The 72,089-nt window shown below is 35.5% G+C and overlaps 1 protein-coding gene and 1 pseudogene across 1 annotated transcript; one reads left to right on the forward strand and one right to left on the reverse strand.

Moving 5' to 3' along the window:
- The first annotated feature begins 19,843 nt into the window (after positions 1–19,843).
- LOC149138673 (hydroxycinnamoyltransferase-like) lies at positions 19,844–21,415 on the forward strand. Its single transcript, XM_089449244.1, has 2 exons — positions 19,844–20,245; positions 20,315–21,415. The coding sequence occupies exons 1-2, from the start codon at positions 19,862–19,864 to the stop codon at positions 21,329–21,331; spliced, it is 1,401 nt and encodes a 466-aa protein (XP_089305370.1). The 5' UTR covers positions 19,844–19,861; the 3' UTR covers positions 21,332–21,415.
- A 1,151-nt stretch (positions 21,416–22,566) lies between these two features.
- On the reverse strand, positions 22,567–43,749 carry LOC149138674 (LRR receptor-like serine/threonine-protein kinase SIK1; annotated as a pseudogene).
- Positions 43,750–72,089: the final 28,340 nt, after the last annotated feature.

The raw sequence follows: 72,089 nt of genomic DNA on the forward strand, positions 1-72,089 counted from the left end.
GGACCGTCGAGTTTCCACCTTCCTTGGCTTTCTGCTAGCTTCGCAATCCACTTGTACAGCTTAGTAGCAAAGATACGAAGATGATTTCATGGATATCTGTGTATAGGTAGCAGTCTAACCACTCTTCTTTTGTCAGTTGTGGATTCTTGTTCTCCTGTGTTGTGAACTCGTGAATTCTAATGTCCAACCAACCTTCAATTTCATTCTTAGCTGGATTCCAATGATACGACATTAGACATCTCTATGCAGATTCTGGTCCCGGCAATGAAACCATTTGTGGGCTTGAGGGGTCCTGACCCAGGTTTGGATTTAATTAGCCAAACAAATCCCTACACTACTAGCCCTTTCAACATCAACCCACGGAGCATGGACTAAAGTCTTACTCGAAGCAGTATGGGGGGATGCTGGAACCAAGTTTTTGCACCCTCGAGATGTCTGAGGGGTCGATTTAGTCCAACTATGAATACCTTTGCGCAAGTCACTTCACGCACTATCCTGACCTGCGATACCTTTGCGACCTATTTTAACCGCCTTCGCGCAGCCCTCACCAGGGGCTGAGGTGCTTTCGCACTGCTTATGGCAGCAATCTAAGTTATTTCCCTAAGTTACACTATGGATCTTGCTTATCTTCTTGCAATTGTTAGTTATCTTCGCGTAAATAGATACTTATCTCACATTTACTTAATCAACACAATCATATAAGTTTGCACACTATACAAAGAGTGAAAATGCAATTCGTACCCAATATACACAAAGAATAAAAACAGGAAATAGATACAAAGAATTAATGCGAGACTTCTCTTTATTAATGCTTCAATGGTTACATACTTGGATCACCCTGCACACTTAGCTGCAGGGGTCTGTGCACTCAGCCACGGACTACTAGGCCTCTGTGCACTCAGCTACAAATCCTTCTCCTACTCTACAACCCAAAGACTCGACTCTACACTTCAGACAAGACTCAATTCTTCATCCTTCATTCTCTACCTCTTTTACAACTTAGAGCCTCTCTCTATTTATACAATCCCATGGGCCACGAACCATGGGTAGATCTCTAAATTTGACATTACATTGCAAAATTAAGGGCGGACAACCTTATGACTCGTGTACAAACTTCACCCTTTGCGCCCAAAAAATTGGGAATCTTTACATCGAATTTACATGTTTTGACCAAAATCTGGGCTTTAAGCCCCAAAACTTCCCTTGGGGGATCCCGCACACAACATCTTATGAATGTCAACTCAAAAAATTTGTATCACAACCTCATGGAAATCATAGGACATAGGAACCCATGTAGTGGAAAAAGAAAAAGGAAGAGTAGAAAAGGAGTGAGTGTGGCTTAGTTCGTTATGCTTAGAACCAAAACAATCAATGGTATGTGGACTGTGGTTGCTCTAGGCATATGACTAGGGAAAAAGTAAGTTCATGTCTTTAGATGAAAATAAATATGGAAATGTCACCTTTGGAAATGATGCAACAAAAAAGTAAAAGGAAAGGGTACAATTAACTGGAATAAAGGCAAAGGCAAGGCACATGATGTATTGTTCTTAGATGTATTGAAACATAAATTGTTGAGTGTAAGTTAGATGTGCAATAGAGGTTATGGTTTCATCTATAGAGCTCAATATTGTGAGATAAGGTCATCTACAAAAGGAAACATATTTACGAAAGGAATCTGAACAGAAAACAATGTATATGTTTTGAAGGAAGACAATGAAGAATGTTATTTGGGCAAACAAGATGAGTGTTGGTTGTGGCATAGGAGACTAGGAAAATTAAACTTCAACCATATCATCAGACTTAGTAAAACGAGAGTTGTAAGATGTTTTCTTAAGATAATGAAGCCCCAGAATCCTATTTGTAAGTCATACCAAATGGGGAAACAAGCTTGTGTTCTGTTCAAGACCAAGAATCAACTATCAACTAGCAAGCCACTGCAACTAATACACTTGTATTTGTGTGGGCCTTCTAGAACACAAGAACTTGAAGGTGAGTGTTAATTCATGCCAATGATTGATGATTATTCCTAACTAACATGTGTATCCTTCTTGAGAAATAAATCAGAAGCATTTGAGAAATTTAAAGTCTTTAAGGCACCCATAAAGAACCAAACAAGCTACAAGATAAAGTGCATACACTTAGACAAAGGAGGAGAGTTTACGACAAATCAATTTGTAGACTTATATGATGAAAATGGAATAAATAGGAAGTATACCATTGCGACCACACCCTAGTAGAATGGAGTTGATGAAAGGAGAAACAATTTAGTACAACAAATGGCCAGAGAGATGATGTAGGAAAGGAATGTTCCTCAAACCTATTGGGAAGAAGTTATTTACACAACAATTCACATACTGAATAAGGTACATCTTAGACCCAACTATGATAAGAAACCCAATGAATTATGGCATAGAAAACCAACATCAATGAAACATTTCAAACTGTCTAATAGTAAGTATTATATTAAAAACACGATGAGAAATTGGGAACATTTAATGCTAGGTTAGATGAAGAAACCTTCCTAAGGTATTAACCAAAACGAAAAGGGTACATGTGCTACAATAAAAGGCTCCATAAGAGTTTTGATTATATAGATTTGAAGGTTGATGAGGAACTACCTATCAAGAAAAAGAAGACATGCTTTATCAATACCCTATATCAACAAAACAATGAAGACAGGAAGAACATGTTGAAGATGTGGAGGAAACAAAGACCCATTCGAAAGAACCCTCAAGGTATGTACAAAAGTACCATCCTAAAATCAAATTATTGGTGATAAGAATGCAAGGGTTAAAAAAAAAAGGAAACTTGTTGAGAGAGTAGATCAAGTTTAGTTTGCCATGTTGTCCATGATTGAACCGGAGACCTTTTTTGAAGCAAGCAAAGATAAACACTAGATAGGTGCCATGAATAGGAAGAATGGTTGTTATCTCCCCCACCTAAGTTTAATTATTGATGGTGAGAAATATTAATGTAATAACTTATATTTCTCCTCACTCTTCCCTTGAAGAATAAAAGAAAATATAACCAATTTACACATAATAAAAATATTATAAAGATATTTACATAAAAAGATATTATAATGAATATTACTCAACAAACTTAGAATCAATTTCAAAATAAAAAAATAATTAAATTTAAAATATGTGATGTTTTCTATATCCACCTTTACAATAATGGAATTTGAAAAAATATCATTAAATCCAAATTCCATCCATATTACCATAACCATAGTGGACTTTAGTCTACTATTTATAACTATAGACAATTTTTACATTCTAATGAAAACATTATTAGGGAAAAAACAACAACACCCACAAATAACTAAAAAAATTAAAAATAAGAAATTGCTTCTATCAATATTTTTCCAGCTTATAAATATTCTCTTTGTGTATATATTTTATTTAATTATATAATTGATTAAAAATAAATGATCAAAAATATGTTTTATTTTTTTATTTTTATTTTTAAATATGAGTATATATATTTTGATTATTATTAATGAATATATATAAATTAAATGATGAACATGCATAAAATTCAATTTTAATAAACGTAAAAAATATTTGTTTTATAATACATTTTATATTATAAATATTTTTACAAAATTATAACAACTAGCTATATTGTTATTTTATTTGAATTTATTATTTTCAATTAATTGTAAATAAGATTAATATATGATTTAAGCATATATAAGTTCTAAGGGTTAGTTTAATTGGATCTCCCTCATTAAAATACTTATTATTATTGAGAGGTTATTAGTTCAATTCTCTTCACACTCTCACTGTTAGGCTTCATGGTTAAGCCTACAAGAAGCGGTCCCTTCATCTGGATTTTCCTAGTGCAAATATTATGTGAATGTAGCACTCCACATACAAAAATGAGTTTATATATATATAAGTTTTTTATAACAAGAACAACATACTAAAACAACAATAATAAGCAATAAAATTTCAATGTCATAAATAAAAACTAAACTTAATATTTTTTATAATTAAATTCAAAAGAAAAAAACATAACTATCTTTGAAATAAATTTCAACCTTGTATCCATAATTACTACTAATAATATTTGATAGAGATATAACAAGAACAACATAGTAAAACAACAATATGCAATAAGAGTTCAATGTCATAAGCAAAAACCATACTAAATTTGAAATTAGTTGATATGACATTTTTTAAAATTAAACTGAAAATGAAAAAAACATAACTACTTTTGAAATAAATCCCAACTCTTTATCCATGATTACTATTAATAATATTTTATAGAATTTAAATCTTTACTATTAACTTAATAATTATTGATAATTAAATTAATATTTTAAAATTCCTATTTCATCATAAATTATCTTTTTATTAAAATAATATATAAAATATTATTTTTTTATTAAAATAATATTATATATTTTAGTTTACCCAGTAAAAAAAATTAATCTCATTATTACACTAATATTAAATTATTTTAAATTCAAATATAAATAAATAATCTTGAAACACTTAAAAGCTATCGCTTATTATTTTGTATATTTTATCGAAAGTGTAACTTGGTATTAACATGCACATGTTGGTATCTAATATAGATTTGGGCCATTAGATACATAGAAAATGTAACTTATTAACTTGCACACATGTTGGAATTTGATATAGATATGGGATACTGGTTTGAGGTAATCATGGAAATTGGATCCATTAAAATGCAACTCTGCCAAAACTGTGCCTTAGGTTAACTATGGCTATTGAATCCATCAAAAGTGAAACATTCCACAAACATTCATGTATATTATAATACATTATGAATTATGGGTTGTTTATCTACACCAATATCAACCATCAGATATGCAAGTGTGTAAGTCGCATGTTGTGGGAGGACGTGGGGAATGGACCCTGCGTGTTTCCGCAACCACTAAAGAAATTCCACGGGGAAAAGTGAAGTTGAAGTAAGTTTCCATGTGAACCATGGAGCAAAGGTAGAACCCAAAGGAAGAAAAAGTACTTGCGTGGGTGCTAAGAGTTTAAGGGAAGATGCGCAAACTCGCTGCATTTTCAATGATAACGGAGGACTAAACATATATATAATTATTTAATTTTAAGGTCACGATTAAGCGAAAGATAAAATATTTAATTTTGAAGTCATGATTAAGCAAAAGATAAAATTGATGTATGAAGTTTTATTGTTTAAAGGATAAGGGATCTAATTGTTTGCAACGATTTGACTCTTAATGTATAAGAAGGAAGACATATTTTGCCCTCTCTAATTTATGACCTATGTCTTCTTAAGAGGAAACACATAATCTTAATCCTTTGTAACTGTTTGTGTATGAGAACTAAGAACTACACACACACATGTACTTAGCAATCAAAGAGAGAGCACAAATACTACTCCTATAATTGTATGATCATTGCAGAGAAGAGTTACATGTACTTTTAGTTGATTTAAAGTACTAAGATAGTGAAAAAGGCCATAACTTTTTAAAATTTTCATTGATTTTTTCGTTATCAACTTGGAAGGAATTTAGGGCACTAAATGACATTTTTGGCTAGTGAAAATCCATGAAAGATGTGTACCATTGATACAAAAAGTGTTTATAGTTTAACTAAAATAGCTCGGAAAGAGATTTCTCACAATATATTACAACTGTGAAAGTGAATTAGTGAGAGTAAGTTATGACTAAAACAATATAAGGGAAAAATTAGGGATCAATTTACTTCCAAAATGTGTAACTCTTCAACTATAGCTTAGATTGTGACACAAAATAACTCCAATAGAAATCTCTTTAAGAACACAGCACAACCATGGAGAAATAATTGAAATTTGGACATATAATGTTTCAAGGAAACAAAAAGATGTTGTAATAGAATAAGAAAAATTCTGAAAATTTGGCAAAAACTTTACATGCCATACATATCAACCATAAAATTATTGAGCAAACAAATAGCTAATAGAGAGATACCAAGAAGGAGAATACATCTTTCAACCCAAATTTTTTAATTTCAAATAAGGTCTATTGATGGCCTATAGGAGTAGAATTATGATGAGGATTGGACGTATGATAAATGCCCAGGTGATTGATAGTCATGAAGAAGAGGCTAGAGGTATGAATTTTAGCATGGGTAATGTTGACACAAAGTCAAAAGGACATGGAATGGGTAGGTCAGAGAATAGAAACTTAGAGGAGACCATGAGGATTCCCGAATGGAGGAGCTCAACTATAAGAATAACAATGAAAGGTTAATGAAGGAACACATCAAAATAATACTTGGTTGCTATAGAGCTTAAATAGTTTACAAGGTGAATGGATAAGATATTTGCTTCAAGGCAGGTATAGGAACATAATTCAAAAGTTAGGAGAGAGGATGTTGAACATTTAAGGATTTATAGGAATGTTGGTAGCCATCGACATCACTCATGAAGACATTTAACTATGTGAGCTTATGTTTCCTCGTAATATGGGAGTAATCTACGTATATCACTATTTAAACAACAAAGAAGGAAACATGACTTGGATAGCTTGCAAGGAAATCTTAGGAAGATTAAGGCTCCTACATTTGATGGTGAGGATAAGTAAGGAGAGGAAATTAAATCTTCATTGCTAAATATAAGAATGTAGCTCTAGTTGTACAATTACTAATCCAACATAGAGGCTTGAATTGTAATTTACCACTTGAAATGAAAATAAAATATGTGGTGGAATCAACTCAATGAAATCAAAAACTTGAATATGAGGAAAATCTCGTGGAGGAAGTTTAAAAGGTACTTGAAAAATGAGAATTTATCAGAACTCTAATATGAAGGAAAAATTCAAGAGTTCTTTCCATTTAAGATGGGGAGTATGAAAATGGAGGAATATGGAAGAAAATTTGCCAAATTACTGAAAAATGTTTGTTTAATTAAAGATGAAAAAAAATACAATGATTTGTAAAAGGGTTGTCATCATTTTGTAGTGAAAAAGATAAATTTGAAGATCCAAATACTTCCACGAAGTTATGTAGAAGGAAATATACTTTTATCAACGGAGTAAGAATAAGCTACTCTTCCAAAAAATTGGGGTGACATGAAGAGGGCCAAGTTGGAGCAAGGAAGGAAGCGATACATACCTTCATTCTTCAATGGTGGATTTAAAAACAATTCACATTCAAGAAAATTATGTAAACATATTTACAAAACAAATATTATTAAAGAAGTTTTGATTGTGTTTAACATCTCTTGGATTATAAAAGAAGTGATAAAATGACCCTAACAAAGTATCAATTATAGTATCATCAAGGTGGGAATTATTAAAATTTATGACAACGATTAAAAGAAAACTACATTGTATAAACCAACATTTTGTTCAAGTAAATATGTGGTAGTTTCTATGATGGGTGGAAATTCATGTAATGAATGTACATGTGCCAAATTACCTAAAAATACCACACTTTTGCCCATGTGTATTTCCTTTACACATTGTTATTCCTTAATAGCATAATTTGTGTGGTGTAGGTGTTTCTTTTATTATTTTGTAACATTACTTTTTTGAAAACTATATTTTATATACTCGCAATTAGATGTTAAACTTAAAAATTATATAATACTTATAACAAGAAATAATTGCATAGAGACACTCTATAATTTAGTATGGGGGAGATGTTTTAATGTCTGTAAATGAGTGCAAACATTTAAATGTTGGTTCAATATGAGAGAAATGTTGTAATATCAAAAAATAATAATAAGAAAACATAATATTGGTAGATATATGTATTATGAGGGTTTTAATAGAAATACAAATAAGAATGTTTTTATATTTTTTTTCTCTCTGGGAAGAAGCACTTTATAGCCCAATATGGGAGAGATGTTGTAATGTCAAAATAATAATAATAATAAAACATAATGTTGGATCAATTAAAAAAATAATAAACCTTTTCGATTCAAATTTGTTATGTTATAATGTTTTTTTCCTGTTGAGAGCCACTCTATAACCTAATATAGGAGAAATGTTATAGTGCCAGCCCAATATGTGAATGTGAGAGATGTTGGAATGTTGGTAAATAAGTGTGAACATTTAAATGTCTAACGTAATATATTAATATGGTAAATAAGTGTGAACATTTAAATGTCTAACTTAATATATTAATATATTACAGATGTTATAGTGTCAAAAATTAATAATAGTAAAGCATAAAGATAATAAATTGATACAATTAAGTTTGTGATATTGTAAATTCTTTTATTAATAAAATTTGAAAAATTTATAGGGAAAAATCATTAATACATGTCACATTAATATTAATTTAAATAATAATAATTCATATTTGTAACTATCAAATTTTAGAACATATAATTAATAAATATGTAAAAATTTAATACATTTAATTAATAACTATTTAGTTAAAACTAAAAACATTTTTAAATATAAAAATGTGAAAAATATATAAAATACAAATAATAAATATAAATTAAAATCGATTTGATATATTTTAAGAATTCAATATGTAAATTAAAATATTTACATATATATATATATATATATATATATATATATATATATATATATATATATATGTATATATATGTATATAAAATCAATGCTATACATATCATATTAAATAAATCAAATCAAAAAATTTATAAAACGTGTATATATGTATGTATTTTTAATAAAATAAAAAGTAATAATATTTCTAAATATAGATATGTGAAATTTATATAAACAAAAATTATATTATTAAAACCCAGCATAGTCCCATCTTATCTCAAATATACCACGTTTTGAGAGGAACCAAATCATGTTTAAACCTTTTTTCAAATTTTACACTCAATAAAATATTTTTATGATAGGAAATTTGATCTCTTTTAAAACTTAGGTAGATTCTGAGTTAACATATGTGTATACTAATATAATGAGGAGTTGTCTAACAAGGTGGAGGAATTGCCCAGATGGCCAAAAGTGGCCGGAATCTGGGAATTTTTTTTTTTTAAATCTTGTAGAGGTAGTGTTTGAATCATGTTTTTGATGGTAGAAATAGATTCAACACCATAACTTTGTGAGCAACTCCTCCGCCTCGTTAGACTACGCGATATAATGATAAATCAAGTAAAAAAACTAATACTTATATAAAAATAATATAATACTATATCTCAGTTAAATATAAATATAAATAAACAAAATATATTTATATATAAGAAAGAGATATATTTAATATATATAGTTAAAATAAATAAATCATACTTGAAATACATATGTCAACCTTAGAAATGTATAAAAATATATTTTTAATCATAATAAATAATACAATACTATATTTAATTTAATTATAAACAAAAAATAATCCTAGATGGGGCATTTTTAAAGTAAATGGGTAGGGATAGGTTTCCACTATGGGGATGTGGCAACCCACCCTCACAAGTATATTGAATGACAATCAAGTTATTAATACCTCACTTGAGATAAGAGGTATGTTGGATCCTTAATCCTAAGACCGTGTACCACAGTCGCCATGTCATTCTACTAGGAAAGCCTTGTCCTCAGGTGGGAGATGAATGGCACTTCTATCTTTATAAATCCGACTCCCCTCGTAGTGTGAGCCTACCTAAATTGTGACATTCGACAACCCTTTGTATGTTTAATTGTTATATCCTCAACTTAGATATTTCTCTATGGGGTCTCTGGCAGTTCAATCCAGTGAAAACTTGTTAAGCCCTTTTATAATTTCCATTATCGTTCTTAGTAGTTGGAGTCTTAGTTGAATTCTTCAACACCCTGAGCATTATTGGGGAACTTTCTCCTCATCCTCCTAGTTTGTAGGTCAAGGTTCACAGTTTCCACTCCTGGGCTTATATAAGTTGCATGCAAGTCATAACATCGAGTCACACATAGGTGACAATAGCTAATTTTACACCACCCTTTATGGAAAGCTAGAGCCCTGCAACATTTCGTGGTTCAAAGATTTTTAGACTATGTATGTTTTCTTATCCAATTTTTGTTCTGACTTTCTGAATTAAATTTTATTATTATTGGCACATTCTTTCTCTATTTCTCCGTGTTTTTGAAATTCTTTTCTCTGAACATCTGAACTCTCTCTGCCTCTTTGGCTAGTGGGTCATTATAGAAATTTTGAGGTAAAAAATCGGCCTTAAAAAAATGTACAACAAAAAGCAAATTTATCAGAATTAATAGGATTCAATATGACTATGTCAAACATGAGGGATGATTCACCATTTTTGGAGTAAAAAGGTAAAAATATAAAAAATAAAGAAATATTTTTCAACTTGTATTCTTAACTTATACGATTTTACTCAAAGTTTGAACGGGAACACTCGTTGGATGCAGAATTTAAATTTTCATCCAAGGAGTACCCATGTTGCATACTTTCGATAATGTGAAATCCATGGAAAAACGTGATTGCAATCATATTTTTCATGTAGTTTAAATTTTTTGTGTAGTTAGATCCATCGAAAGTATGAAACATGGGTACTCCTTGGACGAAAAATTAAATTATACATCCAATGAGTGCTCTTGCTCAAAAATTAAGTAAAATCGTATGGGGATAGGTTGAAAATACTAGTTGAAAAAATAGGGTTTTTTTTTTTTTTCCCTCCAAAAATTGATGAGGTAATCTAATATTATTTTATTATTTTTACTATTATTTTATAATATTTTGTAGGAACCCCATTTTAGACCTCAAAATTTCTCTAATGACTCACCTCTTGCTTCCAGCCTCCTTTGGCGACACTCATTCTTGTTTCCATCTGCTTTCTCTCTCTGTTACCTTGCAATTGACTAGCAAATTTTCACTCCACCCTCTTGAATCTTGCTCTTCCTTCTTGCTTTCATACCCCCACCCCCTCCCTTACGTGACTCCTTTTCTCAAGGTCCTTGTTCACCGGTTTGCCTTATCTTCTATCGTTCTCAACATTTATGTATGGTTTGGTTTGGGTACATGCCTTGATGGGTGAATGCATCCACTGAAGCGTTACCTATTATTAGGAGTGAGGCTCTTGGGGAGATACATATATGAATCACAAGCTTTAGCAATTTTCTACTCGGTTTTGAGACCTCATCCCAGGTCCCATCTAGGAGGAAATTTCTCACATGGAGTGTGAAGGGGTCTCCAATCAACAACAACTTTTAGATATGGAAGTCCTAGTAGATCTAATTGACTCAGTGCTAGATGTCGGACATACCCATGGCTATCTTAATTAATACATGCATACCATTGATTTGAATTTACATCTTAAATATACTCTAAGTAGAACTTTGTTAGATCATTTTCAACGCAAGACTAACATCTTACACTCCCTAGAGCACCTCCGTGTCATCTCAAAAACATCGATCAACATATGAATCACATTGAATACTATTTAAGCATTCGTCCACCAGCTTGCAACACCACCAGAAATATTAGAGATCTAATTTAGGCTCGTTGCTATGGATTCTAACTTGTTTTTTCTCAATGGCCTTTTTTTTGGATTATATAATTCTCTCGAGATGAATTTTTAGTTTTGTCTCTCTATGAAAAACGTAATTTTAGCTAGGTTCCATTGTCCCTCGTGAAAACTATTATAACATTTGTAGAACATCCATATAAATCTCACTTTAAAAAAAATGTAATATTTATCTATATCTGGCAACTCAAGCAAGTGAGGCGCGTGCCGAAGAGGGGAAGCGAGCCGAAGTATCCCAGTAGCCAACTAGCACGCCTCAACTCAAACTGCCATGGCTTCTACCAATCACAGATAGGAGGTATGCAAATGGACCAATGCATGTTTCCACGATCCCTTTCTCCAGGCTGCTAGCTACTACTTTCCCATGCATTCCTTCCTATCGACGTGCAGGCACCTGTAGGCATCTGCATGCAACCTTTTCTGTCAAGGGAGACATGCAACACCTTTCTTTTCACCATTTAACTAGCTTCATGGCTCAGTTCTAAGTTTTTTGGTTAGCCAGTGGCGGAGCTGAAGCTTTTTTTCACTCTTCCCTAGTGTTTCCCGTTCTGGGTCCCATTCCACTTGTTTTTCTCGCTTATGCTGGCATTTTTCTTCTCACTCTCCCCTCGGCATGCGCCCGGAAAGAGGTCAGTTATTCTTTCATCCTTGAAAGCTTGTGTTAATTTGCAAATTATAGTTAAAAGGAATATAGTTATTATTGCTGTGGATTTATAGAATGGCATGGTCATGGAATGCTGTGATTGCTTCTTAAATTGTTCTCGCAATGCAGTGTTAGTATATAGTGTCTGGTGTAGAACTTGTGTGACAATTTTGGTTTTTGTCTAAGAGAATTCATGTATAGAATTGGAAGCTCCTTTCTTGGACAAAGGTGAAAGGGACTGTGATTATCAATCATGTTTTTCTAGCCTTTTTACTCCCTTTGGGTGTCGTCAAAATGTTCTCGGCAATCTTTCAAAAACTGAGGAAGTTTCTAGTAATTTACAAGCCCTGCTCAGACATAAGGTTTAGAATTGGAGCGTGGTGGTGTATTGTCGAGGTGTATTGTTGCTGTCTAGTTTGCCATGACTCCCCTTCCTGTTAGCTAATCCTCAGAAGTTTCAGCTTCGAAGTTACTAAAAATCACCCTGTCTAGATCCAGCAGCTCCCACCATTATCGTAAACAAGGTGTTTCTTCGGGACTGGAAATTTTTCACAAGATCAGATACCCTCAGCTAATTTCTGAACGAAATTTAAAAATCTCATTGGGATCGGGGATGTTTCCTTTAGATGACCTGTCTTGTACTTGAGGGTTATAAATATTTAGGATCATCCCACTTCAGTCAAATTTCTGGAGTAGCGTCATCATCCATAGTTATGATATCTTTCCAAATAAACGTTTTTTTTGGTTCGAGCCTGCCTTGAATTCTGGAGTTTTCTTCCCAGTGTCATCTTGGCGCTTTCTCGACTCTTCTAACCGCCTGTCCTTGTGTCAGATCAGCTCCTTCCTCACTTATTTCCCCTCATTTGGCATTTATATAATCCAGGTATCTCATTCAGAGTTAGGTCAGAGGTTGTTTAAATTCTTGTACTAAACTGGATTTGGAAATCTAATTTTGATAAGAGTCCCGGCTGCTAATCCAAGGAGAAAGATTTTTTGGAGGCGCATGGACGGTGGGTCCGATGCATCGCCCACGGAGGCCATGATCTGGGCCACTCTGATGGCTGAGAAGGCTTGGGAGAACGCCACGCTATCCGGGGGGTGGCAATCAACCCTGGATGACGTGGTCGTCAAACTGTCATTGCATGGTGATGACAGGGAGAGGGAAGGGCGGTCATCCCGAAGGAGAGACAACTCTCAACAGGAGGATAAGGTTACACATGAGCATATGAATCGCTATAATAAATCCCGAAACCCTGTCAAAACCACATCTCCGCCATTTGCTATCAAGCTGGACAACATTCATCTGACTGAAAGAATTGAAAGTTTACAAGATCTCACCTTGGTCGGTAGGTGGCATTTTCCGGAAATGGACGATGCTGCGATGAGAAAATGGTTAGCAGTCCATTGGAAACCAATGATCGGATATACTCCCATTATCTCTAACCTCATGAAGGAGTGGTATTGCTTCCACTTCTTGAATGCTAGTGATGTCAAAGCTATCCTCAAGGGTCCTTGGCTTTTTAGAAGGAGTTTCCTCGCTATTTATAGGTGGTATATTGGGTATGACCCGTTAAAAAACACACCCTCAAATAACCTGATGTGGTTAAAACTCCCAAATCTTCCCCTGGAGATGTGGTCCAAGGAGATCCTCGAAGAGATAAGCAACTCAATTGGTAGATTTGTCTACGTAGATCCATGGTGTCTTGGAGAGAAAGATAAGAGAATAGTGTGGATTCTCATTGAGAAGGCATATAGGGGGGGTTATCCAAATCACATTGAGATAGCATGGAGAGACTTGAAAATCAAACAAAGACTGGATTTTTGGGGCATTCCATTCAGATGCTCCGCATGCCACAAAACAGGCCACCTCATAAAAAACTGCCCTCGGCATCTGGCTCCAAAAAGCAGGGTTTTTCATCGAAAGTCTAAGATAAATTCTCCTATGCTCTCAGAAATGGGGCACCTTTCTTCTTCTGCCAACTTATCTGCGACAGAACTGTTGGATGAACAACATCCTATAAATCTGGATCCTAAAGGTTCCTTATCTCCACAGGTATTTTCTAAGGAAATTTCTCATAAACCCGATTCCAGACTTGGTAGCCTGGTTAGGTGTGATTGCCCTATGATGAGCAGGCCTATAGCTATTCAATGCGCGCCTATTCCAGAACCGAGAGATGACAAAGCTGTTGCTTCCCCTGTGCCTCTTCAGCTTAAAGATTTCTTTGTGGGGTCCCTTCCCATTCCTATTTCTTCTTCATTGCCGACACCCGAAAAAAATCTTTTATCATCAAGGAAAGGAAAAGAGCCAATTGCAGCTGTCACTCCTGTTAACTCCCCAGCTTCGTCGCCAACAAATCTGTGTGACGGCGATTTAGACTTTTTACTTAGCAGAAAATCTCTTGAGCTGGAGCCATTAACTATCCACAAACCAAGAAATCCTGCTTCTTCTTTCATTAGCCCATTCTCTACAAAGAATATAACTGTGAGAAAGAAGCACAGGGGAGGTAGCAGACATTTTAGGGGGAGGACTACTATTACAGATAGTGGGGCAAGGAACCTTTCCCTGGTCGATGTTCCCATATATGATATGTCAGAGTCTCAGCCTCATAGAGCAAGCGTGGCTGGAGAATCTTCCAAATGACATTCATTATATCTATGAATATTAGAGGTCTGGGCACAGACCTAAAATTTTTGGCGCTAAAGGATATTTTCTACTCAGCTCGGCCGAAAATAATTTTAATCCAAGAAACTATGCACAATAGCCATGTTTCCATTTCTTATTTTAGGAAAATGTTCCCTTCATGGTATCTGGTAGCCTCAGAGGAAAGAGGTCTGTCAGGGGGGCTGGCAGTATTATGGGATCCTGAATGGATCAGAGCCAAAACTTATAAGTGTTTCGCTGGCATTATTATCTCAACTTCTATCAGAGGAAAAGGCTTCCCTATAAATATTTTAAACACCTATGCGCCTTATAAGAACAGGTCTCCTTTTTGGGAGAAGTTATTTTCCTCAGAAATTTTTGATATTGAATCTCTGGTGATTATGGGCGACTTAAACATAACATTAAGCTTTGATGAATGCTGGATGTTGCAGAAAAGGGGATCCGCTTGCAGACCGTATAAAGTTTGAGCTTCTGAACAAGAACCTTGTGGATATCGCCCCATCAAAAATGATGCCTACGTGGGATAATGGTAGAGTAGAAAAGGTGTATATTGCCAAAAGGATTGATCGGTTTATAGTGCATGTAAGCATTATAGATAAAATGGGCATGCCATTCTCATCAGTTGGGAATGCATTTGTATCTGACCATAGGCCAATTCTTCTCAGCTGGCGGGAAAAAGGATTCAGAAAGGGGTACCCATTCAAATTCAATAGAACATGTTTAGAAGATCCAGTATTCAATGATGTCATCACCAAAGCATGGAAGGATTTATCTGCTAGAGCTATGTCCCCCCCGTTTTTGACTTTTAGAGACAAGATGGCTGCTGTGAGAAAGGTGGTAAAAGAATGGCAACTTGAAAAAAGGAAAAGGGACAGACAGGCGATTCAGGAAACACAACGGGAGATGGACAGCATTTTAAAGACTATGGATGCAAACTCTTGTCCTTTTAGCATGAAGTGCCGCATAAGAGAGCTCGAAAGAAAAAAAAAAATTTTGCTGAAGCAGGAAGAATCTTCATGGAGGCTCAAAAGCAGGGCAATATGGCTCAAAGAAGGGGACAGAAACACAAAGTTTTTTCATAAGTATGCAAACGCCAGACGCGAGAAAAACACCATATGGAAAATAAGTGATGGAAAGGGTGGTTTTTTCGTCTCACAACAAGACATCTCAAAGGAAGCTGTAAGACATTTTAAGGGTCAATATAGAAGAAGGGATGGCGGTGCTTTTCAGGACATTCTATGGGGTATCGACCTGGTTCCTCAAATGTTTGATGATGAAAAAAATGAGTCCCTGTTTCAGCCAGTAACAGAGAATGAACTTCTTGGAGTGATGAAGGCCTTTAAAAAGGACAAATGCCCAGGCCCGGATGACTGGACAATAGAATTTTTTATTCATTTTTTTGACATCATTAAGCAAGATTTACCGAGGATGTTTGAAGCATCTAGAATTTAAGGAAGTATTCATCAGATCATAGGGTACAACCATCAGAATTTAAGGGTACAAGCATCATACACAAGATGAACAAGGTTTCGGCTAATTTTATTTGGGGTGGTAAGTCAGATCAGAGGAAATTCCATCTCACCAAAATGGAAAGAATCTCTTTACCCAAGCGCCTTGGAGGATGGGGTTTAATGGATTTAAGGGCTTTTGGTAAAGCGCTCCTATCTAAGTCGCTATGGAGAGGTATTTTCGGGGAAGGGCCATGGAGTATCGCTGTTAAAATGAAATACATGAAAGGTAAAAAACTAGAATACTGGTTCAGAACAGGATCGATTGGAACCAAGCATGGATCTGCTATTTGGCTTAGTCTTCGGAAAATTGAGCAATACTTTTTAAAGAATCTGAAGTGGAGGATCCATTCTGGTAGCAGAATATTAATTGGTATCGATCCCATTTTGTGTGGTCACGAAAACATATCCATACCCGAGAGACTTTTATCCTTCTTTCACAGGAATGGTATCTTTACGTTGGACAAGCTCATATTTGCCTGGCATGGCCCTGCCCCTTTATGGAAGGATGCCAACGATCTTCGTTTGCCAAAGTCTCTGGTTTCGTTATGGTATTTGGTCAAAGATGCTCTCAGTAGTTGTAGGTTTCAACGCTTTGGGTCAGCTGATCACTTAATCTGGACAGTGCCTAATGCTCAATTGCTGGTCCGAGTAAAATATATTTACTATGATATGATTAATTCAAAGGTCTCTCACTCAAGCTCTAAATGTCCTTTGGCCTTCTGGAAGTTAGGATGCCCCCTTAAATTAATCTACTTCTCGTGGTTGGTGTTCAACAACAAGAATTTGACGTGGGATAATTTAAGGAAAAGGAGCTGGCACAGTCCAAGCAGGTGTTTGATGTGCGAATCAGCTGAGGAGTCCAATTATCACATGTTCTTCCAATGCAAATCCTCTCTGCAAATCTGGTATGATCTGGCAATTCTTTATGGTTTTCCTCACGTTGTTTTTGTTTCTACCCATGCAGCTTTTGAATGGTGGAGTGGGCAAAGAGAGCCATGGAGATTTCTCATTATTATTGTACTATGGTGCGCATGGAAGTGGAGGAATTGTAAAATCTTCAAAGATTCAAAGGAACCCCTAAATTCTATTCTGCTATACATCATAGCCATATATGATTCAGTTCCAAAAAGGCAGCCCAAAATGAAGAAAACCATCACGAAAGATAAAGAATGTTCCCTCAACAGTTTCCCCAGAGCATTCTTTGCCGGAGCTGAACAACAAAATATGTGCGACTGCGGAGTTCTCATTTGTATGGACGAGAAGCTTCAATTTCTAATTTCTTGGAATGGAGGAACATGCTCTAATAGTGTGGCTGAGGCTAGAGCTCTAGCGGGTTTTCTTGCCTTTTGTGTTTTGTTTTTTATTTACAGGCTATTTCAATCTATGGTGATTCCAAATCGGTGATCGATCATGTAAATGGTGCTTGCCACATAAGAAGCCCTCACATGGCAGGCTGGATGGATAGGATAATGTTCTTATGGGGGCTCACAAGAGATTGTTCCATTCAACACATTTGTCATGCCCAGAATCTCCAAGCTGTTTCCCTATCTAAGGAAGGTTTGCTCTTAGGCACAAGGTCATGGTCTATGGAAGTAAAAGAGGGAGAGAATTCCTGTTTTGTCCAGGGTTTCTTTATCCTTGGTTATTAAATCTTGATGCTCCTTAGTTTCTTCTGAAATTTTTTTTGGTTTTATCCTTTTGCTGATGCATTTGACATGCTTTTTGGCTGACCTGTAAAAGATCCTCAATTCAAATATGTCATGATTTGGCTTGTGATGTACAGAGGTCCGTCTATTGGTTTCTTTATGGATATATGATGCTGTATCTCTCCTCGATGCTTCTATTGTGGCTGCATCTTTGAGTCACCTTTTTGTATCTTCTGGAGCTTTTATGTTGTCTTAATATAATACAATGATGCTTTTTCTCTCTAAAAAAAATATTTATCTATATTTAAATAATTATAATTATAATTTTATAAACAATGAAAGAAAACAAAATTTTGATGATGTAATTCCTCCGTCATTCATATATATAAAATTAATGCCAGAAATGTAAGAATCATGTATTCATTTAAGAAATAAAGTAAATTAATTAGGAAAATGTGATGACCAAGTCTATCCTTATTATTATAATAAATATTTATATTATTACGAAAAGAATATTTACACCAAAAAGAGCACCTTCCACGCCCTGACTTTCACTCAATTTTGTTTGACGAAATAATGTATTATGCGTTGATGTAAGCAGTGATGTAATAATCCACATTCAACATATAGAAACATAGAGAAACATATAAATCTTCTCATTTATCTATAATTGTTGAATTAATTAAAATTAAATTATTAAAATATTTTTCTATTTATTAAATTTTTTAATTTTATTATCATTTCATATATATAGCCTATCAGTATAGTAAATAACTCAAATAATTAATCACGAAACTCTTGTTTTTTTTGGTTAGGTTTTTTGTGAAGGCACATTCGTCGTCATGGAGAGAATCTTGAATGCTTTGTGAAAATGACCGTTACAATACCGCCAATAGCCATCTGTCAACCACGTTTTATCTCTCATCACGTGTTTCCCTACGATTTTGTCGTCCTGTTACGCCTGTAACGTCAACCTAATCCTGACACAGAACCGACAGGGACAGCTCCATCGCCTCCCTCCATTTAATTTGCTTGGTGGAATCACTCGGTTAATTTGCTTGGTGAGCGTTTCTTTGCATGATAATGTGCAAATATTAATAATAGGATTATTTTATGTTGTATGAGGTTCTGGAATTAAGGAATGTTGTGAATTTGGGTAGTGTGGGGAATGGTTAGAGGTTTTTCCAATGCACACACAATCTTCTGCAATATATATATATATATATATATATATAACGAAAGAAATACTCATCATCATGACATCTTAGATATCGCCCTTACATCAAGGTGCCACAAGCTTCCTTAACCTATCAAGAGATTGCTCTAGTTTCTCAATTAATGATATCCTTGTTAAGGATGTCTTTGGCCTTTTCAACTTAGGCTCATGTTTTGTGGGAAGTTCAACATATTTATCTATCCAAAAAATAATCTTCAAAACTCCCGAAACTTTTCCAAGCTCCTATTGCAGCTCCGGCTAAAAAAACAACATTCCCATACAATTTTAATGCTCCCTAAAAACAAGACCAACTAAAACAATTTCCCAACTCTCTATGTAACAGAATAATTATCCTTTCATCCTACTTAGTTTATTGAGAAACGAAAGTATGTTGAGCTATTTAAATAGTTAAAAGGACGTTTTCTCTTTGGATATATGAAGAGCTAAAATTATATCATTTATGAAATATCACATCTCTTTATATATTAAAATTAATTATTTTTAAATGTTTAATCACATAATAAATTATATCTATTTTTAAATATCACTAATTATAAAATATCACATTTATTCATATATTAAAGTATAACTATTGTAAAGAGTTGAATCAGGCCCAATCTATAAAAGATCTTCAATCAATAATTTCACGAACTTACTTTTCGGTATATCTTAAATTTTGGTGGTTTGTATCGTGCGGCCATGGCAGGAGTCCAAATGAAAGTAAAGGTATGGAGGATTTCCACTGTTGCACCAGCCATGCCTACTGCTAAGCATAGCATGTTCCTATCTGCCATAGACATTACTAAAATACCCTCTAACAACGTGGATATACTTCTTTTCTATAAAATACCAGACATTACTGCTGCCAAGGATTTTCCTACCATGGTGGAGAAGCTGAAGACAAGCCTAGCGTTAGTTCTGGTGGATTTCTATCCATTTGCAGGTCGGTTGGATAGGAAGGGAGCAGAATCAGGTCGGCCCCAAATCGATTGCAACGATGAGGGAGTGGAGTTCGTTGAAGCGACCATCGACATGGCATTTGAGGATGTGGAAATTGATAATTTTCAGCACAAAAACTTCTTCACGGAACTTGTCCAGATCCGCCATGGAAAGGATGACGATTCACTACTCTCAATACAGGTATGAAAAATTCACTCGCTTTCCATTTTCCTACGGATAATGTTTCAAAAGTAACGATGGCTACTGCAGGTCACTGCTTTCCAGGGAGGCGGATTTTGCATGGGAGTCAATTTTCATCACGTTATTGCAGACGGAAATTCTTTTTCGCATTTCATGAGCAGTTGGGCAGAGTGTAGCAGAGAACTTCCAGTTTCCAAGAGTCCTTACCACATGAGAACAGTCTTTCAGCGGGACAATGGAGATCGCTTAATACCCAACCTTTATTTGAGGGCTGAAGAAGTTGTCACCGATCTTATTAAGGAAGCGCAAATTTTCAGGTTTGTTCGAGATAATTCAGTGGCAATAAAATATTCGGAAATCAATGCAAGCACTCTTGATGGCTCAGTGGAAAACATTGATAAGTACACTATTATCCAGAAATCTGTCGAAGAAGAAACAAATCTGGAAATTTCAACTTTTCATTTCAGCGAAAAAGTAATTGAAGCTTTGAAGGAACGATCCGGCGCTTCAACTTCATTTGTAGCAGTTTCGGCGCAATTTTGGAGATGCGTAATGAAAGCTAGACAAGTTCCAGAAGACAAGCCTGTTTATTTTAGAGTGCCTATTGACTTCAGAGGGCGGGTAAAACCGCCATTGCCTCCAACGTATTTTGGGAACTGTGTATGCGCCGGTATTGCCCGGACAACGGCCAAACAGTTAGTGGAGAAGGATATCGTGTTTGCTGCGGCTCTCATCCAAGAAATCATCTCTTGCTGTGCCTCAGATGTGCACATCAATAATTTTGTAGACTACGTTGAATCTCATCTTGGCAGCGGCAACATTGACCCAACTCGCAACATTGACCCAACTCTTGGATTATGTAGCGATTACATTGTAATTACATCGATGTCTCCCAAATTTCCTGTTTACGAGATCGACCACGGATGGGGAAGGCCAGTGAGTGTGCAGGCTGCTTTCTTGACAGAAATTGGACGGATGATGTTGTTCCCCGGAAGGGAAGGAGGAAAGAGTATTGCTGTGTCCACCAAACTCCCTCGCCATCAGATGGAAACCCTGAAACAGATGCTCATGGTTATCCCCGATTGATGATGTTTCTTTTCTTATTTCGTGTGTAGCCCTTCTTTCTTGCTGCACATGGGAGTTGTTGAATTTGATTCACTAATAAGAGATTAAACTTCTATTAAAAGTAGTTGCATATAATGAGGAATCTTCTTGTTTTCTAATAGATGTCTTTGGAATACCATTTTGATTATTTTCTAAAATATTTATTTGATTTATAATTGGATTTATGTCTTTGGAATACCATTTTGATTATTTTCTAAAATATTTATTTGATTTATAATTGGATTTATGTTAATGAAATATATAAATTTTCAGAAAATCAATTGAATTAAAAATAAGACTAGGGAACAGCTAAAGATAATAGCACTCGGGTCCATGCTAATAAAATATATAAATTATCAGAAAATTAACTGAATTAAATATCAGATTAAGGAATGGCTAAAGATAATAACACATTTTGTCTTAACTTCAAAATACCATCACTACTACATATAGGGGGTTTAAGACAATATTTGAAATATTTTTTTGGGTAAATTATCTTAACTTGACACAACAAAAATTTGTGTATTGTCTTAAATATTGTCTTTAACAGAGTGTCTCAAATTATTGTTTTGAAAAATTGTCTTTATAAAGACAATGCACAACACAAGCATTATTGTCTCTTAGGAGACAATGCCATTTTCGTCTCTTAGAGACAATAGTTGGGATTAAAGACATATTCTCTTTATAGAGACAATGTCTTTAATCCTAGCTATTGTCTCCCTAAAGACAATAAAAATATATATTTAAAGACAATACGACATCACTTTTGTCTCTTTCGAGAATATAAAACAATGAACACAGAGAAATATCTCATCAATGAAATAAATCAATATAAAAAGTATTTAATTAAAAAAAAAGCTACAATATCATTAATTAATTTGTGTTAAGACATAATGAACCTCCTTCTTACAAGACAAGTGCTCTTCCATTGAGCTAATAGCCTTTAAAGAGTTATGCGAGTACTTATGGAACCTAATTTGCACCTAACCTCAACCCTATTGAAGGTTCTTAGCACAAGGAGCAAGCAATACAATTATTCCATGACCCAAAGTATATGATTGCTTCAATTAATTTCACAAGAGTACATACTAACTGCTATAATGAACACAACAACCTTGAATGAGTAACGGATTTTGCACCCAACACTAACTTTATTTTCCACTCGCAACAATATGGAAGAATGGACAATTGGATACAATTTTGATTGTGAGCTCCATCTAAGCCTTCTTCAAGCCTTCGTAATATACAAACAATGTTATGTGAAATAACCTTGTCAAATCTCATAAAAAAATGTCCATTAGAAGTGTTGCTTGTGTTCCTGAGAACTTCTTTGTGATTGCCTTCCACGTACTCATCCAAATATATCCTGTGATTGTTGTTGGGGGATGGTTGGTTTAATTATATACCTGAAGCTTGTTTGGAAGCAGGTACTAATGAATAAAAAACTATGGTAACCTCATGCATGGTGGGATGGTAAAAAGGTTGTCTCTTTGTGCAAAGAAATGCAAGATGGAAGACCTTTCTTACAAGCCCAAGACCTGTGCAAGTTGCTGCTACTTCTTCGTCTATAGTTTCCCTTACTATATCATTATCTACTTTGATAAAATCTGTATTCAAATGCCCATGTTAAATAAACCAAGGTTATTTCTTTAGTTTATTCGTCCATGAAATATCCCAAAACCAACTAGCTTCATAATTAACAAAAGGACAATCCCAATTGAAGCAAATTAAGAGGCATTATCATCTTACCAACTGAAGAAAATTAGAGTCATTATCCACATCTTTCCTCCCTATTATTAGCTCTAAAAGAACAATTTCATAGTTGTACACATCATACTTCTCATTAAGCCTAGATGTCCTTACATATTCAGGGTCAATATAACCAATGGTACCCATAACATAGGTAGAGGTGTGGATTTTTGCAAAAGGGATACATTTGGCAATGCCAAAGTCAGAAAATGCGCTTCAAATTGTTATCTAAGACAATGGTGGAAGTTTTTATATCTTTGTAAATAATACATGGGTTATAGTCATGATGGAGATATGTTAAACCTTGTGCAGCTCCCAAAGAAATCCTTAGACGCGTGTTCCAGTCTATCTTTATCATCTTTGAAGATCCTAAATACAAAATGCATTACTTGGATTATCCAAGTAGGCCATTAGAAATCATTCACTATATATGAAAGGCTGGTTAGAATCTTCTGCTAAAGGCTATATGACCATTATACGTGTAAATTTCTAGACGGGTTTTACCATCCATTTCACTGAGCATGTAAGATGTCCCATAGACTTCCATTCACCATGTAGTCATAGAACAACAAATTTCCATGTGGAGAAAGATAATAACCATGCAAACCCATAATATTATGATGCTTGATTCTTCCAACAGTCTTAATCTTAGTTTCGAATTGGTGCAAACCTTGTGGATAATGTGTGTATATTCTTTTAACAACAACTGGCTTCCAATTATCGAGAACACATTTATAAATTGTGCTTGTAGCATAATAACCAATTACATATTTCTCATTCAAATTTTCCATGTTTTTAATTATGTCATCATACATGTGGAGGGCCATGTCCATGTGAAATATTACTAGCCTCGGAGAACCTAGTCAAGATATGAAAGAATTTTTTAAACAAGGGACACATATTGATGTTGATATAATTATTAAGTCCCATAGAAATAATGCGTTGACCCATTTTATTTTCTGACCCTTTGGTAAAAGGTTTAGGATGATTTGAACAGTAGAGAATTATAAAGATCATACATACTGATAAAATTGAGCCCAACCTAAATGCAAACAATAGTCAGTGTTGAGACTTAAGCTGTCCATTTTCAAAATCAACTTAATACTCTTATAAATATAATTTCACTAAAACTTTTATCACAAAACATAACTAATCTATGGAATCTAAAATTTATTTAATGTTTCACCTTTTGTCATTTGGAATTTATCTCACAAAGTGATCCAATCCAATTGCCACAGAGACCTGGATTTCCTAGAAAGTTGATGCAGTAATCAATATTGTTAGATGAAATGCACAAATAAACTAATATCTAGAAATAATACCAAATTTAACCCAAAAGTAAATGTTTACATTATATCTACACCTTTCTAGGGTAAATCTTGTAAAGTTATTTATGATAGGAATATTACTAGACACATTGTTGTAGGAGAAATTTCTATGAAACAATTGAAATCATTTCTAGTATAAATTAGTACACGAACTAGAAATATGAATATTATTTCCTTTTTAATTTCAGAACAAAATGAACTTAGAATAGGGGATGGGATTCAAATGAATTCTTACAGTGTTGTAAGGCTGAAACAATTGTTCAACTAATATGACACCTCCCCTGATAAAATGTTGTTATTCAATATCTTGTATATGAGATAACTCTAGAGTTATTTTCCGAATAACTATGAATGTATTAAATGAGTCGTATTTTATAATCCATTTCAAGGAACTTATAATCAGACTAAATTATGTAGCTACTCAAGTTCTTGAGGAATGAGACCTGATAATTGGTTAGCAGAAAGGTCTCTGAATTGAAGAGATATCACACTATGTTATTGTTTTGTTAAAGTGGCAATGGGTACATTAATTAGTGATGTGGAAGAAAACATTACTATGGCACACATTTGCAGGCTACACAAATCTAGTACAGATACTTACTACACAAATCAAGTACAAAGGACTTACATATCCTCGAAGCCTCTCACATTTCTAGATTATGTTGGGAGAAAACCAATGATTTTATTTCCACTCAAATTCCTTGAATTCACAATCCAAAAGAGATCACAAGGATTAATATAAAATATACCCATAGAAACTTGTTTTTTTTATAAAAAAAAAAAAAAATTATAACCATATATTCCTGTGGTATTCCATATATTGGAGAAACGAGTTTGTCAATTAACTAGATGATCCATGAGCATGTTGCTGACATTAGGCACAATCTGTCCCACTCATCGGCTCTAGCTGAACATGCGGAGAAATAAAAACACCATGTATTCATTGAGGACTCTAGAGTCATTACGAGGGTTGATAATTTCCACCATAGGAAGGTTAGGGAGGCTATTGAGATTAAGAGGCATGCTAGAAATCTAAACAGGGATGATGGTTGTGTTATCGGGAAATCTAGTGTCTATGCAGAGCTGCTAGTCCCACTAAGGCTGGTAGCTACCTTAGAAACAAACAAACTAAAACTACTTTTGTTTTCCTTTATGAGAAATAGACAAGAGGGGAATAAGGAGACCAACCTCTGTCTTCCGCTTGGTTCCTTGCTTGATTCCTCTCCCTTCTGATAGATCTTTTCCACTCGCTTCTTCGTCTACCCAGCTTCAAAGAGCACCTGTAGAATCAAAGCAACATAATACTATCCAAGGACATAGATCTATTATCATAAACAATATAGGACCAGATATATATTGATCACACAAATGCATATATCATCAATCATACAAGAATGTGGAGGAAAACTTGAATAGCTTTATTACTAATCAAGAATAGCAAAGAGGATTACAACCAATTGTTCTGACCCAGCATCATCGTCTCAGCAAGAAAGCCCTTCTTCACCTCATGAAAAGCTTAGATCACCCAACACTATGATGTTGCACCAAGAAACCAGCAGCACTTCCTTACAAGATACAAAATTCCAGCCTCCGGATCTCTGGGATGTGGGATCCATATATAGATGTTTGCAAGGGGGCTGAGTCAGCTTTTGAGATTTTATTAGTGTCCTCTCTCTAATAGTTCTTGATTCCACTTGGAGATTGATGATCTCTTACTCATCCCTGGGCAAATGCAGAGAGGCAAGTGTCACAGAAGAAGTTTCTGGAAGATTCCATGATCCTGCACCTTGAAGATTGACCCTACCATTTGTCCACTCTCGCCCATCGCACCCCATAGAAGGGCTTTTCAAGATGCATCACACCTCCCGTGTGTATTTAGGTGGGATGCAGCGCACTTTGACCATGGAGTAGGTGAGATGGTCCAGTTTTGACCAGTTCTGAGCAGTTTTTCATGGAGAACTTTTGGGAGAAGATGTAATCAGTTGACCTTGTTCTTTTAGAGGTTGGAACAACACTTTTAGGGACTTAAGAGCCCTTGTTTTATGGACATTTATGGCTGGGGTTGCAGTGCCCAAAAATGTCTATAACAGTTGCCCCCTAAAGCATGAGGTCGTTAATATGTTTTGATGTCGGGTGAAATGCTTTATCATGAGGATCTGAAGTTTTTTCGAGCTGGAAGGTGACCTGTAATAATATACAATACAATACATTATCTTCATAATATTTTCATGATCTAGCTGAGGCGGGCATTCCCATGCTCAGCTTTATAAATTCACTTTCATGTACATAAGACATACAATCGTCTGAGTGTAGACTGATGATTCTAGTAGAGCCATCATCCCTTAGGTTGGATGATTATCTGTGCAGTAATGATGTACATTTGATGTCTTTATTTTCCTGAATATATATCACAGCCCGGATGGATGAAACTAGATCCGGGGTCTTCAATCTCGTTCGATCTTCACTCAAAGTACAGGTCGATCCATGTGAGAGATGTTCTGGAGTCGAACATGGAAAGACATCGCCTGATTACCAGCCAATGATGTAAGTTGTTAACAGGCGCGAGAGGAATCACCGATAATGATGATGACCCTCAAGGTACTACAGTACAATTCACGTGGTGTGAATAAGGGACTTGGCATTGAACACCACGCAAAATCTTTCGGTCGAAGGCCATTGATGTAAACCTGTCGCCGGAAGTGAGAAACTTAACATTGAGGCATGCAAGCTTCAGAGTACTGAAAGGGTTATTCCTAGATCGACTTCTTGGATAATGAGTTGATGTCGACAAGAAGCGATCTGTCATAGGAGGGCCTTAGTGAATCCCACATCAATGACATGGAACAGAGCAAATGATTTTAATGGAGGTGAAAACGATTTGGTGATATAAGGTTCAGGGTGGCGGTTATGAAAGAATGGAGCGTAAATGTATTGCAGTGGGTGAGACACAGGTGAATTCTCTGAGTGACTTCTCTTGAACATATCGGCGACACTGACATGATGGATTGGTAGCATTAACCCCAAATATGGATGGTGTGATGGACCTATGGTGATATGACCAGCGAACGGAACAACCCAACCCGACTCGGATGCGGATTGAAAGTGTCATGTTTAAGAGCGACTTGCTACCAATAAAGTTTCTTCAAGTTTTCTTCCCAATTTTTCCCCAGTCATTGTTGACCAGTACCTCTTTATTTTTTTCAAGCTTGAGGAGGATAACATATTCTTGTTCTATAATTTTCCCTTCGGGAAAACCCATCGCTATGTTTTAACGAGCCTAGCGATAGTGAAACTCGTTCTTGTCTGTATGGACAAGTTTGTCACTATTCGGTTTTAACGAGTTTAATTACAAGGATAACTCGGTCCTTTTCAATTTTAGAGAGTCTGAAAAAGGGACGTAAAGAGAACTCCAATAATCCTTTTTCGTCATATAATCCCTTGAGTCCGAAAAAGTATAAAACAATACAAAAGGGATGAATTTTCGGTACTTTTAACGAGCCGAACAAAACAAGCACTCGATCCTTTTGCGTAATAATCCCTCAAGTCCAAAAAGATTAAAATCTAAAGGAGGGATAGCACTTCCGGTCCCTTTAACGAGGTGGAGAGGCCAATGGCTTGGCAATCTTTTCATATTTTACGAGTGAGTTCAAAAGAGCTTAAAGGAGACTCGTTTTTTGAGGAACGAGTGATAAATTCGGGTAGCAGCTGATTCCAGGTAAGGTTTGGAATTTTCCAATCACGACAGTGTCACAAGGATGGTTAATAGGATCACTCTTCGCAGATGTTCCTCAAAAGGGGTAAACAATCAAATGGAGGTGAATGATTGGCCAAAACAAAGTGGAGGTGATGATGAGAACACCACCAAGGCTTCAAAGGCTGATGATAATACATTCACGTTGGTTATTTACCAGAAATTGGTTCATTTTTTAATGAGATTAAACTCTGGGGGAACATTTTCTCATTGCTTATGTTTATTTTTTAACGAGCTTGAATTCCGCGTTAAAACTGCTCGATATAATGGTCATTGATTGTCTTGATTTTACCATCGACAACTTTGTTTTTTCAAAGGTTGTACTACCTGCTCAATTGCTTCATCAAACTTAGCTAGAAACGAACAATATATGTTTGAAAAATGAGTTAAAACACTAATATTTTACTTGAATTATGTGAAAAGTAATTTAAAAGTGATTTTTACCTCTCATTTTACCATTTCATTTGAACTTTGGTTTGTTGGAGCTTTGGAGGTGCTTTCCCCCTTGATTTTCACTAGCTGATTCCGGGAGATTCTATGGACGATTCTCGGCGCCGTCTGGACCAAGTAGGAGCTAAACCTGAGCTCTTTAATTTCATCCTTTCCTTTTTGAATTCTGAGCATGTTTTCTGGTTTTTCTGAGCCTCTGGGGTTTGAAAAACTCGCCTTGGCTCCATCGCACCTCTTCTACATCGAAAGGTGCGATGCATGCCGGCTTGGCCATTAGCCAGACAGCATGCATCCCACCTAGAACACTGTTGCGGGTGCGATAGGCGCAAAGAGGGAAATTTATGCACAGTTTTTCATGGAAATTTTTGCTTGTTTTTCACCAAATCAGGATCTTGACTCTTCTCTTGTTTGTTTCAGAGATTCATTGGAGAAAAATGCCTGTTACATGGCAAGAACGTGAGCATGAAGAAGAGGACATGCTTGCTTTACATGATCCGGTTGCGGTAAATGCACTGCGGAACGGTAAATGCACTGCGGAACTGTGGCTTGTTCAAGTTTTTCTGCATCTCTTGCATGAGGCAAAAAATCAACCTGTTGCAATATTTTCTCGATGCATGGGATCCTACCACCCAGGAGTTCCAGATTAGGGGTAAGTCCATCCCCTTGACTGTCGTGGACATCTATTTTTTGACCGGCTTATCGAGGCAGGGTGCCCCTATCTCATTATTAGGTTCGGCCCGTGGGGGTGAATCTGTGAGAGATTACATTCGCAGGTATTGTAGAGAGTGATCTCAGCCGAGTAAGGACGGCAAGCTCATTATCTGAGATGTCACTGACAGGTCCCTGAGGACCATTCTGTTTACTTTTGCTAGACTGGCTGGTAGTGCGCCTCTTCACGTGGCCAACAGGTCTTATATGCAGTACGCCTTGGAATGCCTTGAACCAAAGGTGTTCAACTGGTGTGATGCAGTACTCTCTATGATGAAAGAACAACTGACCAAGGTGAAAAATGGAAGATTGAAGAACTTTGGATATGGTTCTATCTTGACAGCTTTCGCCTTGGAAAAGATCCCGCTGATGCAGTCGCAGTATGTTTCACTTGGTTTACCTCCATCGACTGAGCCACGGATGCAGAGATGGGTCGACCTTATGGCCAGACATGCTGGTCAGTCCTAGGTTTCCTTTTCTGATACCTTTTTCGGGTGGTTCAACCATCAGGAGATGGCTTTTTCCGAGTATCCATATGCCGGTATGGATTTCCGGGGTGATCTGGATTTTGTACTGCCTGCTGGCGAGTAGTGGGGTGTCATCGATAAATTCTCTGACCATATCTCTGTTTATCGTTTCTCTTTATAATGTTCTTGTGCTTTCTTCTATCAGGACTAATCAAAACTCATTTGCTCATGCAGATGTTGGACCAATCCGACCAATAGTATGCTTGAGAGTGCCAGCTGCCGCCCCAGCAGGAGAGGTTGTGGGAAGGGCTATCCTTCGTGAACTTGATGTGGCCGAGACCCTTCCAGCATTGCAGGATCAGGTCGAAGGCCTCACTCTTGGTATTCCGGACGTGAGGACTGACGAGCTGCCCCTGAGGTTGCAGCGACATACTACCGGCGTGCTGAGTCGGTGGACTAGGCTTTTATGCATGATTGCACAGACGGTGACTTGTTATCACCAGCGTCATTAGACTAGGGTGCCCCCTAGCGTTTTGAGTTTTGGTTCATTTGACCAATTTTTTCTTGGTTATAGAACATTATGTGTAAACCATAAACAGTTATATATATATTTTTGATTTTCGGAGTTCTATTTTCGTTAAGTTACATGATCCTGATGCAAATACTGATGAAATGCTTCTTTTTATAAATGTTGCAAATGTCTATCTAACACATAATTTGCCAATGAGTCCGTTAATGTGTTTAAGTTTCTGGAAATATGCTTGGTATTAAATAAAATCAAATTGTCTTTCCAAAATCTTGACCCTTAGGAACATGCGATAGATAGCTGGATTTCGAACGGAGTAGATATCAGTGAGTTGTAGTATGACGAGCTGTGAGTCTAGCCTGATGACAAGTCAGCTTATTCCATGTGTGATGGCATCAGAGAGAAGTCCTATCAACGCGCTATATTCAGCGATGTTATTTGTTGACCGACCAATACATACCCCTCTGAAACTTACTAACTCGCCACTTGGATCAAAAATGGCCCAGGCCGCAGAAGATAGATTCTGCGAACTACAACTCGCTCCGTCAGCATATCCAACAAAAGATTCCAATAGGTTCGACATCTGCGACAAATGTAAAAAGTGGATTACTTGACCAAAACAATTACTCTTAGCGAAAACAAAAAATGTAACAAAAGCATATGGGTTACCACACTGAATCATGCGTAGTAACGCTTAAGGTACAACCCGTTACGGGGTTGCGCCAGTGGAATCCCGTCATAATCCATTAACTCGTAGGCTCCTTTTGCTAACACTTGCTTAACAATATAGGGGCCCATCCATAAAGACTTGAACTTACCTACTCCCAATTTATTAGATTCCTGGTCATAAAATAAGACCAAGTCACCTTTTGAGAAGACACGGGGTTTGACATTCTTATCGAACTATGCCTTGAATCATTTCTTATGGGCTTCGTTAGCCAAAGCGGCATCACAACGGGTTTCATCCAATTGGATTAGTTCCAAGAAACGAGCCTCCTCTTCTGAAGTTCCGGGGAGAAGGTCGACTGCGAGTTTGAGGGACGAGATTTCACACTGAACTGGTAAGATTGCTTCTAGGCCATACACCAGTTGAAAAGGTGTGAACCCGGTTGCATTCCTTACCGATGTTCGGTATGCCCACAAGGCTGAGTACAGGATCAGGTGCCAACTCCTTTTGTGGACTCCAATCATCCTTTGCAACATTCGCTTCAAGACCTTGTTGATTGCTTCAACTTGTCCGTTGGCTTGCGGGTAATATGGAGTAGAGCTATCGTGGGACAACCCTAATTTGGCAGCCAATTCAACCATCATATGATTGCGAAAATGCGATCCATGATCTGTGACTATGGACTGTGGAACGCCGAATCTGGTGACTACATGATTGAAAAAGAAAAGGGCAGTTGTTTCACCAATGTTATCTAATGTAGGCATCGCCTCGGCCCATTTGGTAAAATCGTCTACTGCGACTATGATATACTCATGCCCCCCAGTCGAGGTGGGGTTACATGTCATGAAATTGATGCCCCATTTGGCGAATGGCCCAACAACAACTATCGGTTGCAGGGGTGCGGGTGGTTTTCTGGTTTTGCTATCGAAAATTTGACATGCATGGCAACTCCTGACTGCGGTTATGCAATCTTTGAACATTGTTGGCCAAAAGTATCATGCTTGTAAAATTTTCTGCGCCATAGCGTAACCAGATTGATGCCCCCCACACGTGCCTGAATGGCAATCATTCAGGGCTTTTTCAGCCTCCTCATGGGTGAGGCACCTCCTCATAACTGTATCGACACCACGACGATAAAGTGTATTACCGATGATCATGTAGTATTTTGATTGGTATCGAATACGTTTTTGTTCCGAGCGAGAGGTATTAGACCTATATTTTTGGGTTTGGAGATAGATGATTATATCTCCATACCACGGATTGCTTGAAGATATCATAAACAGAGATTCATCCACGATGGTTTCTTTGGATGTTTCATCGTTGGACGACGATGGTAGATCGCATAGTAATTTCATGAAAACCAGGGATTTCTTTGATTTGGATTTTACGAGTTCTAGATCAAACTCTTGAAGAATTGCTATCCATTTTGAATATTTTCCCCCCAGCAACTGTCGCGACAATATATAAGTCATGGGGTTGCAATCTGATAAAATGGTAGTTTTTCGAAAGAGGACAGAGTGTCGAAACCGCTATATCGCTTGAACAGCTGCGAGAGCCAGCTTTTCAACATAGGAATACTTACCATCTATATCATTTAAGTTTCTACTCAAATAATATATAGGATGTTCAATTCCGTTGTCTTCTTGAACTAAAACCATTGCGATGGTTGTATCTGCTGCAACCAGATACAGGTTAAAGTCTTTTTGATAATCAGGAGCGTACATTAATGATGCTTTCATTAGGGATTCTTTTAAAGCATCAAAGGAAGCTTGCGCAACCTAATCCCAAACGAAGGGTACTTGTTTTTTCAATAGATGTGTATAACCTTTAGCAAGTTCGGCGTAATTTGGAATGAACCTCCTCAGAAAGTTTGCTTTCCCTTGGAGTTTCTGAATCTGAAGCAAATTTGAAGGTGGAGGCATATTTATGATTGCCTGAACCTTACAGGGGTCGAGACGGATCCCATGCTTTGAGACTACAAAGCCAAGTAAACGACCAGAACTGACACAGAACACACATTTGTGTGGATTGAGTCGTATCTTGTAGTGTCAGCAACGTAGAAATATCGCTCTCAAATGCTGTGGATGATCAGTCCTCTTTCGCGAATGAGCCGGAAGGTCATCGAGATATGGTTGAACGATGTTTTTGATGTCATGGAAGGCATAATTCATTGCCCTCTAAAATGTTGCCCTTGCGTTCTTTAAACCAAAGGGTAATTTGTGATATGCGAATGTGCCCCACGGACAAATAAATGCAGTCTTTGACTGGTCCTGTGGGCGGATATTTATTTGATTATACCCGGAGAATCCATCCATAAATGAAAAGATTTCACATCCGGTGCATTCATCAATTATCTGGTCAATAAAGGGTGTAGGGTAGTTGTCTTTCGGACAAGCTTGATTTACATCCCTATAATCGACGCACACTCTAATCGTTCCTCGCTTTTTCATCACAGGAACAATGTTTGATACCCAATTGGTTAGAGGAACCGGGTAAATAAAACTAGCATGGAGAAGTTTCTCAACTTCTGCCTTGATGGCAGCGGCTTTCTTGGGGTGCACCTGCCGTAGCCGTTGTCTTACAGGTTTGAAATTTGGATACATCTTTTATCTCGTGTTCAACTATACTCGAGTCAATGCCTGGAATTTCATCATATGACCAAGCAAAGACATCTCTGAATTTGTGAAAAAGATCGTTATATATTTCCGGTTCTGAAGGAGAACAACATTTTCCAACATAAATATTCTCTACAACATCCGTTTTGGTCGAGATATTTATGGCGATAGTCTCTTCAATATTGGACAAGTTTCACTCGGAATCCACCGTGTTTATAGTATTTGAAAGGAAATCAAAAACTGAAGGATGATTAAGGTCATCAGGAGTATCTTCTTGACAATCAGGAAGATGGGAACGATGGTGGTAATCTTCCCATGGCGCCCCTTCAATTATCATTGACTGAACAATTCCTTCGTCAGTGTAATGCACTTGCGACCAAGGATCTGAAGGGGTGCCATATTCCTTAGACCTATCTATCCAAACGATTGATGAACATTGATTGGGGTCTACCTCCCATGCCGAAAACATTGATTGCTACAATATTTCTATTGGGCTTGGAGGCAATACCTGCAGATGATCCATGTTAATATTGTTTTCAGAGATCTTTTGAATCGAAGATATCATATTGCAGGTTCCTACCATTGCTACTTCCGCCAGATTGATTGGAGGTGGGAGAGCAAAAGTTCCCATTAATATAGGGTCTTTTAGTAGGCCTACTCCGATAATTTGAAGCGAATGGGGGCTTCCATGGATCATTGGAATGCTTCCCGTAACTTGGGAACTATTGGGGAGAAATGTTTGTTGGTCGATGATCGTAATTCCTCCTTGAAAAGGAAATGCAATCTTTCTAAAGTAGGTCGACACAACAACAGCCATAGCATATATCTAGGGCCTTCCCATTAGGATGTTGTAATCGAGGTTTCCGACGATTACTTCAACATCTATTTCTACTGTTTTCCCCCCTAGTTCAACTTGCAAGTTACTTAGAATACCACTTGGGGTATATGTTCGTCCATCAAATGCTTTTAATGTCGTCGAAGATCGTGACAAGGTTGGAGATCCTAAAGTTTTCCAGCAACTCATCGACATAATATATGTAGATGCCCCCTCATCAATAATTGTTCTATGAACAGTTTTGTTGAGGGCTTTCACCTGAATGAGGAAAGCTAATTGAGTTGGTAACTGAGGATCATATCCTTTGTGATTAAAGGACACAAGATTGGAATCCTTTGGGTCTATCCCACCTATAGCTAATAATAAAGCCTGCTTTTTGGATGGGCAATTTTGTAGTACTTCAAGTGTCGACATAGCGGATGGCGATTGGGCCAGATATTCCACTATATTATAATGTTGTGCTGCTCTGGCACGAGGATTAAATGTCGACTTGTGTACTACTCCCTTTGGCGGTTTTATTGTTAGCTCTGGAACGATGGGCAGCGCAACTTCTGTCGAAGTTGTTGTCGAACTACTAGGTTGATCTTTATCCTTGTTGTTTGACAGGTGTGGATTCCTGTAATCTTTATTCCTTGTTGATATCAAAGCATCATTTTGCTGTTTCGAAACCGACAACATCAGCACTTGGGACGGGGAAGCATTTTCACTAGCAACCAGATTTGTTCCTGGATTTGGAAACGGATCAGTCAATACCGCCGAGGTTTTTGAATTCTTGAAGAATTTTCTAAGCTCAGCTTTATATGGACAATCTCTTGTCCAATGATCCTCATCACATATTAACCATGGACGTTTTTGTTTCCTATCTCCAGAAGGGTTCGCAGAAGAATTTTCAGGTGATGATTCCTCCTGTTTCTTCTTCTTCCCTTTGTTTTTTTTCTTGCCTCCTGGTTGCTTGGTTTCTTTGCCTTTATCAGTCGAGACGACATTTACTTCCGAGGCGAGAAGTTCTTCTTTTTCATTTTGACTAGAAATCTTACGGGCCTTTTTAGATGTAGCCTTTGTTGATTTCGTGTCTGTCGTACCAATCACACCATCGCCGGCATGAGAGTCATTGTTCGATTTAGAAGGAGGAAGGACGGAAAATTCCGGTCTGGGAGCGTCAGGGATTTTATCGTAGAGTGTGCCAGACTGAGTATAAATCAAGTCTAAATATTGCGCACAAGCAATAACTTGCTCTTCAGTGACAACTCCTCCTTTTGCCACATCTTCTTTAATGGAAGGTAATAATGACTTAATAAACCATTCAGCTAAAAGCTGATCAGGAACATACGTTTTACCATTCTACGACGACGTCGCCACTCATGAATATGATCGAATATGTGAGTGGCCGTTGTTTTCTTGAAATTGGTAAGAAGTTCTGTTCATGTTTCGTACCTTATCGGTAAATGAAAATGGGTTAAAAAGGTTATGGCTAGGGCACTGAAGTTGTCAAACGAAGCTCTGGGTAACTCGATATACCACTTTGCTGCTGGACCAATTAAAGTCCTCTGAAAAAGGCGAAGCCTAATCGATCATCGTTTAGGGTGTTTAATGAACACCACAGATGAAATGTCATCACATGATTCGATGGGTCTTCACCCGGATTTCCATTAAATTTAGGAATATCTGACGGAAGTTTATGCGGAATCGCTGGCCACCAAGGGGCGTAAGCAATTGGATCGTTCGTTAGCCGATTTAGATCTGGTAACTCTAAAGTTGCCACGAAGGGTAACTGTTGATTCAGGTTTGGTGAAGCATACCCAGGATAGGATGGAATGGCCTGGGCAGTTAGTCTTTGCATACCAGCATAATGCATTTGACGCTGGTAACTTTGGTAAGGTTGATGGGCATAACCATTGTAGAATGGTTGACTTTGATCGTTTTGAATATACGGCTGCCCATTATTTACAAAGATTTGTTGCTCAGATCCTTGGTATACTTGTTGGAATTGCGGTTGTTGGTATTGCACCAGCCATGGTTGCGAAGCCATGTGATGTTGTCCAATACTTACCGTTTTACCAAGATGAGGGGTAATTGTACCCATTTGGACCTGTGTCATTCCACTAGTTGGCGATTGTGGTTGAGTCATAGGGACAAGAGGCTGTTGCATTACAACCTGAGAAACCTGAGGTTGGCATACAACAGGCAACACTTTTACTTGTGACACCATCACAGTAGTTGGCGTAGTTGGTATATTTGACATAGGTAAACATTGTTGCATCGAATATACAACTCTTGGTTGTTGAGGCAGTATTGGCACCCAACCGCTAGATGTAATTCTAGCATAACCTAAATTTTGTTGTGAACTCTCGTATGGTTGTCCTCCCAGAGGAGAAAATGAAAGGGTATATTGCCCCCCATACGGCGGTATTACGGTACTCAAAGGAATTGTTTGTCCTTGAGGACCAGACTGCCCAAATTGACACCCTAAAGGATCAATTTGCTGAGACTCAACATAAGAGTTCCCAGATACTATTCCGGATGAACAAATAGGAACGGACCATACTGTCAAAATAGCCCCTGAGTGGGCCCCTTCTAGCGATTGAGAGCTATTTGGGATAGATGGTATGCTGGCGAACATTGTTGGAGTGACAGCAGGAAGTTCTGCCGTCGCTGTGTCGGATGACACAGTCCTAGATGTCGACGGTTGTTCAGACATTTCTAGTCTATCCAAAATATTTCCTAGCGATTCTACAGGAGCTTCCGATGATGGTAGACTAATTTCTGATGAAGAAGGATATAGAGTGATCCCCAATCCAAATGGCGATGGAGTACTAGATGGAGGATCCTCCACAATATCTTCTATAGCAATCAGACCAGGTGGAAGAGGTAGACCGTCAGGTCCGTAAAATATTTCTGGTGCCGAAGAAGGTATAGAATCTGCAGTGACAGATGTTTGGGGAATAACACCTTCTGAATCAGCTGTAGATGGAGCTGGTTCAATAATACAAGTGTTTACCTTCACACTAGGATCAGTTCTACTGTCCTTTGGTGGCTGCTGAACTTCTTCTGTAAAGGCAGGGATACCAGAAATGTTTGGAGTAACCGGAGTCTCTGAAGGTGTTGGAACACTTGTTCTAACGTTACCAGGGGATTTGGAACCGGTTAAACGAGTTCACTTTGTCCGTAATAATTTCGATTCTGGAGACAAAGACGATTGACTCGTAAGCCTCCGCAAATGACGGGGTTTCAATTGAATTTCTTCCACGATTGTGGATTACTCGATCAACTAAAAATCAAGGGGAAATATGTTTCCGAATTAAATGAATTTTAGACGCTTTGACACAACTTGTTTTTTTGATTTTTAAGAGTCGAGAAAAAAACAAAAGATGACTCTAGTCGCCTTCGATTTTTAATGAGCTTGAAGTGACAAGTGCTCAGATGGAGCTTTTACTTTAAGGAGTCTGAAAAGGAACGAAAGAGACTGCTCTGGAAATCTAGACAAAGGGATTACCAAACCAATCGCAAAACTACAGAATACTTTTTATGGTACAGCAGTGAATCTTCCCGAATGCTGTGTTGAGTGCATTGCGATCGATAGGGTAGCAGACGCGGCTTCCTATGGATAAAGGAAAAAGCCTATTTTGGTCTCCCAATATATACGATGGTACGTGGGAGTACAAGTACGTAATGGCACTTGTCGTCTCAAAGTGGAGGAATCACCCAACCATCAATGAAAACAACAGGTACCAGGGTTTACGACGCCGGAATACGTCTCTAGCCTAGACTTCTAAATGTTGTGCGTTAGGTTCCAAAGCATTTTTAGATTCATTAAATTTATTTTACAGTTGATCTTGCTTAACAAATTTTCCTTTCAGTTTCACTGCGTGATGTAGATGTACAATTCCTAAAATGCAATCTATGATGATAAACAATCTTTTAATCTTCTTTTTGCAATGAAAATCCTAGCTACTAAGGAAAGAGAAATGATATTCTTTCAACATAGAGCAGAGAGCACACACTATATGCACTGTCCTAAATCAAACCAACAAATAGTCTAAATGCAAATGCACATGCATGTATTTGTTTTTCAGCCTTCTTAATGTGTGAATGATAAAAAGAAAGCTAAGCGCAAATCTGAATTATTTTTCAAAGCGACATTACTAACAAGTTTCTTTTCAAGACAAAATGAAGACAATGACGACACTTTGCGATTTGGGATTGAAAACTTGCTTTCAACACTTGAAAAACTACTAATTCAAATCAAATACAAGAGTAATAGTGTAATCAACTATCAAGAACAATCGGATTCTCTTCTACGACTGAAAACGACACTTGCGACACTTTCAAATCAAGAAATGACAGTTCAATTACGCTACTTCTTTGTAAAAGAGAACTGAAAATGACTCAAAATACATAAAAACATTTACAGTTCTTTGCACAATTGAGGCGGAGTAATGGCAAGGAAGGGGGTTTCAACAGAGGTGTACTGACTACAGGCAGTAAAACTCCTGAATAGAGCTGAAAAGAGTGAACACAGAAACCAAAATCTGAGAGCAGAAGAGGCCTTGTCTGATCAGCGCACCTGTAACACAGGGAAAAAGAGATGCAGCGCACCTACTACACTCAGGAAGTGCGATGCATCCAGAATCCAAAGAAGAGGCAGTGCGCTGGTCCAGGGACGAGACTTCAACTAGGTTCCAGGTCACAGTTTGCAATTCAGTTCAAGGGTTTAGGCTGAGCAAGTGGTAATCAGTAAATCAATCACAGGGGTAGATCTAAGGAGGTTACTAGAGCCACCACAAGGGCAATTAGAGAGCTTGTAAATCATTTGTTCAGTTCATAAACAAAACCCGGAGATAGACTGAAGCATCATTGATCTACTTTGCACTTGCATAGCAAATGCAGTTCGAAGGCTAGCTGGCTTGACTTCAGGCTCCGTCTGTAAGTTTATAAAGCAAACAAATATAGACAAACAAACAATCTATTCTCTGCCCAGCGAAGTCGCCATTTTGTTATCGGGAAATCTAGTGTCTATGCAGAGCTGCTAGTCCCACTAAGGCTGGTAGCTACCTTAGAAACAAACAAACTAAAACTACTTTCGTTTTCCTTTATGAGAAATAGATGAGAGGGGAATAAGGAGACCAACCTCTGTCTTGCGCTTGGTTCCTTGATTGATTCCTCTCCCTTCTGATAGATCTTTGCCACTCGCTTCTTCGTCTACCCAGCTTCAAAGAGCACCTGTAGAATCAAAGCAGCATAATACTATCCAAGAACATAGATCTATTATCATAAACAATATAGGACCAGATATATATTGGCCACACAAATGCATATATCATCAATCATACAAGAATGTGGAGGAAAACTTGAATAGCTTTATTAATAATCGAGAATAGCGAAGAGGATTGCAACCAATTATTCTGACCCAGCATCATCCTCTCAACAAGAAATCCCTTCTTCACCTCATGAAAAGCTTAGATCACCCAACACTATGATGTTGCACCAAGAAATCAGCAGCACTTCCTTACAAGATACAAAATTCCAGCCTCCGGATCTCTGGGATGAGGGATCCATATATAGATGTTTTCAAGGGGGGTGAGTCAGCTTTTGAGATTTGATTAGTGTCCTCTCTCTGATAGTTCTTGATTCCACTTGGAGATTAATGATCTCTTACTCATCCCTGGGTGAATGCAGAGAGGCAAGTGTCACAGGACAAGTTTCTGGAAGATTCCATGATCCTCCACCTTGCAGATTGACCTTGCCATTTGTCCACTCTCGCCCATCACACCCCATAGAAGGGATTTTCAAGATGCATCACACCTCCCGTGTGTATTTAGGTGGGATGCAACGCACTTTGACCATGGAGCAGGTGAGATGGTTCAGTTTTGACCAGTTCTGAGCAGCTTTTCATGGAGAACTTCTGGGAGAAGATGTAATCAGTTGACCTTGTTATTTTAGAGGTTGGAACAACACTTTTAGGGACTTAAGAGCCCTTGATTTATGGAAATTTATGATTGGGGTTGCAGTGCCCAAAAATGTCTATAACAGGTTGGAAATTGAGTAAGAGTTGGGTTTTGGCCCTCTCTTCGTGATTCCACACCCCTTGTCTCCCCCACTCCCCGCCTTTTTTTTAATCCACCATATTCTAGTTTATTTGTTTATCATTATTAGAATAAGTTCACTCCTATCCTTTTCTTTATAAATATATCATATATAATATTTTGTAGCCTGTATTATCGCTCTTTTTTAAAGATAATTGAAATAAATATTTAGGCCCCTTTAATAATTTATAATAGTTTGACAATATTTATTTAACATAATTATAATAATTAAGCTAATAATTACTTTTAATATATAATATTTTTAATCTTATTCTTAACCACTCTTAACCTTATCCTTTATAAATATATAATTTTGGAACTAACTCTTAACCCTATTATTATTTAATATTTTAATTAATTGGGTTATGTAAACCCCTGACAATTATTTTTAATATTTATAGCTCATTCTTAATCCCTAATTAATTTATGACCTATTCTTTACAACTTCTTTATACATAAATATTACTTTGTAACTAATTTTTATCCCATATAGTATTATTATTCATTATCAATATATATAATTATGCTTCCTAACAACTATTTTTTAACTAAAATTTTAATATTTTAATAAATATTTCCTTACTGCCATTTTAGAATTTTTCTTGATTAACTAATCACCAACGGCTAACTCTTGGCAATGATGCATCCATGCTATTTATTCTTGAAGACTAACTGATTTTCTCACCTTGTCGTAAGGATGACCCACATTAGTTGGTTTGAAACGTCGACCAAATCCTAATGATGTGATTAATCCAAAAGACATTTATCTACAATATGGATCACAAAGGTCTTAGATCTAACATAATATTAGTTGTAATATAAAAAAATTATAATATATTAATAATTATATTTAACACTTTTTTTTGTCGATCAAACTACTTTCATTAGATTTTCAAAATGGCATAACATACAAAATTTGTCTCAACAATCCCCACACTCTCATTCCGATTAGATTTTTTGAGGTTGGGGACTGGAGGATACCAAAAAGGACACTTAGCATACATTATTTTTTTGAGGCACAGAAGCCTTGTCATACTAGTAATAACTAAAAAAGAGACTAGAACTGACATCATCAAATCAAGGAGGGGGGTGGGGGGGGAGTATAGGGTGAGAAACAAAGTAACAAACACAATCATGAATGTGGAAATCAATATGTTCCACTCGCACTTCCAAGCTATGAAGGTGATCATTAGTGTGATGGTGACTGTACTGGAGACTGTCTAGTTGAGCCAGTGTTTCATTTTGACTATACTAAATATCGGTAAGGTAAGCCACTATCTCATCTATGTCATCATACATGTGGTCCCTTGGGATGTCCGAATCAATTTGGATGTGCCGCAACTACTCAACAAGGGAGTGCAAAGAAGTCAGGGCCTTAATGTGGCCTGGAGAGCAAGCTAGAGAAATGGCTTTTGCACCCTCTGTCTCCTGGCTTGCCATATTGGTGGATGATGAAATGTGTTCAAACTCAGGATGAGTCCAAATGAAAGTAAATGTATCGAGGATTTCCACTGTTGCACCAACCATGCCTACTGCTAAGCATACCATGTTCCTATCAGGCATAGACATTAGTAACATACCCTCTAACAACGTGGGAATATTTCTTTTCTATAAAATACCAGACATTACTGTTGCCAAGGATTTTCCTACCATGGTGGAGAAGCTGAAGACAAGCCTGTCGTTAGTTCTGGTGGATTTCTATCCATTTGCAAGTTGGTTGGACATGAAGGGAGGAGAATTAGGTCGGCCCCAAATTGATTGCAACGATGAGGGAGTGGATTTCGTTGAAGCAACCGTCAACATGGCATTTGAGGATGTGGAAATTGATAATTTTCAATACAAAAACTTCTTCACGGAACTTGTCTAGATCTGCCATGGAAAGGATGACGATTCAATTCTCTCAATACAGGTATGAAAAATTCACTCGCTTTCCATTTTCCTACAGATAATGTTTCAAAAGTAACGATGGCTACTGCAGGTCACTACTTTCGAGCGAGGTGAATTTTGCATGGGAGCCAATTTTCATCACGTTATTATAGACGGAAATTCCTTTTCGCTTTTCATGACCAGTTGGGCAGAGTGTAGCAGAGAACTTCCAATTTCCAAGAGTCCTCACTGTTGGAGTCACGATTACCGTTACACCAAAACTCGTAGGTGTTAGTAAACAGACACATCGCTAGATTTAAGCACATGCCACGAAACACACGAGAAGCGTTGACCTTCTACACCACCATTAACGGGGAGCCAACAATATTCCCCCCCAAAGCAAGCCCAGTGTGTTTCGAAGTCGAGACCTCTCGCTCTGATACCACTTGTTGGAGTCACGATTACCGTTACACCAAAACCCACAGGTGTTAATAAATAGACACATCTCTAGATTTAAGCACATGCCATGAAACACACGGGGAGCGTTGACCTTCTACACTGCCATTAACGGGGAGCCAACACTCACCACATGAGAACAGTTTTTCATCAGGACAATGGAGATCGAGCAATACCCAACCTGTATTTGAGGGCTGAAGAAGTTGTCACTGATTTTATTAGGGAAGCGCAAATTTTCATGTTTGTTCGAGATAATTTAGTGCCAATAAAATATTCAGAAATCAATGCAAACACTGGTGATGGCTCAGTGGAAAACAATAATAATAGTATTATCCAGAAATCTGTCATAGAATTAGAAACAAATATGGAAATCTCAACTTTTCATTTCAAAAAAAAATTCATTCAAGCTTTTAAGGAATGATCTGGTGCTTCAACTTCATTTGTAGCCATTTCCGCGCAGTTTTGGAGATGTGTAATGAAACCTAGAGAAGTTCCAGAAAACAAGCCTATTTATTTTAGAGTGCCTATTGACTTCAGAGGGCAGGTAAAACCGCCATTACCTCCAACGTATTTTAGGAACTGTGTATGCAGCGGTATTGCCCGGACAACAGCCAAATAGTTATTGGTGGAGGATATCATGTTTGTTGCGGCTCTCATCCCAGAAATCATCTCTTGTTGTGCCTCAGATGTTCACATCAATAATTTTGTAGACTTCATTGAATCTCATCTTGGCAGCGGCAACATTGACCCAACTCTTGGAAATTTATGTAGCGATTACATCGCAAGAGCTAACCAGCGTGCCATAGGGCATTAAAGCCCGTATGGAGGCCCCCATTACCGTACATGCCCATGCCTTTCCATCCTGCATCCATCATTTCTCCGGGAGCTCGAGGGCCCATCACATCAAATGTTTTCCGGGAGTGGGTGACCCACCACATTTGAGGTGGCACCCGTTATGCTGGTACATTTTGAAATGAACGCTCGCACCAAACACTCATTTGCTCCATTTGTTCTCCCATCATAGGTCCTCTGCGACCCTCTCGAGAATACACTGCTCTCGCTCACGGTGTTGGCTCACCTCGCAGGTCCTCTCACGGTGCTGAATCCCAGCAGGCTGTGCACCCCTAGGCATAAGGTAGATTATACTTTGTGCTTAAACTAAATTCGTCTGAATTTATGAATTTATGCATCGAACAAAAGAACCCGCTGGCTTATGAGACTTGAACTGTTGAACCCTTCAAAACAAAACTGTGACAATGTGCATTAACAAAATGCATACCATGATCAGATTTTAGATTTTCCAACCACAAAACCCAACTCCCATAAGAAGCAAAATCTGTATTTGATATTCTATCTACATATTCAAGGTAAATTATACTTTGTGCTTAATTCTTAATACTTTATATGTCGTGTAATATAGGTGCTTAATATAGGTCATGTAATCTATCACCTTCATGCTTAATACTTTATATAATTCCCCTTATATTTCATCTCACCCATATAAATTTTGCATTCCCCAATTTATGAATAGCTTGTCAAATATCACCATAGTAGTCACTCTCATTGAGGCTATGTAACTGACTTGCCTATCTTTTGGAATACACATGCATCCTAGTGGTTCACTCTCTATTGCTAGTTTAAAATTTCTGTTGTTGTGGACTCAATTTTATGATGTGTGCATGAAATGAATCAAGACATTTGTTTTGTTTCTACCACCCACCAACACCTAAACAAATCCCATCATCTCTACTAACACAACATATAATAAAAGATGCATCATTACAGTAATATTTCAGTCTAGAAAACCTTGTCATGTCTGCCTAGAAGTATATTTTAAAATGGCATTTTTGGAACAATAATTTCTGAACACAAGCTAGGGATACCTTTCAGTATAGCCACAACTGGAGATGGTGCAGGAGCCAATTGTTTTTCCCTCTGGTATGGAACTCCAGGAGCTACGGGATAAATGGCAATCAGTCAAAACCACTATGAAATCAGACATTATAACATCATCTTATAGCAGCACTAAATTTTCATACTAATATTGTGGAGTTAGGACAATTTTGACACCTTCATAAGCAATACACTTCAAAAGGTAGCAGATATGGGTTTGGGAACAAAAACGTTTCCCATTTTCATAGGACTTTAGCGAATGCAGCCAGCTACTCCTTGGGTTCAAATAGTTATGTTGGTAAAACTCAAACTCAGTAAAGTGCTTGTGCAACATCTACTAAGTCGCTTCTGTCAAGGATCAACAAAAGTAACTCCGTAGTCTATACAAAGAAGACAATACCACCATAGTCAAACTCTTCACAAGTCATCCACTCAACATCCAGAAACATCAGGTGGAAGGGATGCTATGACATTGCCAAAGGACTCCCAGCACAGAATCTGCTTCCAGATTGGGAAAGATTTTGTCCTTTGCTGTGACATATGAACTACATTTAGGGATCGCAACGCAAAATATAGTCAAACTCCACGTATCCTTCTCTATTAAAATTTAGGACTAATAGCTATGACTTATGTGACCTTCATAGACAAAGTCACAAAATGCATATTGTAAGACAAATATTTGTTACTTGACACCGAGAGATTAAAAATGCATAGCAAGAAAACAGCCACAAATAGATGGTCCCCAAAAAGAGGGATAAGATGCAGAACCGTAAAGTAATCATGGTAGAAGGTGCTTGAAGAAAGAGAAAAGAAGTGAGAACATAAATGGGATACCAAAACCAGTTTAAGGATCATGAACACCATTATTTTGGAAATAGACATTGTCTATTCCCATTCACACTAGTTTGAAAGAATCTCCAGAACCCAATAAGGTGCCTATTGTACCAAGATCTTGTGTCATTGATCCAAATGATTGTAATATCTTACCATAAACCCTGCAAGAGAAGAATGTGGAAAACGTTGAGATGGACAAAGAAGTGGAAACCCACGTAAGGGAAAATAGAAATGGGAGACATGTTTTGGCATGAGGAACATGGAATGCATTCGATGCACATTCTCCTCTTGGAAAAATCAAATATTCCAATAGAGAACGAAGTACTAGGAGATTTCATTGCCCTTTAATTTTTAAGTTCCACTGGTTGTACTTCAAGACATAATCATCTACCCACAGGATAGTGACCTAGTAGTGAGTTGTGAATGGTACTTGCCAAATGACCCGGGTTCAAACCCTAGCAAGTATATATTAACTCGAAGAGTTTCCATGAAATTATTCACAGAAATAGTTGTGTTAGTCAATAAGGAGGGAGAACATGGCCATTTGCCTTTTTTACATAATAGCCCAATAAGCGCTATTATAATTTGATAAAAAATTTAAAATATTACAAATTGATAGTCTATAATAAAATTAGTATAAAATCTAATGCCTAACCCTTCTCCTCTTGTTGATGCCTCGAAAATCACTGCAACAACATTGGGGGATAACCACCCGGTCCGGACCTTAAAGCAGCTCCTTTTCCGTTTGGTGTGGTGGTTCCGATTGGTTTAACTAGGTCCAGTTACCTTCTCCCTATCGCTATTGGTTTATGATGTATCTTAACTACCAATAGACAGGGATATCAGATCACTTCTTCTTGCTGATCAGGCAAAAGAATGACCCTTAAGCTGATTTGGGTTCAGCCAAGCCACAACTAAAGTTTTGCCTCTTTGAGGAGAGGACTTAAAAGAATTAGAATTTACTCTAAATGCAAGCAAAAGAAACTAATCTAAATCCTATCTTAATTAGGCAGATATAGATCTAACCCAACTAAGAGCAAGATAATTAAAGTATTGGGATTTACATATGTCTCGTTTATAATGAATATCAAGTTAATGAAGTAGTTCAATTAACTCATATTATGGTTACCAAAACACATCCTATTGAGACCTATCAACCGAAATAATAAACCAACAACATTCCTGGAAGTAGTTCACAAAAATGATATTAATTATCAAATCAATAAATCCAATAATTGAATAATGACATGTGGAAATAGTTCACAACACACTACCATTCAATAAATCAGTTTTATAAGACAGATTTCTGAGTAAATAGTTACTCAGAAATCAGATTTTAATTCATAAGAACAGAGATGCCTAATAACAAGATTGAGACAAATTACCCATATTGACAATAGTGCACAAACATGAATAAAATGAGACATTCCTGTTACCATAAAAATGAAACTGATATTTGAAACAGTAGTATTAAAAATACCAATTTATTGCATCCATTTCTCTGATCTTGGTCTCCAACAGTTCTTTACATTGCTTGAACTTCTGCCTTCAAAGCTAAAGCCACAATAGTGAAAACTCTGCCCCTCATACATAATCCAAGATACAAAGGAAAAATCCTCAATAATCCCCAGATCTGAAATTTTCTCTCCTCTCTCCTACAACTCTAAATTCCTATTACAGTAGTGCTTTTAGAAGTCTAGCATTGCAAAGGAGAGCAGCCCTTTATTACATTCTGCAATCTGTTATTTATAATATTTGTCAAGGAATTCTTGAGAGAAGAGTTTGTTGAAGAGAAATCTGCTAAATCCAATTTTACTTGCTCAAAATTCTGATCTTCAATCGCTGGAGCATTCTCATTGATTGAGATCTTTTCCTCCATATTCCTTCCACTGTTTTCCTGCAAAAAGAAATCAAAATAAATTAACATGCAACAATAAAATCAATCATGGCATTGTTGTCATTTAAATCAAATCCAATCGAATTCTATTTAAATAAATAATTGAAAATAAAATATAAACTTTCTCTTGATGCCTGGGATGGTTTAATTGGCCAGAGATATGATTAACCAATGGATCTGCAATTATAAGAGGTTTTTGACCAATGAAAATAAAACTCAGAAAAATGATTTTTTTTTCAAAATTCGAAGCTTGATCTTTTGCCTGATTTTTGACCCAATAAATGACCAAATCTGTTAATAAAATCTCCTCAGAAATATTCTCCTTGATTTTGTCTTTCCAATGAGCCGTCCTGAGCCTCATTTGGCCAAGCATAACTCATTCTATGAGCTTCCAAAGTTGATGAGTCAAATCTGACATAAATCAGGAAATTCTGTTGTTGGGCTAAAATATTGTAATTAAAAACTAATGCTAAATTAGTCTCTAATTAATTCTAATTTAATTGCTAATTATAAACTAAACTAATTATTAGTAAACTATTTATTAATTAATATCTAACTAACTATTATAATTAACTAATATAATTAACAAATTAATCTAATTAATTAATATAATTATTTATTTATAAACTAATTAATACTAATTTAAATAATATTTAAATTTAAATCAATCAAATTAATTAAATATTATAAATTAATTAATCTGATTAATTTAAAATTCATTAATTAAATAATATATATTAATTAATTTAAAATACTAAATAATTAATTTAATATGTTATATTATAACTTAAACTAATATACCAACCTACCTTTTATTAACTCCACTCATACGTATGAGTGAGTTGAAAAAAATAAATGGAGTATAAGCTTTATAACCTAAGTTAATGTCCCATTGAGTTATGCTTATCGGCAAATCGCATTGGGGGATGGCTAATGGGTTTTTTAAAATGTGTCAACTCAAATTCCCCGATCCGATATCGCATCGGAGTATCGGGGCATGGTATGTATCGGGGGTTTTAGAATATGTCCCATAAAACTTCCGATCCGATATATATATTTTTTTATATATTAAATTTTAGTTTAATTAAATTAATTATATTTTAAATAATAATTAATTTAATTAATCTGAGATTTAATATTAAAAATCAATTTTGATTTTGATTTTATTTTATGAGGGTTATTTTATAAACTACAACCACTCTTAATAAAAGTAAAAATAAAAATAAACTACAGCCACTTCGAAAATTTTGGGTTTTCGAGATTAATAATTGATTTAGAAATTGGAGTAAATTTCTTAAATCTCGATACTTAATGATTTGGCCGCATAACTAAAAATGAAAAATGTTAGTAAAAACTCGCTATGGGTTAATATTTAAAATGAATGCCTTATTGAACTAATTTATTTACAAAATGCAATATTGTACATTTTATGCATTTTTAACCCAGGCTAGATAAATGATGAGACTTCAAAGGAGTGCCATTTTCAAACCAGTTGACCAAATGAGGCGAAACAAGCGTCAATGGGAAGCTATAAAAAATCGATTCTAACAAAGCAATCAAAACAAGAATCCAAAGAAAATGTAAAATTAACAAAAGCGTAGGGCAATCAACTAAATAAAAATCCAAAAAAGTGTTTAGCCAAAATTTTTATAGAAAGGGTCCCCATTATTTGAAGTGAACAAGTCAAAAATGGGGGGGTTGTGTTTTTACCACAACAATGGCGACACACGGGAGAAGAACCAGTTATCTCTCTTTGATATGAATGAGATTTTCCTAAAATTAAAGTAAAAATAATTAAAGAAGAGAGAATTATTTTTTGGAATGCTTGACTAGGTTCATTAATCTTAATAAAAACAAGAATCATCTAACTGTAATTTTCCTCAAAATTTCTCATAAATTAAAATATTTCAAAACTCTATATCAGTCCTTAATTAGTTGTAGAGATAAAGCAGGGGTCACTTTACAGCTTAGCTTTTAAAATATACTCCTTTGTCATAGGTAGAGCCACTGCTGCCAGCAAACATCTATAGTTTCGACAGGGTTACCTTTTAATCATAAATGATTCAGAATCCCATCTGTTTAAGAATTATTGATCTAGAGATAAATCCATTTATATATGTTTATTTTTTTTGAATTTTATTTTTGTTATAAATCTTAAAAGCCATTGTCCCGGTTTGGTGGCCAGATAGTTGACAATGCCATTCACTGGCTATAATCGGACTGAACAAGCTGGCTCGTGATGAGACCCCTTGTCTTATAATTGTTTGCAATCATAAGCCATTACCCTGGTTTGTTTAGCAGTGTTGGTAATGTCAGCCTATTTTTCCCCTATGATCATGGTAAGCAGGCTCATGATGAGACCTCTTATCTTTTAAGTTTAAATATATTTCTGGATTATACTCTAGAAAAATAAAACTCTTGGGGACAGGGAGAATCGTTGACTCCTTAAGAGTTAAGAATGAAAATTTCAGAGTTAAAGGTGCTTTGTTGTAAAGTGTCTTTACTTGGTTGAAAATAACTTTTCTTGACTGATAATAAAACTTTGAAAGATCTTAATAAAATTTTGAAATCTCAAAATGATTACAATTTGATGAAAAGAAATTTTCAGATTTTATGATACTTTTCCAACTTCTCTTGATTGGTAATCTCTTCCTTAAGTATGTCTACCTTTATAATAAGAAAATCAAACTTCACTAAGAGATTTAAGAAAAAGCTAATAGGTGACTATTAACAATTTTTTCCATGTATGCTGACCATTGTTAGGTAACAAGTAGGCTTTCCATATAAATCATGGCAAAGTCACCAAAATCAAAACTGAAAACCAAAGGAAAAGAATTCTTATGCTAAAATGAGAAAGGAATCAACAAACAAAACTAAAAATGATGAAATTTTAAAAGTGGAAAAGAAAATCCAAGTTTCGAAAGATAAACTCAAACAAGAATGTTTATACCAATGTCTCAACAATATGAAGAAAAAGAAAATAACCGTGTAATCATTCCTTCTGATGTCGAGATTTTAGAAAAATCATACCTTGCAGGGTTGTAAGTGTTTTAGGCTTTTTGGATAGCAGTGACGATAAAATTCAGCCACCATGAAAACTTTCTGTCTGATATTAATTTTCTTGTTTCAAAGCATCATCTTAATTGTTTTCCAATGAAAGGAATGCTTAAAGAAACAAACTAAAGGTTCAGAAACTTCCTGGTGTAGTTGTTTCATCGAAGATCATCGCTGCTTCATGAAATTAAGCTAGGAGAAGAGTATGGACTTCGAAAATATGATCTGGCAGAGGATTGAAAGCTTTAAATGGAGAACTGCAAAACAGATTTTTTATATCAGCAAAAACAAAACTGAAACTAAAAGTAACGAATTAATGAAAGTGGGTACATGAATCTTACCATTGGATAATTTCTTTTGATCTTACCTGAAAGGTATCAGTTTCTCCAAACTAGCTGACTTCTTATTTTAATTATCATTAAAAACATAAAGAAGTCAAACTAATCAAAATCCTATAACCCAAAATCATTGTTTATTTTATTTAAACTAAAGCAAACAGTAAAATATAAAAATGGAATGCTTAGTATTCAAGGAAATTGAAATTATAAGAAATGCATCAGAGATGAGAATGAGAATTTGCAGTAATGACTATTCCTCAGAATATTATACGTTTCATATAAACTCCATGATTTGATAAATTGTTCAGAATCAAGACCAAATCCAAGATAATAAAATTTAAATATGAAGATAGAGGTCTTGAATTCCATTTTTAATTATGGAATTATATATTTAAAACTAAAATGTATGAGAAATTGAAATGATTTTTGTATGCTGCAAATTTGTCATCAATTGCCTTTTTCCCATAGTGGTTACCCAAGCTCGTTTTAACACATCGCCTCATCGGATGATCCACACAACATGTTTCTTCACCATGCTTGAATTTTAATTTGCAAAACTTCACTTTTATTGCTATGCCATATATTGATTAAATGTTAACGGCTTAGAGGCATGCATTGGAAGTTCTCGCATCAAAGGTTGCAACGGCGAATCGCCGATATGAAAATATGCGATGAGAAGTTGTGCTATGAGATGGAGCGATCGCATCATTAAAGAAATATTATATCGGGGGTCGGGGCATATTTACACTGTGCTTCCCACATCGCGCATCGCACATCGCAGAATCAGAGATTTGATGTAAGCATAAATAACAATGCGACGAAGCGATTGCGATATCGGCGATTGGCAAACTTTTGGTACCCGATGTAACACGATATGATTCTTGCGATGCCGATATGCGATGAATGACGTGGCTAGTCGGCGATCGGCAATTTTAAGCACATGGTGTAACAATATTTGATATGCCAATATGCGATGAAGAGTGGACCCGATAGATTTATGATGATATTTTAATAACATATCGGATCCAAGACATCGACCCTTTAAAATTATGTTCCTACCATTATTGCGATTAAACGGACGCGATATTTTTTAAACTTGATTTGAATTTCATATCGGGTCCGGGATTATGTGTTCATCGCAATATCGGTAAAGCCGATTATTGGTGATTCACAATAATGGAAGTATACTTTGACTGCAAAGCTCTGACATGCGAAATGCGATATGGCATATAAGTAAGATAATACATCGGAGGTATTTTATGAACAATTTGTTATCAAAAGAAATGCTAAGAACTACTTCCGATGAAATCTTATGATGCGAATGGTCTTATGATATTCCTTGAAATTTCAATTGTGTTTTCTAAGTGAATAAAAGCAAAATTAAAAATGCTTAAATTCTAATGCATCACAAATAAAATTTCCCTGAGCCTATTGCAAATTTGAAATGGGTTTACTGCTTACTTCAAGTTTTTGAAAACAAATGAAAACCTGTAAATAAAACATAACACGAATCAAAAATAAACTAAGGAAAAGAGAAACTAATAAGAGATGAGGACGAACTTGTAAATGCGTACTTGGAAGGAAATTGTTTGCAAATTTTACCTTATGAATCTTCAAATTCTTCCTTTGATTTATCAAAAATTTTCCTTCGTTTAAAATCATCTTATTATTTATTCTAAATCTAAGTGTGCAATCAGCCTAAATAAAATATGTTTATTCATGTTCAGGAAATATAGAATTTACCAGAAATAAATATGAAACTATGCTTCCCTTTTGAATTGAAACAACAATTTATAATCTCTGCTTATTCTGAATATCTTGAGAAGAATCCGTATTGTTATAGTGACTGTTCAATAATACCTTTAGTAAATGAATATGATGTGTTTTGCAGCATCAAATAATCAACTAAAGATTAGAATGAGATTAAGCCACTAATTGTGGAAAAATATCAAAACAGATTTGAAGGTGTGCACACAACAGAATGGACATTCTTAACAAATTTCGAGGAAGATAATATGAACTTCATATGATTACCGTGAAAGGTTAGACTAACTAATAATGATTGAATTAGAATTAAGTTTTTCATAGACAGTGAATACATTTCATGGGATAATGAGATCATGAAGCTTTTATATCCTCAAATCCTTACCATATAAATTTCAAAAGAAAATCTTATAAGGAAATCTCAAAATAAAGAAAAGTGGCTTTGAAGCGATCGATGCCATGTGCAACCTTAATTGAATTTAATCAAGAGATTATTCAGAATAGGCAGAGTAGAGGTATTGCTGTAAGAAATTAAAAAAAAGGAAAACAATAATTAAAACTTTCTGATAAGGAGAAAATGTTTTCAGTGAACATGTATGAGAATGGCTGATTGCTTTGTTTTATTTTTAATCTACAGAACTGTTGAAAATAAATTAACTACATAAAACAAACTAACTAAATTAATTCTACTCTTATTCTAACCATATGCATGAAAATGACTAGGTATAGTCATATTTACAATGTAGCCATTTTCTCATTTTAATTGCTGCGTTTATGTACAGTTCAAATGTTAGTAATAAAAATACAAATCTAATTAAACTAAGAAAATTAAATATGAAATCAGAATGTACAGTTATTGTTAGCAAATTGATTAAAATCTCCTTCTCTTGAAATTTGTTTTCCAATTCTTCACCAATTGGATCACAAAAATCTGGATGGATTTCCATTAATGATTGGGAAACGTTCAAAAGAGGAGATGACAGGCCGAATTTTGGATATGAGCTTTCAAATTCAAAGGCCTGGAAAAAATTGTTAGTGTTATGTACAAATATTAAGCTATTAACAATTTCCTTTGAGAGAAAAATTTCCAAATATTTTTCAAATGAATTAATGAAAAATGGATGGAAATCTTTCAAATGAAATGGAAAATTATTCATTGAATTGAATTGCTGGCCAGATTGCAAAAATACATTCTCTTGTTGACATTGTCTTTGAAAAAATAGAAGCTTTTGATGAAACATTAGCATTGATTGAAATTGAAACACTAATATCTTTTGATGCTCATGATTATAATATGAAACTTTAATTTCCCAATCAGGCAATGCATCAATTGAGTGTTTGATAGTAAGGTGTTCAATATGCCAGCGAAGAGTGTGAAAATTTTGCAAAATAAAATCAGAAAATAAATCTAAGTTTAAACAAAATAACTGTGAGATAAAAACTAAAATGAAATCACTATTTGTACAACTAATGTTACAACACAATTGGGATTGTTTTGAAATAATTTCTCTTTCACAAGGATTGGCTAGAATTATGAAATTTGGGTAATTTCGAATTCCAACTTGTGAAATAGAAAACGAATTATGATTATGAATAGGAATGGGAGTTTGATTCTCATATGAATCATAAATTGGAATGATTTCTTGAATGGTGAAATCATGAAGATAATTTGCTGCTCTAAAATGAGGATTAGTTGGGATAATTCCTAAATTGAAGTGTTCCTCATCCTCAGATGTTATTTGAATTTTATCATGAGGATTCTCTTGAGAATAATAGAAATCAACATCCTCAATGTCAGAGTAATCATCATAAATGACCTCACAAGATGGTCTGTAATTCCCTTCGATTTCATCCAATATACCAAAACAAGGAGGAACAAAAATCTCAGGTTCATTAGTGGCAAAAGAATGATCAATTATTATTTCTTTATCTTGATAAAAATTTAATGGTAATTCATTTAAATCATCCTCTTTAATTTCTGAAATATCATTGATACCAAGAGGAGAAAAATTACTATCATTAAAAATATCAGGATAAAGGGAAAAATGTGAACCTGAAACAATGCATTTAAAACTGTCTCTATTTGAGAGCTCTTGTGCATTATGCTCATTGTAAATTTCAGATTGCAGATCATTCCTTTGCGTGCGTATGCTTTCTTGAAGAAGGTTGCTTTGCTGCTGTGATTTTGGCATTTGCTCATCATGGAGAAATTCAAAAATTTGTACAGCAGTTTGCATTTTGATTGCTGGTTGTACTTGCTGATTTGCGATTTGATATTCCGAATTTACTTCAAAGTAACTTTCAGATTTCAAGGCGGCTTTTTCTCCAAAATTGCTGCTGTTGTCTTCTTGCATTTGAATGGAAATATTTTCCAAGCTTTGTGAAACTACTTCATCACCATTTATTTGCACATCCATATTGGGATTCTCATTTATATTAGAAGGGGATGAAACAAAACTTGAATTAATTTCATATGGAATGGGAATGGTTGGAAGAGAACAAATATATTCAAACCAATCTAATGATTCTTCTTCTGTAGGTTTATCTTCGTCTTTAAATCTTAAACAATTCAAGTGAAATCGAATATTAAAATCATTAACAGACTCATTTTCAAACCTGCGTAGATATTCAATTTCTTCACATACCTGTTCATAATCATAGCTGTCGGATTTACAAAAGAAAATTGTAACAAATTGATCCCAGCTATGAATTGAAGCAACTGGAAGAGTTCTACACCAGCTTTTGGCTTTTGCCGCAAATGTGAGATTAAAAATTCTGCATAAAATTCCTTCATCAATTCCTTGAAAATCATAATTTGAAACATTTTGAATAAATTGAAAGACATGATTAAAAGCTGAAGAATTTCTCTTACCATTGAACTTTACCTGAGACAAGAGTCTTACCACTTCGGGTGGAGTATTGGAGGATGCACGTCCATGGATACAACTCCAAATTGAAAGTTTGAGAGGAGCCATCGCAATAAATAAAATATTAAAATTGAAAAGACTCCAACAGATAAAAAGTCTCAGCCCTCCTTCTAGCGCCAAAAATGTTGATGCCTCAAAAATCGTTGCAACAACATTGGGGGATAACCACCCGGTCCGGACCTTAAAGCAGCTCCTTTTCTGTTTGGTGTGGTGGCTCCGACTGGTTTAACTAGGTCCAGTTATCTTCTCCCTATCGCTATTGGTTTATGATGTATCTTAACTACCAATAGACAGGGATATCAGATCACTTCTTCTTGCTGATTAGGCAAAAGAATGACCCTTAAGCTGATTTGGGTTCAGCCAAGCCACAACTAAATTTTTGCCTCTTTGAGGAGAGGACTTTAAAGAATTAGAATTTACTCTAAATGCAAGTTTATTCTATGATGCAAGCAAAAGAAACTAATCTAAATCCTATCTTAATTAGGCAGATATAGATCTAACCCAACTAAGAGCAAAATAATTAAAGTATTGGGATTTACATATGTCTCATTTATAATGAATATGAAGTTAATGAAGTAGTTCAATTAACTGATATTATGGTTACCAAAACACATCCTATTGAGACCTATCAACTGAAATAATAAACCAACAACATTCCCGGAAGTAGTTCACAAAAATTATATTAATTATCAAATCAGTAAATCCAATAATTGAATAATGACATGTGGAAATAGTTCACAACACATTACCATTCAATAAATCAGTTTTATAAGACAGATTTCTGAGTAAATAGTAACTCAGAAATCAGATTTTAATTCATAAGAACAGAGATGCCTAATAACAAGATTGAGACAAATTACCCATATTGACAATAGTGCACAAACATGAATAAAATGAGACATTCCTGTTACCATAAAAATGAAACTGATATTTGAAACAGTAGTATTAAAAATACCAATTTATTGCATCCATTTCTCTGATCTTGGTCTCCAACAGTCCTTTACATTGCTTGAACTTCTGTCTTCAAAGCTAAAGCCACAATAGTGAAAACTCTGCCCCTCATACATAATCCAAGATACAAAGGAAAAATCCTCAATAATCCCCAGATCTGAGATTTTCTCTCCTCTCTCCTACAACTCTAAATTCCTATTACAGTAGTGCTTTTAGAAGTCTAGCATTGCAGAGGAGAGCAGCCCTTTATTACATTCTGCAATCTGTTATTTATAATATTTGTCAAGGAATTCTTGAGAGAAGAGTTTGTTGAAGAGAAATCTGCTAAATCCAATTTTACTTGCTCAAAATTCTGATCTTCAATTGCTGGAGCATTCTCATTGATTGAGATCTTTTCCTCCATATTCCTTCCATTGTTTTCCTGCAAAAAGAAATCAAAATAAATTAACATGCAACAATAAAATCAATCATGGCATTGCTGGCATTTAAATCAAATCCAATCCAATTCTATTTAAATAAATAATTGAAAATAAAATATAAACTTTCTCTTGATGCCTGGGATGATTTAATTGGCCAGAGATATGATTAACCAATGGATCTGCAATTATAAGAGGTTTTTGACCAATGAAAATAAAACTCAGAAAAATGATTTTGTTTTCAAAATTCGAAACTCGATCTTCTGCCTGATTTTTGACCTAATAAATGACCAAATCTGTAAATGAAATCTCCTCAGAAATATTCTCCTTGATTTTGTCTTTCCAATGAGCCGTCCTGAGCCTCATTTGGCCAAGTATAACTCATTCTATGAGCTTCCAAAGTTGATGAGTCAAATCTGGCATAAATCTGGAAATTCTGTTGCTGGGCTAAAAATATTGTAATTAAAAACTAATGCTAAATTAGTCTCTAATTAATTCTAATTTAATTGCTAATTATAAACTAAACTAATTATTAGTAAACTATTTATTAATTAATATCTAACTAACTATTATAGTTAACTAATATAATTAACAAATTAATCTAATTAATTAATATAATTAATTATTTATAAACTAATTAATACTAATTTAAATAATATTTAAATTTAAATCAATCAAATTAATTAAATATTATAAATTAATTAATCTGATTAATTTAAAATTCATTAATTAAATAATATATATTAACTAATTTAAAATATTAAATAATTACTTTAATATGTTATATTATAACTTAAACTAATATACCAACCTACCTTTTATTAACTCCACTCATACGTATGAGTGAGTTGAAAAAAACAAATGGAGTATAAGCTTTATAACCTAAGTTAATGCCCCATTGAGTTATGCTTATCGGCAAATCGCATCGGGGGATGGCTAATGGGCTTTTTAAAATGTGTCAACTCAAATTCCCCGATCCGATATCGCATCGGGGTATCGGGGCATGGTATGTATCGGGGGTTTTAGAATATGTCCCATAAAACTTCCGATCCGATATATATATTTTTTTATATATTAAATTTTAGTTTAATTAAATTAATTATATTTTAAATAATAATTAATTTAATTAATCTAAGATTTAATATTAAAAATCAATTTTGATTTTGATTTTATTTTATGAGGGTTATTTTATAAACTACAGCCACTCTTAATAAAAGTAAAAATAAAAATAAACTACAGCCACTTCGAAAATTTTGGGTTTTCGAGATTAATAATTGATTTAGAAATTGGAGTAAATTTCTTAAATCTCGATACTTAATGATTTGGCCGCATAACTAAAAATGAAAAATGTTAGTAAAAACTCGCTACGGGTTAATATTTAAAATGAATGTCTTATTGAACTAATTTATTTACAAAATGCAATATTGTACATTTTATGCATTTTTAACCCAGGCTAGATAAATGATGAGACTTCAAAGGAGTGCCATTTTCAAACCAGTTGACCAAATGAGGCGAAACAAGTGACAATGGGAAGCTTATAAAAAATCAATTCTAACAAAGCAATCAAAACAAGAATCCAAAGAAAATGTAAAATTAACAAAAGCGTAGGGCAATCAACTAAATAAAAATCCAAAAAGGTGTTTAGCCAAAAATTTTATAGAAAGGATCCCCATTATTTGAAGTGAACAAGTCAAAAATGGGGGGGTTGTGTTTTTACCACAACACCTCTCCACTCTGTTTTTATTGAAAAGTGGAATGCCCAACTCTTCTCCTCTTCACTCCAATCTTATGAAAGCTTAGTTATTGCAAACTCCAATAACCATATTAGATTAGTTAAAAGTGGAATGCCTAATTCTACTCCTCTCCACTCTGCTCTTATGAAAGGTTAGCTGATGCAGATGCCTAATGGATTTCACCAACCATGTCTTAACTTGGTGTGCTAGCTTATTTACTTATTTATAATGTACTAAACTGCTCTTCATCATTAATGACATCCGCCATTCCAAAAGTGGGAATGCTCAGATCAGTTATATGTTGTTTATACAGATAATATGAAATTTGTTATGGGATTGGCATGAAATAAAAACTAGCCCAATAGTGCTAATTGATAGCCTAACTGCACCATGGGAAGAAGAAATAATCTATTAGGATAATCAATAATTGGGCCTTGTACTGAGAAGGGTTAGTCTACTGTTCTAGAATGAGAATATCTAACATTAATTTCATAGAATCATAAGCTTGAAACTTCATAAAAGAATGTAATTTTTTTTTCATACCCATAGTAATATTTTCTATATTTTTTTAAAAGAAAACCATGGTTGATAAAAACTAACAACCTAGGGATGTATGCAACAACAGTCACATATATCATAAAATCATGCAAGATGTCTAGACATTCATAGTTCAGTCTACTACATAGTATGGTAGAACAGTCTAGGCTACTCTTTTATGCATGTTCTGAAGAGCAGTTTTCTCTTCCTCTTCTTTGATCACTGAACAATGAATACACTTGAGAAATCACAAAAGATGAAGTATGGCCTGCAAATCTGAAGGAGTATGACCAGTACATGGAAAAGAATGCTACAACAATAGACAGTTTTTTGTGCTTGCTAGTCACTGTAGCGATCCGCTCTTCTTCATGAATGCATTCTTCCTTTCTATTGTTCTCTTGCTCCTTATCTCATGTCTTGTCCTTTTGTTGCTTTGAGAGAAGATAACTATTCTCCTCAATCTTAGCTACCACCTATCTCAATCTCGAGATGTATGGCTAAGTTTAAGTCCTAATATAAGTCACTAATGTTCTAGAACTTATAGAACATTTCATTTAGATTCCTAACATTACTTGACTTCAAAGCATAACACTTTCACATTTACTTTTTACTTTTCAAGTGAAATTACAAAATAGGATTAGTGAACCAAAGCAATTTCTCAAACTACTTGAAGCCTATGCAAGAGTTTCTTGTTTCATGGATTTGGATAAAGAGCAATGAGGTGGGGAATCTTTGTAGATGACTTGGATCTAAGAGATTGAGGGTTCTATTGAAAATTGAGATACATAGACAGAGGTTTCAGTAATAGGGTTGGGTCTTCAGAATATAAACCAATGTCATGATCCATATTTATCAAGGAGTTGTTGGATTTTGTTTGCAACAGATTTTACATGTTGTTATGTTTCTTTCAGCAATGTATTGATTATACCAAGATGAAACATTTGAAAGTCTATAATACTATTTTGTGCATGGGTAGGAAAAGATGAAGAGGAGATAGGGAATTATACTCTAAATGTGGTTATCTCTGGTGGGGTCTTGAGTGTAAATTGTACACACTATAGAAAATTACATTTCAAGTGGTGTTCAATATTTATAACATGAACTGTTGCTCATATGTTTAGTTAATATTCATGTTCCCTCATTTGTATAGGGATTTGAAGAATGAAGAAGTGGGACTTGATCAATGAGTTGGAGGTTGAGGACCCAGAAGTAATGACAAAGTTTTAAGTGGAAGATTTGACATGGACAAAAGTAGCAGGAGACCAAGTCACGATTATTCCATATTGTCGACTTGAGGATTTCATAAGTGGAGAGAACTTGAGGGAAAGTACACCTAATCAATTTGTTGCTAAAACTCGACAAATTAAATATGTGAAGGATATCAAGAAAACAAATGCTTCAACATATCTAGAATATGGTGTGTGAGTCTCTCTTTCTCTCTCTCTCTCTCTCTCTATATATATATATATAATTTTTATTTTAAGTGAACACTATTTCAAACATGCATAAATATTTTATTTAATTTTTGGTAAATTCTTGATCCCCAGATATTGGTGTGCCTATGGTCCAAATCATGTGCAAGACAACAATGTAGCTGAAACTGGATCTACAACTAAAAAACGTCTTCCAGATCACAACATTAAAGTTGGCTGTCAGTGTCACTTTATTATTTGACGACCTGCTCTTAGACCAAATGATGTTTTTTTAATATATACATCATGCAGACATAATAATGAGCAAAATGTGGTTTGTCATGGAAATGAGACAAATGACATGCCCAAGAAATTTAATTATGCACCACATTTAACAGAGAATATACGAACCATTGTTGAATATTTGATTCGTGATGGGTTTAATGCTACAATGATCTAGGACAAATTTATCTTTGATGTAAGGTATGGATCTGGTGAGTTCTTCACAGGGGCAGCTCGAGATTCTTTTAGGACAAGAAAGGATGTGTCAAACATGTACAATCATATCAAAAGGCTAGAGTATGTGAGGCATGAAAGTGATCTAATGAGTGTGGATTGTTGGGTTAGTGAGTGCCCAAAGAGATTTTTCTTCTACCAACAACAAGATGTTGTTAAAAAAATCCCTTTCATTATAGGCATACAAACTAAGTTGATGCTTTCAATGATGGTGAAACACTCACACAACATGTTATCAATGGACTCCACATTCAGCACTAATAAATATGGTGTAAACATATTTACCAAAACTTCATTTATTCAACTTCATTTCAATGTCGTCCTCTTATATGCTTATAATATTGTTTTCTTATTGTAATGCAATATCAACTGTACACCATAATGGTTTTTGATGATCATCACAATGGGATTCCAGTGGCATGGGTAATATCGTCATGGAATGATACTCCTGATATTTGTAAATGGATGTCACAATTATTTGCAAATGGGAAAAAGGAAAACTCAGATTAGCATGTCCGAGTTGTCATCACAGATGATGCAGTAGCGGAAATTGAGGCATTAAGGTGAACTAGTTTTTTCTTTTAAGAAGAGATAAAAAGCAATAGTGTTCAAGGATATTCTCTTTTAATGTTATATTATTTCAGGACTTGCACAAACTCTATACTATTATTGTGTGTATGGCATGTCTGTAGAGCGTGGTTGAAAAATGTTGGAACTAAAGTTAGGGGAAAGGAAAATAAAATCTGTATCTTCCGTGCTTTAGGAAAAATCATGCATTCATGTAAAGATGATGAATCTGTACAACATGAAATACAAAGTTTCTTTGATGAATTCAAAGAAGAAACTATGTTTTTGGATTATTTTGCAACCAACTGGTTAGGCAACAGAAAATTATGTAAGTTTCTTAAAGTTGCATTTTATCAGTTTATTTTGTAATGGACCATTTTCTATTGTTTCTTTGCATCTAATATGTTTTTTTTTTTTTTTTTTTTTTTTTTTTTTTTTTTTTTTTTTCAGATATGTGGGCAAAAGCATATAGGGACTTCCCACATTCCAACTAGGATACTAATAATTCTATCGATTCTTATCACCGATATCTAAAGCAAAGGTACCTTTGTGAGAAGAACAATGTGTCCCATAGAAGGGTGGATTAGTTGTTGCATCTATTATTGAAAAAGGTTGAGTTGTATTACATTCACATCCAACGTCTAAAAAAAGTTGGTTTTGTCCGAGCTTCAAAAACCTAGCAACAAATAAATTTAAATAAGTGCAAAGCAAAGAATATCCCAGATGAAGACTGTGTGGCTGATGGAAACAATGAATCCGAGTCCTTGGTTCGTAGCCAAACTGTGGAGACTCGTGATACATGGTATCATGTCATCTATAAAGGGCTGAACCTAAACTTTTGTAATTGCAAATGGGCCCCCAAATGGCAATATTTGTAAGCATATTTTAAAATTTGAGATGCTAGTGACTAGCAATGTTTCAGGGAGTAATGAATTGTCTAATGTCTCTAGGTCTATTACAAAAAGACCTAGATATTTACTTGAATTAAATGAAACATTTGTAATGACCCCAGAAATTGAAATGAACCTTCCACCTTCTCCTTCCACTGATTCAACCATTGTAAGGCCAGATAGCACCCTAACTAGCGATGAGGAAATTAAACTTGTGAATTCATCAACTCATAAGAAATTGAGGGGTTTATTACAAATAATACCAACAACTTTGGAGTAGGCATATGCACTAAATCAATTGGTAGAAAATGTAAGCCAAGAGTACACTAATAAGAAATTTGATGTTGTAACTCCATCCAAGGTCACTACTAGGAGGTGACATAGTTTCTTGAGCCCAATATAAAAAGGGGGCAAAGTGTTCGTTTGTTGAAATCAAGAAAAGATGAACTACAGTTTCTAAAGGTTGGACGGTGTCGTGGAAGGAAAAGAAGCATGAATGAACAATTGGAGATCTCTTCTACAAAAGAAATCAATTTGGACCACACATCTAGAAGGGTATAACATTCTATTTTACGAAATACTGGTATGGAAATTTCAATTGATGTATCATTTTATGTGAAATTCAAAATATCATTATCTTCATTACCTTCCATGCAATTGCATAACAATGTGTTTTTTTTTGTTACAGCTGAAGGTTCCACATCTCATAATACTTCAAGTTGTCAAGTTCGATTATTTGATGAGAATAATGTGGATCCAAATATGGGGATTTCATTGATTCCTTTTCCATTTGAATCACCATGTCCACCTCTCCCATTTGATCATCGAACCCCCTGGTTGTTTCCACCATTTGCACCAAATTCATTCATTGGGCACCTTACCTCAACCCTTAACATTTTGGTTCCACATCCTAGGGTGATGCCCCCTATTATAAAACCAGTCGGATTGTATCGCCACTCGCAGTCTATACCTTGTTCATTTATGCGATCCAACATGCCTCAATCCATTGCCCCGGAACTACACAACTATTACATTTCCAATCAACAATTTACCTACAGTTGCTCAATCTACAAAGGAGGGACAATCTACTCACATGTTTTCGAACTTTATGGTAAGAAAAGTTGGTTGATGAAAATGTTATAACTTTCATGAATGAAATTTTGTATGAAACAAAATCTCTATTTATATTTTAAGTGAACCTATATTGGTAATTTGTTTTGTAATGGATTAACCAAAAGCATTTAACAACATTTTTCTCAATTTGTTTTACAGGAAATAGCGGGTGAAAAGAAAATCAAAGTGCTAGCAATCAATGGCAAGATGAAAATTATTCGAGTTGATAAGTATTCATGGAGAAAATATGGGCATAACCCTATAAAGGGCTCTCCTGATCCAAGAACATCTTGTGTGCATGATGGGTTGAACATGTCTCTGAATATGTACAACATTATGTAATTTCAATTTTGTACGGTTATCGTATTGAGCTATTGAAATCTTTTTGTTGAACTCAAAGCATATAAATCTCAGCGTAAATGTTGGCTGAACTCTCACAAACTTTAGAAAATGGTTATTTTCCTTTTTGCTACTATAAGCTTGATACATCCTTTTTGGATAACAGTATAGTGTATTGTATATAAAGCCAGAATTGGAACTCTTTTATATCACGTTGTCTCATTAGTAATTACTATAGATGTGATTTTGGCATGCTGCTTTAATACAAAATGAATTTCAGTGAAATAGAAATTTAAGGATAAATTGGTCTTTTGTGAAAGATGCTGAAAATTATTGACATGCTCAAAGTTAGTCCTTCAGTGTCTGGAGATGATTGAAAATTGTGGAGTTGGAACCCATCTATGCATACTCAATGCTATGTCCTTCAAGTCCCATGTGTCATGACTCACGAAGGAAGGATGGACCTGTATATAGCAAATCCCATAGGGCTGATGGAAGGGACAACCCATGCACTCCAAGGCTAAATTCCTAGTACCATTGAAGGTGTTCTCATTTAACTTGGCTTGTAACATTCCTTAAACCTCGACAAGTAGGGGAAGCAATTCAGATTTTCCAGATCAGTTGAACCCAATAAGCAAGGATGTGTTACTATCTTTCTGCTTCCTCTTTAAACAAGGCCTATTGTGTTCTCATCCATTCTTTCAAATTTTTGATGTTAGAGATTATGAATTGGTACAGAGTTGGAATCCACAACCTATTTTTGCAAATGTATCATTTCTTGGTTTTCATTCTAGAAACTAGTTTTTTGAGATATACTACCTATGGGGTGAGCCTGTTGTTTCCATTTTTGAGAAATTTCATCTTTCACACCAGATTTTTAATCTGGCATAATTTAGTATGAAAAGTCCAATTTTTTGGCCATATCAAGGGGGATGTAAAATTAACCCTGATTGTTGTTACAATTTGTGGGCTTCATACTATGCACTATACAGCTCTACATTGACACAACCAATCAGATCACGAAGAATGCTACAATTTGTGAGCTTCCTATTGTGCACTACGCAACTCTACATTGACACAACCACTCAGATCACTAAGAATGAAACATATGTGTCTAGTCTAGTTTAATATGAGACATATGTGGTGCTTCTTCAAGAATTAAGGCATGTCTCTTAGCATCTTCTTTCAAAAAGAGGATCTTCTATGCCTAACTCAATTCATTAGAGATTCATTTTCTTCAAAACAAGCACATTTAATCTAGATACTTGTTTAACCACTTCTATTACAAATGGGGCTCATATTTCTACATATTTATAAAGTTTTCAATAACAACTGCACATAAAATTTGCAAAGAGAAAAGAGAAAGAGTATGATATTCTTACTCCATATCAGAAAGAGACATTCAAAGCTCCTATATCTAATGAGAGAAAAATGCTCATACAACCAACTAGATTAATGTTAAGACAAAACTAGCAGCTAATTAACATCTCTTAACCTTGAAGATTCATATAACATGTTACTTTATTACATTATGCCTAAAGTTAATTTATTATTTAATACTGCCATGTAATAAAAACATGATACATACGACCCAATGTTACTTGGGAGCGGGAGCGGGAGCGGGGAGCGGGAGCGAAAACGGGAGCGGGAGTGACCATTTTCAGAAGCTCCCGGTTTGGGAGCGAATCCCGGAGCGATTTTTTAAAAATATATATATTTTTATATTTTTTAATTTTTGATACACATATGTCAACAAAAACATGTAGAATGATGAATTAGATATAAAAAACATAAAAAAGCATAGATTGAACCATATAACAACAATCATCTAGAAGTTATAATCTTCATCAACCACGTCCGCAAGTTAGTAACATAGTAACATACAACATATTGAGTCTCATGATTCATCAATCTTAAAGTTTCAAGCTTTCAAAATTCAATATATAACATTTATCATCATTGATCACCAAAGTTGTACTTGTAAGCTAAGTGTAACCATTACAACAAATAATATCTAACATGAAATGAAATGTTATAAAATGAAATGAAATGAAACAACTTTCAACTTTCATGAAGCATCATATTCATAATTCATTACTAATGAGTTATAATTGCCAACTTCAAACTTAAATTGTCATATATTGTTTAAAAAAATATCATAATAAATATGAAAGAGTCAATAGTTATAAAAGCTACTAGAAACTAGAAAAGAGAAGTAAATCTATTATCTATTTCTTATGCTTGGGCCTCTTGCCACCACGAGAAATGTCTAATTTTTTAGTCTTGTTGCAAAATCAGGATCTTTGTCATTAATATCACCCTCCAAGCATTAATATCCAGAGGTATCTTTGTCATTACCTTTGTATCTGTATAGGGATCTTTGTCATTAATATCACCCTCTAGGCATTAACATAAGATAGAAAAAGCATAGCATGTCAAGTCAAGATTTTGTTTGAGTGATGCGTACATTTTTAGAAGGGTCATGATAGAGGAGTTCGACAACCAATGTCACTAACATCAAGGTACATAGAGGGATTCGTACTCTTGATTAAATATGAGTTCCATACCCTAATACATGACAAAATTCAATGGAAACATTACAATCCCCCAATCCTGAAATCCTGAAAAACTGATAAGTCTGCTGGATTTTGAATGAAATCTAAAATTCTACTTTCTCCATATGAAATCCAATGAGGACGAAACCACTCTCAAACATCCTAAGTCATTTCATGGTAATGTTAAAAATTTAAGTAAAAGGATGAAAATGAAAATTAAAGAAAATGTCACTTTTACTTTAAGAATTTAACATTACCATGAATAGCATATAAATACTAGGGCCTAGACTTGATCATTAAGTTGCCCCACTCAAAAACTATTTGTTTCTTTCAAAAAAAATTGCATTTCGAACATTACTACAAAAAAAAAAAAATGCAAAAAAGGCAAAACGCTCCCGAAAAGGCACGGAGCGAAATTTTTTTTAGGGAGCGCGCTCCCGACCCGCTCCCGAGTCGCTCCCGCCCGGAGCGTGGATCGGGAGCGGGAGCGGGGGGGGGCGCTCCCCGCAACACTGATACGACCTGAGTGGTCCTAACAGCTAAGAACATGTGATTCTCTCCACAAAGGTCATATGTTCAATTCCAAATAGGGGTAAAATATGTACATGTGGCCAAGCTGTTGTTTGTGTGGTAGTGGCAAGGTATAAGCATTCCCATTCTCGCTTACAGGGTAGTGAATGGACAAATTATATTTATCAGGCAGACCCCAATGCCCAACAATTTTCTAGAAAAAAAATAAAAACATGATATGACCATTAAACTAACGTTCAATAATCTCATGAGGCCACAAAAAAACACCTCTTACAATGTGTAGAACTACCACACCCACAGATCAGTAGAGCTCTTCATCAAATATCAAAGATTATTGCCATGCACATTCTAAACCCATGTAAATACACAAAAACAAATTCTCCATGCCTTTCTCAAACAATAAATCGAACTTTCATATTAAAAGAGTTTTATATTTTAATTCCCTCAATACAAATACTAAGCATGCCTTGGGGGACTTTCTGGTGATCATTAAATAGTGATAAAACTTGCGATAGTTGTTTTCCAAGCTATAGCAACTGAAGTTGTTTCCCATATCACAGAAACTCCTTTATGACACTGGCACAAAACTATATTGTCATAAGCTTTATTAAGTATGCATTTAAGTTCCTCTTTTACAACTAGTTGAGAAATGCTTTTGTCACTCAATTAAAATATTTCTCATAGTTAAATGCTATCAGATCTAAAGTGACAGCCAAGGTTTCTGCCCTCCTAGCTGGCATAACTCAAGTAAATAATGACTTTCCTAAAAAATTCAAAAATCCAAATAAAAGTAATTTTAAAAATCAAATTTAGTATTCTTTAATTGCTTTTGCTTTTGTTTAAGGTTAATGGTTGTAACTATTTATACCAGCAGGACTGCAGATCCAAAAACAATTAAAATAACCATCTCAAGTACTGTTCCTTCCTCTTCTGTCATAAATGAATGTGGACAGGCCCATAAGTACCATCAAAACAACACCTTTCCTCTGCTGTTAAGTTATCCCTACTGCTGGTTATAACTACCATCACAAACACGCCCAATTTCTTGTTGTAGATACTGTGTTTGGGCTTCAAAGGAGTGCCCCACATCCTGATATATCTCCTCAAAAGAACACTCGAACTTCTAAACATAACACACAGCCACATACTTTTACTGTAGTGACCTATCTTACGCAAATCTGCCCTGGAAACAATGGGAAACATGTAGGAAAATGGCACAAATGTCCATGATTCAGTCAATCTCTTCATTTTTAAGGTATTCAATTTCAATAATAAGAAGGTTATGTTCAAGCTCTATACAAGGTTCATATTCGAAGTATCAACTCTTTAGTTGGTCCGAGCTACCAATTAGTTAATTGTCCATTTTCCAATGTGTAATATCACTGGTCCGAGTTATTCACAGTTTTTCCAATCTGAATCTTATGATCCTTCACAAAACATTGACCACAAGAATTGCCCAAGGCTATAGCAGGTCTAAGTTTCAACGAGTCTCTAGTCTTCACAACAAATCTGAGCTCTTCAATAGGAAACTGATCACATGAATTGAGGTTAAAATCTGAGCTTATATACTTTCCACTGTCTGAGATATGTCACATTTCTACAATTCCACAGTCCAAGCTTGATTAGGACTATCTCAGGGTATCACAGTGGCTTATCAGAGCTTCTATTTCTCTTGCCAATCTAGGCTTCTCATGGATTTTGATCTTGAGATTCAGGCCTATAAAATTGATTTCTCTCAAGGTTTTGAGCCTCACATATATTATTGCAATTCTATATCCAAGCTTCTAACAACAAGTCCTAGTTTGAAAGGAGCATAATAGTGTTTTCCCAAAAAAAAAATTCGCTTTTATCTCCTCAACCTATGTCATGCTTGTATCCCTCTTATCTGTCTTCTTGTGATGTTCTTCACTGAGGTTGATGGGAGGAATGACCAGTTCCAGCTTATATTTATACTAGTTTTTTACCTTCAATGAAATGACATGTCACTTGGCCAAGGAACATGAGTCTACATAATTCATTTTACCAATACTAATTTTTCTAATTTATAAATTCAATTTATCTCAATCTAAGAGGAGTTGGAAAGCGAGTAATAGCTCATTCGAAAGGGGAAAGTGTCCTCTACAAGATGGTGTCATTTTCATCCTTAACTAAGATCAGTATTCCATCAGTGAAATTATATTTTGTGAACTGTAATCATTATTTTATCTGTGGCAGACTTTAGGATTTTATCATTATGTTTTCGACAATGTTTAGGGCTTCCATATTTTTAATCTTTTAGGCAACTTTGAAAGATTAGCATTTCTTCACTTGTGTTCTTTATTTATTAGGATTAGGGCATCTTCAAAGGCATCATGGGCATCCAGGGCTTCATTGATATATGCATACATTGCATCATTCTAGGGCAAACCATGTACCTAATAAAATTCACTTCATACTAGGTTAGAGTTTGTCATTATTATGCATCAATGTTCCTAGGAGGGTTTCATGGTATGAGCTTCTTCATCTCACATTAGATCATGCATCAACTATTTCTGACTTGTCATCATATAGATATGGATATAGTTAGGGTTTGCATCAGAAATGACTTATACTTCTTAAATGTTGTGAAAACCAACAAACCATATGTAAATAACCCTATTTTGTTACTTTCATTTATTCCCATGGCATCCATCGAGGTGGAATTCAAGACGGTATTAAAGAGGCAGCATCTGAAACTTGAAATTAAAATGAAATTCAAACGGATCTACAATAATATTTCCTGAACCACTAGTAGGTTAAGAATAATTAGTTCACCTCAAATATAATGTATATAACTGAACACATGAATTCAATTATAACATGAGTAGACATTTAAGGTGAATGATATTACAAAACGGAAAAAAAAGTACATTAATGGGTTCTTTAGTGAAAGAACCACGGTATGATAGTCCCAAGAAAAATGACATCCATAGTCTATACACATAGTTGAGACCTATACTGATGTTGATCAATGTTTGCCAATGGAATGAACGGAGATGCTAAATCATCTTTGGCACCTACATCGACACTTGAGATTGCTCCAACCATTAGATCAGTAGACATTTTATGGATCTCCGCAAGTAGTTTTATCATAAAATAATTAAATCGAGCACTCCAGATTTTTGCCTCTCTGTAGAGGGGCTTCAAATTGTCTGCGCGAACATTGTAGATGCCTTTCGTGTGATTACAGATTAAATTTTAGTTTGTCAATACTATTATGTAGTTGACCCCATTGTGTTTTGCCTCTTTTAACCCTGCAACAAGTGTAATGTAGTATGCTTCGTTGTTGGTTGTCTTTCCCTGCATTTCCCATATTCTATAAACCACATGATTTTTTGCCCCGTTGTGAAGGACAAATTTTAAAGATGTTCAACTTGGATTTGGGCGGCATGATACTTCAATGCATAGTGTCCACTTTTCTACCATTTTGTGAGCTTAGAAGCATTGCATAGTGACAGCAACAAAATAGATTCATGTTAGAATATGAAATATGATAAAATATCCTGATTGAAATTGATTATTTTTATTCTACCTCAAGTTTGAATGCACATCCTTGAAAAATAACACAAAATCAAATATCAGTGATAAGACTTTGGGCATAAAGAGAGCATCTTTATTTTTCTATTAGCATAAAGAGTTAATAATGCATGCTCATGTTAATAATGCATGCATGCTCATGAAAATGAGGATGTAGAATGAGAAGAAGAAATGAACCATTTAAGACAAACCCTGTCATGCTATCAAGGTTCTTGGGCCTGAGAAACCAAGTGGATTCTCAAGAGGGCAGCTTAGGTAATGCACAGGGCAATAGCAGCAGCAGTAGCAAGGCTATGGGAAACCAAAAAGAGCACCATTTGAAACATGTTGTATTGACTCCAAAGAGATCCCCCTTCTTGGGTTCTAGATCTAAAACAGGAGGAGGGAATGCGAATGTAGAGAAGAGCAAGGACTCAAAATAGAATAGTATTGTGGATGGTTCAGGAGAAGATTGCCATGTTGGTCTGAAGCTTGGGAAGAGGACTTATTATTCTGAAGATGCAAATGTTGGAGGGGCAATAAAGGGCACAAGCCAAGTGTCTATCTTCTATAGTTCTCATGTTTAATCGAAGAAGCCTCATGCTCTGGCCCAGGCCTCTCAGACTCCACGTTGTCAAGTATAGGGTTGTAACAAGGAGCTCACTTGTGCAAAGGACTACCACCATAGACATAAGGTTTGCGAAGTTCACTCAAAGACTACAAAGGTTACAGTCAATGGTATTGAGCAAAGGTTTTGCCAGCAATGTAGCAGGTTAGCACTACACTACCATTTTTATGATTGGACTGGATGTCATATTCTACTCATTTTACCCTTGAGTTACAGTTTGTAATGTAAATAGTGTGGTCATTTGAGAAAATTGTTGTCTCTTCGTTTACCCAAAGTATATGTGGAAATGAAGATTGTATGTGATGTAATAGTTGTATACTTTACATCACTCCATGAGAAGTTGTTGGCAACCTTAATTGTTCTCCTTAGTCTCCTTTCTTCTGGAAAGTTAAAAATCAAGTGGGGTTTCCATAGTTATGAATTTGGTTGAAGTGCATCATGACTCTTACTGTAATAACAGTCAGATCATGACCATTGTTTCATCACCCAATTCATTCATGATATGACAACCATTAGATATGGAGAGTGGTTTGAATGGTAAACTTTGTAGGCCTTCTATGATTGAATGAGAAATTTCATTTTGATAAAATGGATTCAAGTCTCTCTATATTTTATGTGGCTTTGTTGATTTGGCCCTAGTTTAAATACCCATTGAATTTATTCATCACCTTGTACATATTCAAGCTTCCTTCACCTGTAGTGCAGTGTACCACCCTGCCATATTCGAGCTTCCTATCATGTGCTGAAGGGTGTGCTGTACCCTTCATGACACAATCCCAACTGCATCTCAGTTGAGTACATCAATCTTTT

Source organism: Pinus tabuliformis, chromosome X, assembly GCF_031772625.1.
Source record: "Pinus tabuliformis cultivar Carrire ecotype Pingquan chromosome X, CPIR1, whole genome shotgun sequence".
Lineage (NCBI taxonomy): Eukaryota > Viridiplantae > Streptophyta > Pinopsida > Pinales > Pinaceae > Pinus > Pinus tabuliformis.

Excerpts from the sequence above, each read along its gene's own strand:
- LOC149138673 (XM_089449244.1), top strand. The coding sequence starts at position 19,862 with ATGCCTACTGCTAAGCATAGCATGTTCCTATCTGCCATAGACATTACT. Across the intron at positions 20,246-20,314 it reads ATTCACTACTCTCAATACAG|GTCACTGCTTTCCAGGGAGG; the intron begins GTATGAAAAATT and ends TGGCTACTGCAG.